Source organism: Arachis ipaensis, chromosome B3 (assembly GCF_059453495.1).
Source record: "Arachis ipaensis isolate K30076 ecotype BB chromosome B3, ASM5945349v1, whole genome shotgun sequence".
NCBI lineage: Eukaryota > Viridiplantae > Streptophyta > Magnoliopsida > Fabales > Fabaceae > Arachis > Arachis ipaensis.
Window position 1 is genome coordinate 27,353,008 of NC_142438.1, and position 72,089 is coordinate 27,425,096.

At 32.5% G+C, this 72,089-nt stretch overlaps 2 protein-coding genes, 1 non-coding gene and 2 pseudogenes across 3 annotated transcripts; all 5 read right to left on the reverse strand.

Moving 5' to 3' along the window:
* Positions 1-1,071: 1,071 nt before the first annotated feature.
* Positions 1,072-1,179, reverse strand: LOC148570130 (small nucleolar RNA R71). Its single transcript, XR_015908092.1, has one exon. It is a non-coding gene; the product is annotated as a small nucleolar RNA R71 (small nucleolar RNA).
* Positions 1,180-10,414: 9,235 nt separating this feature from the next.
* LOC107632849 (putative CCR4-associated factor 1 homolog 11 pseudogene) lies at positions 10,415-11,345 on the reverse strand (annotated as a pseudogene).
* A 6,296-nt stretch (positions 11,346-17,641) lies between these two features.
* Positions 17,642-21,165, reverse strand: LOC148570131 (uncharacterized). The gene is made up of 4 exons (XM_088506860.1): positions 20,337-21,165; positions 18,648-19,235; positions 18,412-18,551; positions 17,642-17,896 (listed from the first exon to the last, which is right to left on the reverse strand). The coding sequence occupies exons 1-4, from the start codon at positions 21,163-21,165 to the stop codon at positions 17,642-17,644; spliced, it is 1,812 nt and encodes a 603-aa protein (XP_088362986.1).
* Positions 21,166-25,148: 3,983 nt separating this feature from the next.
* LOC148570132 (uncharacterized) lies at positions 25,149-31,863 on the reverse strand. The gene is made up of 2 exons (XM_088508461.1): positions 30,828-31,863; positions 25,149-25,168 (listed from the first exon to the last, which is right to left on the reverse strand). The coding sequence occupies exons 1-2, from the start codon at positions 31,861-31,863 to the stop codon at positions 25,149-25,151; spliced, it is 1,056 nt and encodes a 351-aa protein (XP_088364587.1).
* A 12,997-nt stretch (positions 31,864-44,860) lies between these two features.
* On the reverse strand, positions 44,861-45,847 carry LOC107632848 (putative CCR4-associated factor 1 homolog 11 pseudogene; annotated as a pseudogene).
* Positions 45,848-72,089: the final 26,242 nt, after the last annotated feature.

A 72,089-nucleotide genomic window follows, 5' to 3' on the forward strand; every position in this document is an offset into this window, starting at 1 on the left:
TTTTTCAAAATTACTTTAAAAAAAATATCTTCTCATCTTATCTTTTTCAAAATATCTTTTCTAACCTCCTAACTTCTTATCTTTTCAAAATTTGTTTCAACTAACTAACTAACTTTTTGTTTGTTTCTTAACTTTTTCAAAACTACCTAACTAACTCTCTCTCTCTAATTTTCGAAAATATCTCCCCTCTTTTTCAAAAATTTCCTTTTAATTAACTAATTATTCTTATTTTTATTTTTTATTTTAAAAATTTTCGAAATTTTACTAACCTTTTTCAAAAACTATTCTCAAAAATCACTAATTCTTTTTCAAAAATTGTTTTCGAAAATTCACTTCCCCCTCTCATCTTCTTCTATTTGTTTATTGATATACTAACATCTTTCCTTCAACTCACCAAAAATCCGAACCCCCCTCTCTCTCTGAGTTCAGATTTTCTTTTCTTCTTTTCTTCTACTCACATAAGGGAACCTCTGTGCTTGGGCATAAAGGATCCATATTATTATTATTATTATTTTTCTGTGCCTTCTTCTTTGTCATATGAGCAGGAGCAAGGATAAGAACATTCTTGTGGAAGCGGATCCAGAACCTGAAAGGACTCTGAAGAGAAAATTAAGAGAAGCTAAATTACAACAATTCAGAAATAACCTTTCAAAAATTTTCGAACAGGAAGAGGAGATGGCAGCCGAAAATAATAATAATGCAAGGAGGATGCTTGGTGACTTTACTGCACCTAATTCCAATTTACATGGAAGAAGCATCTCCATTCCTGCCATTGGAGCAAACAACTTTGAGCTGAAACCTCAATTAGTTTCTCTGATGCAGCAGAACTGCAAGTTTCATGGACTTCCATCTGAAGATCCTTTTCAGTTCTTAACTGAATTCTTGCAGATATGTGATACTGTTAAGACTAATGGAGTAGATCCTGAAGTCTACAGGCTCATGCTTTTCCCTTTTGCTGTAAGAGACAGAGCTAGATTATGGTTGGATTCTCAACCCAAAGACAGCCTGAACTCTTGGGATAAGCTGGTCACGACTTTCTTAGCCAAGTACTTTCCTCCTCAAAAGCTGAGTAAGCTTAGAGCTGATGTTCAAACCTTCAGACAGAAAGAAGGTGAATCCCTCTATGAAGCTTGGGAAAGATACAAACAGTTGACCAAAAAGTGTCCTTCTGACATGCTTTCAGAATGGACCATCCTGGATATATTCTATGATGGTTTATCTGAGCTATCAAAGATGTCACTGGACACTTCTGCAGGTGGATCCATTCACCTAAAGAAAACGCCTGCAGAAGCTCAAGAACTCATTGATATGGTTGCTAATAACCAGTTCATGTACACTTCTGAAAGGAATCCTGTGAGTAATGGGACGCCTATGAAGAAGGGAGTTCTTGAAGTTGATACTCTGAATGCCATATTGGCTCAGAATAAAATATTGACTCAGCAAGTCAATATGATTTCTCAGAGTCTGCATGGAATGCAAGCTGCATCCAACAGTACTCAAGAGGCATCTTCTGAAGAAGAAGCTTATGATCCTGAGAACCCTGCAATAGCAGAGGTAAATTATTTAGGTGAACCATATGGAAACACCTATAACTCATCATGGAGAAATCATCCAAATTTCTCATGGAAGGATCAAAAGCCTCAACAAGGCTTTAATAATGGTGGAAGAAACAGGTTTAACAATAATAAACCTTTTCCATCATCCACTCAGCAACAGACAGAGAACTCTGAACAAAATACTTCTAATTTAACAAATTTAGTCTCTGATCTATCTAAGGCCACTGTAAGTTTCATGAATGAAACAAGATCTTCCATTAGAAATCTGGAAGCACAAGTGGGCCAGCTGAGTAAAAGGATCACTGAAATCCCTCCCAGTACTCTCCCAAGCAATACAGAAGAGAACCCAAAAGGAGAGTGCAAGGCCATTGACATAAGCACCATGGCCGAACCTGTGAGGAGAGGAGAGGACGTGATTCCCAAGGAGGAAGACCTCCTGGGACGTCCAGTGATCAATAAGGAGCTTCCCTCTGAGGAACCAAAGGACTCTGAGGCTCATCTAGAGACCATAGAGATTCCATTGAACCTCCTTATGCCCTTCATGAGCTCTGATGAGTATTCCTCTTCTGAAGAGAATGAGGATGTTACTGAAGAGCAAACTGCCAAGTTTCTTGGTGCAATCATGAAGCTAAATGCCAAATTATTTGGCATTGATACTTGGGAAGTTGAACCTCCCTTGTTCATCAATGAACTAAGTGATCTGGATCAACTGACATTGCCTCAGAAGAGACAGGATCCTGGAAAGTTCATAATACCCTGTACCATAGGCACCATGATCTTTAAGGCTCTATGTGACCTTGGTTCAGGAATAAACCTCATGCCCCTCTCTGTAATAGAGAAACTGGGAATCTATGGGGTGCAAGCTGCTAAAATCTCACTAGAGATGGCAGACAGTTCAAGAAAACAGGCTTATGGACAAGTAGAGGACGTGTTAGTAAAGGTTGAAGGCCTTTACATCCCTGCAGATTTCATAGTCCTGGATACTGGAAAGGAAGAGGATGAATCCATCATCCTAGGAAGACCTTTCCTGGCCACAGCAAGAGCTGTGATTGATGTTGACAGAGGTGAAATAGTCCTTCAATGGAATGAGAACTCCTTTGTGTTCAAAACTCAAGGATCTCCCTCTGCAACCATGGAGAGGAAGCAGAAAAAGCTTCTCTCAAAGCAGAGTCAACCAGAGCCCCCACAGTCAAACTCTAAGTTTGGTGTTGGAGAGTCTCAACAAAGCTCTGCACATCTGTGAGGCTCCATGAGAGCCCACTGTCAAGCTATTGACATTAAAGAAGCGCTTGTTGGGAGGCAACCCAATTTTTATTTATCTAACTATATTTTTCTTAGTTATATGTCTTTGTAGGTTCATGATCATGTGGAGTCACAAAATAAATATAAAAATTGAAAACGGAGTCAAAAACAGCAGAAGAAAAATCACACCCTGGAGGAGCATCTGCCTGGCGTTCAAACGCCAGAACAGAGCATGGTTCTGGCGCTGAACGCCCAGAACAAGCATGGTTCTGGCGTTCAACGCCAAAAATGGCAACAAATGGGTGATAAACGCCCAAAATGGCCACCAACCTGGCGCTGAACGCCCAGAGTTGTGTGCAAGGGCATTTTACATGCCTAAATTGGTGCAGGGATGTAAATGCCTTGACACCTCAGGATATGTGGACCCCACAGGATCATCTCAGGATCTGTGGACCCTACAGGATCCCCACCTACCTCATCATCTCTCTTTCCATTCATGATCATCCCTTCTGTTTTCCATTTACCACTCACATCCATACACCCACTACCTTCAAAATTCAACATCTCTCTCCCACCCAATCCCACCCATATGGCCGAATACACACATCCATCCATCTCCTCCATATCTTCTTCTTTTTCTATTCTTTCTTCTTTTGCTCGAGGGCGAGCAACATTCTAAGTTTGGTGTGGTAAAAGCATAGCTTTTTTTGTTTTTTCCATAACCATTGATGGCACCTAAGGCCAGAGAAACCTCTAGAAAGAGGAAAGGGAAGACAAAAGCTTCCATCAAGGGTCTATAGCTCAGTGGTAGTATATTTGACTGCAAATCAAGAGATCCCTGAGATACCTCAGGGGATACATTTTCTTCCACACAATTATTGGAAGCAACTAAGGGTGGAACATCAAGATCACTCCATCATCCTTCATGAAATCAGAGAAGATCTAAAAGCAATGAAAGAGGAGCAACAAAGGCAAGGAAGAGACATAGAAGAGCTCAAGGACATCATTTGTTCCTCAAGAAGGAAACGCCACCATCACTAAGGTGGATTCATTCCTTGTTCTTATTTCTTCTATTTTTTCGATTCTATATTATGTGCTTATCTGTGTTTATGTCTTCATTACATGATCATTAGTAGTAGTAACTATGTCTTAAAGTTATGAATGTCCTATGAATCCATCACCTCTCTTAAATAAAAACTGTTTTAATTCAAAAGAACAAGAAGTACATGAGTTTCGAATTTATCCTTGAACTTAGTTTAATTATATTGATGTGGTGACAATGCTTCTTGTTTTCTGAATGAATGCTTGAACAGTGCATATGTCTTTTGAAGTTGTTGTTTAAGAATGTTAAATATGTTGGCTCTTGAAAGAATGATGACTAGGAGACATGTTATTTGATAATCTGAAAAATCATAAAAATAATTCTTGAAGCAAGAAAAAGTAGCAAAGAACAAAGCTTGCAGAAAAAAAAAAGGGGCGAAAAAAAATAGAAAGAAAAAGAAAAAGCAAGCAGAAAAAGCCAAAGCTCTTAAAACCAAGAGGCAAGAGCAAAAAGCCAATAACCCTTAAAACCAAAAGGCAAGGGCAAATAAAAAGGATCCCAAGGCTTTGAGCATCAGTGGATAGGAGGGCCTAAAGGAATAAAATCCTGGTCTAAGCGGCTAAACCAAGCTGTCCCTAACCATGTGCTTGTGGCGTGTAGGTGTCAAGTGAAAACTTGAGACTGAGCGGTTAAAGTCAAGGTCCAAAGCAAAAAAAGAGTGTGCTTAAGAACCCTGGACACCTCTAATTGGGGACTTTAGCAAAGCTGAGTCACAATCTGAAAAGGTTCACCCAATTATGTGTCTGTGGCATTTATGTATCCGGTGGTAATACTGGAAAACAAAGTGCTTAGGGCCACGGCCAAGACTCATAAAGAAGCTGTGTTCAAGAATCATCATACTGAACTAGGAGAATCAATAACACTATTCGAAATCTGAAGTTCCTATAGATACCAATCATTCTGAACCTCAATGGATAAAGTGAGATGCCAAAACTATTCAAGAGGCAAAAAGCTATAAGTCCCGCTCATATGATTGCAGATATGTTTCATTGATAGTTTGGAATTTATAGTATATTCTCTTCTTTTTATCCTATTTGATTTTCAGTTGCTTGGGGACAAGCAACAATTTAAGTTTGGTGTTGTGATGAGCGGATAATTTATACGCTTTTTGGCATTGTTTTTAGTATGTTTTTAGTAGGATCTAGTTACTTTTAGGGATGTTTTCATTATTTTTTATGTTAAATTCACATTTCTGGACTTTACTATGAGTTTGTGTGTTTTTCTGTGATTTCAGGTATTTTCTGGCTGAAATTGAGGGACTTGAGCAAAAATCAGATTCAGAGGTTGAAGAAGGACTGCTGATGCTGTTGGATTCTGACCTCCCTGCACTCAAAATGGATTTTCTGGAGCTACAGAACTCGAAATGGCGCGCTTCCAATTGAGTTGGAAAGTAGACATCCAGGGCTTTCCAGAAATATATAATAGTTTATACTTTGGCCAAGAATAGACGACGTAAACTGGCGTTCAACGCCAGCTTTCTACCCAAATCTGGCGTCCAGCGCCAGAAAAGGATCCAAAACCAGAGTTGAACGCCAGAAATGGATCCAAACCTGGCGTTCAACTCCAAAAATGGCCTCTTCACGTGCAACACTCAAGCTCAGCCCAAACACACACCAAGTGGGCCCAGGAAGTGGATTTATGCATCAATTACTTACTCATGTAAACCCTAGTAGCTAGTTTATTATAAATAGGACCTCTTACTATTGTATTAGACATCTTTGGTCTCAGTTTTAATCCATTATTCATCTTAGGAGACTATTGATCACGCTTTAGGGGGCTGGCCATCTCGGCCATGCCTGGACCTTTCACTTATGTATTTTCAACGGTAGAGTTTCTACACTCCATAGATTAAGGTGTGGAGCTCTGCTGTTCCTCAAAGATTAATGCAAAGTACTACTGTTTTCTATTCAATTCATCTTATTTCGCTTCTAAGATATCCATTCGCACCCAAGAATGTGATGAAGGTGATGATTATGTGTGACGCTCATCACCATCTCCCCTATGAACACGTGTCTGACAAACACTTCCGTTCTACATGAAATAAGCTAGAATGAATATCTCTTAGATCTCCTAACCAGAATCTTCGTGGCGTAAGCTAGAATGATGGCGGCATTCAAGAGAATCCGGAAAGTCTAAACCTTGTCTGTGATATTCCGAGTAGGATTCAATGATTGAATGACTGTGACGAGCTCCTAACTCGCGATTGCAGGGCGTTAGTGACAGACGCAAAAGGATAGTAAATCCTATTCCAGCATGATCGAGAACCGACAGATGAATAGCCGTGCCGTGACAGGGTGCGTGAGCATATTATTCACTGAGAGGATAAGATGAAGCCATTGGCAAGGGTGATGCCTCCAGACGATTAGCCGTGCCGTGACAGGGCATTGGATCATTTTCCCGAGAGATGACCGAAAGTAGCCATTGACAGTGGTGATGTATCACATAAAGCCAGCCATGGAAAGGAGTAAGACTGATTGGATGAAGACAGCAGGAAAGCAGAGGTTCAGAGGAACGAAAAGCATCTCCATTCGCTTATCTGAAAGTCCTACCAATGAATTACATAAGTATCTCTATCCCTATTTTATTATATCATATTCGAAAACTCCATTACTATTTTATATCCGCCTGACTGAGATTTACAAGGTGACCATAGCTTGCTTCATACCAACAATCTCCGTGGGATTCGACTGTTACTCACGTAAGGTATTACTTGGACGACCCAGTGCACTTGCTGGTTAGTTGTATCGAAGTTGTGAACCATACGCGTACCAAGTTGCTCACGTTGCCAGGGATTGTTTGAACCTGGACATCACAATTTTGTGCACCAGCCATAGAGCAAAAAAAGGCAGAGAGTACAAAATTAAAAGAAAAAGCCATAGATGTCCTTAGAGTTCCTTTGTACATCTGTGTTGTGTTTCATGATTCTGTGGAAATCCCCTTGTAAGTTGGGTTAGCACTTTACAGTTGAAAGCTTGGCAGTGACCAAGTCAAGTTCAGTTTGGGTTTAAATTCTGGACTTGTTCCAGATATGAAGGGTAGTTCCTAGGAAAAATTGGTGTTTGTAATCAAGGATGATTATAGTGAAATTCCATCATTGTTGTGATGGAGACTGGATGTAGGCTGCCTTGCACTTAGCAGCTGAACCAGGATATATCTTGGTGTAATTATCTCTTTCTTCTACTCCATTTCTGTTTCTGCTGCCCAGAAGATAAAACTGAAAATATCTCGTGCTGACTGACGAGACAAAAAGAAAAGTCTCGTGGCTGGGGACGAGACAAAAGAAAAAGTCTCGTGGCTAGTTACGAAATAAAAAGATAAAAAGTTTCCAGAAGTGGTTTCAAAGGCCAGCAAATTTTATCAAGCAGAAAAGGGGGCTAAGATTCAACCATCTTCTCTTAGCCACTGATAACCATCACTCACAAATGTGTAATATGGACTGTAACATCCTGGTTGACAATGTAAACCCTGCTTCACACATATTATCAACAAGATCAAGTACAACATCAACCTGCATTGAAAGTTAAAATTGTCACTAAGGGAATTCAATTTAAATGCATGCTCCAGAGAAGTAACGATAACTCTATCAAACATACCAAACATCAAGTCAGAATAACCGTAAAACACATTATGATCTTTGAAGTAAGAAATGTAAATAAAATAGGTAACAGAAAAGTACCATTATTTTAGGATCCTATTTAGTACATGATTTAGTTACCATTAGTAAGAGTAAGAGTTACTTAAGAGTGAGTTAGTTGGTTAGTTAGTTAGATATGATTAGTAGGGGATCAATATGAATAAAGAAAATAAGGAAGACAGAAGTAATTTTAATCACTCAGTGAGCCTTTGGAGAGAATGTGGAGCTCTCATTCTTCTACATATTGTACTAAGGGGTTTTCCTAGGAGTAATGTTCCTTAGCACATAACTAGGTATTTCCTAGTGTAATCCATTACATTTTCCTAATTCTTGTCTTCTCTAGTACCAGTTCTAAGAGGGAAATCGACCAAAAATTGGAAAGAACCCTAGAGAGTTCAGCTTCTGGCAAGAGAGTCCAAACCCATGTCAATCAGCTAGAGAAGAATGAAGCTTTCGGTTATATTGGTCTTGGGTCACTGGACTTGATTCAACACCAATGGAGAATACAATTTGGGTCCATGATAGAAAATGTTTTGAGATATTTCTATTTTGGGGCCAAGCTGAAGAGGAGAGTGGAGCTCTCACCCTTCCAGATATTGAACTAAGGGGTCTGGCCCAAATTCTATGGTTCATTAACACACTATTTGCTAAGGATTTCCAAATGCACTGCATTTGCCTAATTCTTGTCATATCTGGCACAAGTTCTACCATCAAACAAACATCTTTAAAACGGTATATTTTACTAGGGATGGTAGAATTTAGCAGTTGGTACTTTGACTTCAACGCAGAGCACTAATAATTACACTTGCAAATTCTTCAAAATCGGAAGGAACTGGTTCAAATCAAGCAAAAAGAAGAATGAGTTAACTTTTAGTTGCCAGTGGGATGGTGGAACATTATCAGCATAAATCCAATTTTGAAATTGCAATTAAGTCTTACTGACATTCAACAAAAAATTAGGAGTAGAGAAAGACCTAAAAAGACTTTGAATGAAGTGGTCAAGAGAGATTTAAACATAAATGAATTTTATTTTCTTGGTGGTAAAACATCACTAGAGAGATCTCGGTCAATATCACTTTAAATTTTTTCTTTCTAATCTTTCCTTATGAATTTATATCCTTTTGAAAAGACAAGCCCTCAAATGTCAATAGACAGAACAAAGGAAGAACCGGTTGTGGAACTAGTGGAGTTATGACAAGACCGAAGAATAAATTATATGAAAAACTCATTCTTTTTAAATATATGAATATGAATAAACGGATTACTATTTCATCATCATCTTGTCCAAAGTTTGTTATTCATATTATGGTCAGGCAAATGATGATGCCAAGAGAAGTGCTTCAGTGCACTCCAGGGGTTCTAAAGGTCTTGTTATCATTTTCACTCTACCATCCTTTTTCAATCTGATGGACAAGGCTCTTGTAACCAAATGATACTCATAATACTAAAATGAAAGAAGTATCTGTACCTTGCCTAAATCACAGCAATACATAATCAGCTTTTCATATGATGACGATAAATGTAAAATTTCCACTAGATCATGCAAACTCTTGAATTTTGAGATGATATCTTCAACCTATAGATATGCTGACGAGCCTCCTGACATCACACAGCATCAAGGACATTACCAGAAGCATTCATGAGAAGTTCCTCACCGCTAAATTTGAAATGCTAACAGCATAATCAGCAATGAAGCCTGAAATATCATCTTCATCAAAATCTGCATTACATAAAAAATGAATAACTCTAACTACTTATAAAAGACCACCATTAAGAACAACTTTGTAGAGCAAAACACAACTCCCTAGATAAACAAAAGTATAGAGCCAGAACTCAACTCATTCTTTCCGCTTGGAAACAGATTTCTAATGTCTTAATTTATTTTGGCTCAAACCCTATTTGGTGTTTAGAATTTAACTCATAATTGGAATTGAGCTTCTGAATCCAAATACTTGAAATGCCTATTAGAAATGGTGTGCCTTTCTCTAAAAAAATGCTTCCTTTGGTCAATCCATCAATCTAGTTGCCTACATGGATAATATTGCCATTACATGTAATGATTGTAAAGGCCAAAAGAGATAGAAAGTAAACAATAGAACTAGAAGAGCTAAGGTAGGAATGAATTAATGTGAAATAACCCCTTCCCCAGTTATAGAATTATACTGGGAATGCAGGAAATTATAGAGCAGAAAAACACTATGCAGAAAATTATAGAGCAGAAAAACACTATGCAGGAAATTACATGTATAAGCAGAACATCTTTAAGACAGACAACAAAAGCAGAGAAAAGAACAAATTATTAATGAAGTGGAGTTTTCAGATTCCATAAATGTCTGAGAGGGGAAAACCTCTTAAAAATCATGAGTTTTACACCAAATAGAGGCCAAATACACCAATTAGTGGCACAGATAGCACACTACTGCAAAGATTTTGCTTCCTTCCTCCTCCCAAAACCAACTTACCTAGTCAACAAGAGCTGCTCCAGAGATCTAGAACACCCAACACATAAATATATAGAATTAGCCATAAAATAAATATTCAACTGATTCTAAACTAGTACTTATATTTAATATTTCCATTTCACAATGCATAACACACAATCCTAAATCAAATGAAGAAGGATCTCTTGTAAAAAGCATCAGCATAGTCTCTACATTAAAATAAAGCAAATCATGAATGTCTCATATCGTACTGCTAAAAATCAACGCTGTATATTCAAATATATGTTACTGTTATCTGAAAAAAAGGCCACTTTGTAATTGAAGTGTTATAAAACAATTGTGATATCCAAAAAATAACCAATCATGTTTTATAATTCACAGACAAAATGTTATTACATGAAAAATCTAATGTATGATAATTTCTTTCAATTTAAGAGTATTAAACTTTTGCAATTTCCAACCCAAAAAATACATTAACATATTCCCTAAACCCATCATCATTAGCCAAAAAATAAGATTCTCTAATCTTGTGAAAGGTGTGGCAGGTGAGCAAGCTATCAGACCCGGCCTGATGGCACTTCCCAGCAACTCGGTCTACGTGAAGTGAGTCAGCCACCTTTTCCAAACCGCCATAGAGGCCATTGCAGAACCTTATCACATGCTTCACATCGTAAGTATTTCCCCCAAACAGCTCTTTCACAAGCTCCAAGAACTCCTCCAAGCACGTCGGAAGGACACCCCAGTTCAGAATCTTCACCAAATATCCAATATCATAAGCACCATGGAATGTGACCCATGTCAGTGCTTTGTTGAACAGCAGCCCAGATGCTGCTGCCAATTTCGCAAAATGCACCGAAGAAACTCCGGCCACTGCATTGCATGCAAAGTCGATGCCCTGGCTGCGTAGGAGTGCCACAGAGTCCTTTGCGTGAATGTCACGCGTGAGGTTGAAGTCTCGGAAATTGAACTGCCAGATGTAGTGAGTTCTGTTGTTGGTTCCTAGGTCAGGGAGGTTGCCGTGCTCATCGGGGAGAGTGAGTCCAAGCTGGATGATTTTGAGCGCGTCCACATTGGCCTTCATGACTTGGTAAGTTTCCTCTGGAACAAGATTCCGGTAGTTTTTGTTGCGGGGCAGGATGACTACACCCGGGAATTCAGTGTTTGGCAGCCCACACTTGCCTGATCACAACCGAACTATTGGGACTGGGCTCTAAAAGCGGCAGTCGTTCCACAAACCTCGGCTGAGCAGCGCCATAAAAGGGCGGAAAACCAACAACCATGGGCGGTGTCATAAGAAAAACTCTAGGTGGTTGTTGAAGTTGTTCTCGCTCATCATCGATCTTCGTCATTGTTGTATATATAGTCGTCATACTCTATCTAACTGAACCCTGGAAAGCAACTCTGTTAACTTCTTAGAAACTGAGAAAAAAAAATAGAACAAAAGAATGATTGTTGATCACGTAAGAAGAATAGAAGAGGAAACCAAGATTTTATAAACTAACCGTTTGTTCGACAATATAACAAGCACTAAGAAGATAATATACAGATGGCTAAGACTTTTTGTTGGACAATACAGTATGAAAGAATCAAGGAGACCTACGAGGATTACCAAATCTGAAAGACTTTATATCATTGAAGTTTCTTAAAGAAGCAGAAGTTCCAAGAATAAGGAGTCAGGTTCCATTAAAACTTAAAAGAAACAAAAAAAAGTAAGTAGTCTTAATTAAGTAGAAGCTGTCAAGTTATAGTCGTGAATTTTAGAATGCACGTTATAACACTAAGACACTAAATTCCTAGTAAATTTAGGATTTTCACTTACATAGTATTGCAAAATTGATTTTAAATTAAAATATTTTTTGTTTGAAATAAAGAATATATCACATAATATCTTCACAGTATCTTTTGAATATATAATAGCGTGTCAGTATCTTTAGAATACAGAAGAGTATCAAATATCATCTAGAAATAGTTTTGATTATATGATTATTTCCTTATTTAACTAGGAATAGGGTTTTACCGTTATTGTACAATTATATGAAAAAATTACATTATTGAGTGACTCGTTCTTTTTAAATATATGAATAAACAGATTACTATTTCATCATCTTGTCTAAAGTTTGTTCTTCATATTATGGTCAGGCAAAGGATGATGCCAAGAGAAGTGCTTCAGTGCACTCCAGGGGTTCTAAAGGTCTGGTTATCATTTTCACTCTGCCATCCTTTTTCAATCTGATGGAAGAGGCTCTTGTAACCAAATGATACTCATATATCTAAATCACAGCAATACATAATAAGCTTTTCATATGATGACGATGAATGTAAAACTTCCAATAGATCATGCAAACTCTTGAATTTTGAGATGATATCTTCAACCTAAGCAAAAAAGAAAGAAAGAAAATTTTCTTAAAAAGAAATTATTTTAGGAAATGTTATGCCACAGACCGATTTGTTATGATATTATAGATTATGGCACAAAAAATTTATAAAATCAAATTACTTTTATGAAAAAATCGTAATAGACAAAAATTCTCATAGGTTAAGAAGATCTGAATCTTCATAGATAAAAAAAATCAAATAATAAAATTTTTAGTTATTATTTTCATATGAAAGAATTTAATTCTTTACTAATAATTAATTTTAATATTTATTATCTAAAATTTAAAAGAATTTAATGTGTATACTTTTATATTTGATTAGATGTAAAGTCTGTTGTACAAATAGAAATAATTAATTTTTATGCTTGCTATTTAAAGATAATATTTTTCTTTTTATTTATATAAAAATATAATTAGATATTAGCATAAAAAATTCATATTGATAGTTATAAAATTAACTCAATTTTTTTTTAAAATAATTGAATCTTGATTCTAACTTTTAATCACAATATTAGTATTTTCTCTAAATTATATGTAATCAATATTTGAAGAAAGAGAAGAGAAGAGAAAATATAGATTAGAAAGATATATAAACAATAAAAATTTAAAATTAAATAAAAATATGCATATAATAATAATATTTTTAATTTGAATTATATTACCTTGTTTATTTTATTTTTTGTAGAACAGAAAGGTAGAGAATAATAGAGAATGAGAGAAAAGAGAGAGAATGATAAATAAGAAGAATGAGAGGAGGGTTTATTAATTTTGGAAAGAAAAATTTTATTTTAATTGTAATAAAAAAATATATAGTGATGCATTTTAATTTGTCAAATTATTAATATAAATTATATACAGAGTGGAAAGGATAGAGAGAAATAGAAAAAAAAAAGAGGTAGATAAGAGAATGTAGGAAGGGAATTTATTAATTTTAGAGAAAAATATTTCTTCCCAATTTTAATAAGAGAGTGTCATATGATACATTTTGGAGTCGGTGAAGGAATGAGAGAGATAGAAAAAGCGAGAGGGAGGAGGAGAGAATTTTTTAATTTTGGAGGAAAAGATTTGATTTCAATTGTAAGAGTGACATGTGACACATTTTAATTGTAAAATTAGTAATATAACTAGTATATGTTCCTGTGTCTTGCACGGGATAATACATAAAATTATATAAAAAAATTTTGTTAAAATTTAAATAAAAAACATCTATAGTAATTATTATTATAAATATTCTACAACTTAAAAATATTAAAAATAATTAATATTTATTTTAATCAATTTAGATTGAGTGAATGGTCATCTCATTTGTCCGTTTAAGCAAGTATTTAGAGTTCGAATCTCGCCTTGTGTGTATAACAATCCATTAGTTAGCGACAGACCCTTAATAAATAGAGCATCAATATGTGGTGGATTAGTCATCGACTTGTCGAGTTAGGAAATCCGTAGAAAAAAATTGTATTTGTCTTTAAAATAGATTAATTTTCCATTAATAGCAATACTTATGGTCTTTTGTTTTGTTGAAATTTACTTGGGACAATTTTATTTGTTGGTAGCATATTCATTCTTGAAGTCAAAACAATATGATCAGCATTGTTACTTGTTAAAACTTCACATTTTATGAAATGATTTCTAAATTTTTAAATTCATAAACTTATGTCATTACAAAAGTTATTAGATCGATCGATTAATATTTATTGGTAACATAGTGTACTTCACACCATCGTTAAGTATTAGTTAGTGTGAAGAGAAACCAATAACAACTTTTGTTATTCAATATATAATTTATTCTATTGAAAAATAACATAATATTTTCTAAACTTGTAAATATATTTTTTCTAATTTCTTACACTATTTTATTTTACAATATATATGATGTACAAAGTAATTTCTTATCTTAAAATTAATTCTGGTTAGTGAGATAAAATTTAAAATATTTTTTTATTTTCTTACTCAAATTTAAATTTAAATTTAAATTTGATTAACAACTCATTTTTTTAATTTCAATAAAAAAATAAATTAGTTCGATACAAAATATTGAGCATTTAATAATTTCAATCATTTAAATTTTAATTACCAAAAATTGAATTAAAAATTAATTATAAACTTAATAATCGATAATATATATATATATTCTATTCTATTATATTAGTATGTAAATAATAATATTCAATGTATTAATTATTTATTTTTTTGATAGAATTAATGTATAATCTATTGAGGATTGATTTATTATCCAAAATTTTTTTCATAAACTTTGAAATATGTGAAAATAGTGATCTTATTTTCTATTATTATTTAACAAATTCTTCATAATTTTTTAATTATGTAATTAACTTAATCATAACCTTTATTATTACTTTTATACTAAAAAAATATCAATTTATATTATTTACATATTTTTTTACTACTAATAAATAAATAAATATTTTTACTATTATACTTATTATCCTAGATAATGACTTAAATTACTTATTTTGTATGTTAAATAATATTTTATATGTTTAATTTATTAAATATTAAGATGAAAAAATTGTTCAATAAATTATATAAATAGTCATTACAAAAAAAATATATATATATCATATATAATAATCCTTGATATATATAGTGTCATATATATATTAAGATTATTTATTTTAATTATGTGAGTAATTATTGTTATTTTCACTTTTTCATTACATTAGAAAATAATATTTAAAACTAAAAACAGATAATTAATTTTTTTTAATTTGAATTAAAAAATATCTTATAAATATATCAAACTTTTATATATACTAAGTGTTATAATATTAAATAGTATAGTATTTGCTATACCAATAACTTAAAATATTAATCCAAGATATATTTGGGTCTAATAAGACCTCAATGCAAGCAAGATCAACTAAAATCCATTGTTAGGGTCCCAACTCCGACTTAGATTCATTACCTTAAATGCTCAACGCAGATGAAGTCCACGCGTCTCCTCTTAAATCAGCTAAGATTGGATCCCGTTGCTAGTTAGATATGGTAATGAGTACTCAGGGGAGCGTGAGAAACCCCTTCCTATCCCTCGCTCCTATTTAAAAAAAAATGTCCCGTTTCTTCTCTGTCATTGCAAGTTCCTGTTTAATTACCCCTTAGGAAACACAGATCTTCTCGGGTATCTACGAATATTCTTTGAAAACTTTTGAAAAAAATTAACACAAAAAGACATAATATAATAATCATAAAATAATCGATTCAATATAATTCAACACAATTTATAACATATTCGTTATGAAAAATAACATTTCAAAAGGAAAAAACATAAAAATATATTCCAACATAATAACATAACATAATTTTTTGGGATGATACTGAGCGACGTAGTGACGGACTTGAGAGGCAGAGAAAGTGAGTTAGAGAGAGAGAGGATCGAGGCTGAGAATGAGTTTGGAAGAAAAAGGAAGAATTTGAATTGGAGGCAGAAATTAGGGTTACTAAATTTAAGAAATGGATTTATGTATATATAAATTAGGATAAATTAATAATTTTATATTCGCATATATTTAATAGGTTTTATGGGATAGGTACTTATGTCCATGTCTCCATTAGGGTGACAAACAGAAAAGTCCACCCTGTCTTGCCAAAAGTCCGCCATCTGGTGGGCTGGCCTGCCCCGCCTCGCTTAGTAAGGCGGTCCTGAATTTCTCTCCCACCTCGCCTAATGGTACGCTGGTGGATTGGCGGGTTCTCCTTTTTTTATAAACTATTAAATATTAAACAATATATATAATTTCACAATAATTTCAATAAATTTATAATTTCTAAAAATATAAAAAAAATTATAATTTTTAAATTCACACACAATAAAGTCTTTATAATTATAAATATGTAATAAATATAATTATAAACCAAATTTATTGAAATAAAATAACAAAACCAACATTGTCTAAAGCAAAATAAATATTGTCCAAAATTATAATTAAACATCTTCAAGTTTATAATCAATCAAACATAAAACATAATCCAAAATATAACTTAGAACATTTTCAATTATCATCTTCATCCTCTTGTAGATCAATAACATTATAAAAATTTGTAAAAAAATGGCCCTAACAAAATAAAAACTTGGCCCAGCGGAAAAGCCTGCCCTGCCCCGCCGAAGCCCGCCAAATCCCATGAATTAGGCGGTGCAGGGTACGCTGGCTTTTTAAGTTTAGCAGTCTTAAATTTCCAGCCCAACCCGCCTTTTGGGGGTGGGGGGTTATGCGGGCCAACCCGACGGGTTTCGACCCATTTACTGTTGGGTATATGGTATGAGAAGATGACAAAATCTTATATTTGTGTAGTGATTTCAAGGCACGATTAGATCGCTTTCTTTAGAGAGATATTTGTCCCCACACTTAGTTGCTATAGGATTGATGACAATATTCTCCCAGGATACAATGAAACTTAAGAATTTCTTAATTAGCAATAGTAAGAAATTCTCAACTCTCTTGAACAAAGAAAATCTTTTAATAGTTGAGTAAATTATACACTTAGTACTTCACCTTTGAAATAGTGGATAAGGACTTATTTATACATATTGTACATAGAAATTATGATTAGTTACGTATACAAATAGTTGTGTCTTTTCTATTGCCAATAGATACAATATTTTGAACATACACAATTCTTAAAGAGTTGTGTCCCTTTAGCCAATAGACACAATATTTTGAACATACACAATCATTAAAAGGTTGTGTCCCTTCAACCAAATGGTACTAAACAGTTAGTAACCGTTTATTAATATTAATAATAATATTAATAATAATATCAATAATATTAATCAAATTTGTAAATACCCTTCAATCCCCCACTATTTACAAAATTTAAATGTCATACAAGTATATGCATAAACAATGTGTCACTAAGATTAAACATTCTTTTAGTGTAAATTTTAAAGTTCTAAAGAAGTAATAGGTGTCTAATCGATTAAACCTATACTCCATATGCTAGTACCAAAAATCACACACATTATTTATACCCTCCAAATTCAAGAGTTTACAATTTTAAGAACTTGTATGGCTTTGTGCTCATCCTGGTTTCATGAATATTTACGAGAATAAAACCTCTAAAATTCTCGATTAGAGTGGCACCACTCTTATATTCATATAGGTGGAATATTTTGATAGATAATATTATCATTCCATTAAGAGTTTAAACTTACCCTCCTAATTTATTGTAAATAGCACTAAATCCTATACCTTAGTGCTCCAATTGCTAAATAACTTGTTATTACCTATTAAATTTTGAAAATAGTGGTCTACAAGAATAAGGTTGGGTTCCCATCATTTAGCAATAATATGTTTTAATCTCATTTTAGCAGTAATTTCTTTGATTTTATCCCTTGACAAACCTTTAGTCAAAGGGTCTGCTAAATTTTCTTGAGATCTTACATAAGTGATGGTAATTACACCATCATCTATTAGTTGCCTCACAAATTCATGTCTCAAACTTATATGTCTAGACTTTCCATTATAAACCTTATTATATGCTCGAGACATGGTTGATTCACTATCACAGAAGATTGAAATGGCTGTCGTCTGCTATGGCCACAGCTTTATATCATATAACAAATTTCTTAACCATTTCGCTTCTTTACCTGCGACTGATAAAGCTACAAACTCAGCCTCCATAGTAGAATGTGTAATACATGTTTGTTTCTTTGAGGTCCAACTTATTGCTCCACCACATACGGTGAAAATTCATCTTGAAGTGGATTTGTTATCACTAAGATTTGTAATCCAACTTGCGTCGGAATAACCTTCTAAAACTGCGGGATAGTCACTATAATGTAATCCCAAGTTTATGATTTTCTTGAGATAACCAAGAACTCTTGTTATAGCTTTCCAATGTTGATTGCTAGGCTTTCCTGTAAACCTTGATAATTTACACACAGTAAATGCTATATCAGGTCTAGTACAATGCATTGCATACATTAAACTTCCTATAGCACTAGCATATTCTAATTGTGCTATAGGTCTTCCCATGTTTCCTTCTAATGATCATACGGCGTATTGGATTCTTTAATTGTAAGATGATCAAACTTTTCTAATACCTTTTTGATATAATGAGATTGACTTAAAGTAAAGCCAACTTCATTCTTATGCACCTTTATGCCTAATATTGTATCAACTTCATTCAAATCCTTCATCTTGAATTTAGAAGTTAGATACTCCTTCGTTATACGAATTCCTTCTAAATTTGTTCCGATGATTAACATATCATCAACATATAAACAAATGATTACTCCATAATCTTTAGTAAATTTTGAGTAAATACATTTATCCGCACTATTATGTGAGAAGCCATTTGAGAACACCACTGAATCAAACTTCTCATGCCATTGTTTAGGCGCTTGTTTTAGCCCATACAAAGACTTAATTAATTTGCAAACTTTCTTTTCATTTCCGGGTAGTACATAGCCTTCCGGTTGCTCCATATAAATTTCTTCATTAGGATCTCCATTTAGAAAAGCCATTTTAACATCCATTTGATGTATATGAAGCTTATGTATGGATGCTAATACTATAAGAGCCCTAATAGAAGTCATTCTTGCCACAGGTGCGTAGGTATCAAAATAGTCTAGACCTTCTTGTTGTCTAAACCCTTTGGCCACTAACCTTGCTTTAAAGGTTTGTAATGAACCATCAGTATTATACTTTTTTCTAAATACCCACTTACATCCTATAGGCTTTGATCCTGGAGGCAAATCAACCAAGACCCAAGTATTGTTAGATAATATTGAGTCCATTTCATCATTTATTGCTTCTTTCCAAAAGGCAGAATCCCTTGAAGCCATAGCCTCTTTGAATGTTTGAGGATCACCATCTATGTTCATAACAATAGGAATCTTGTTTGTTACAGAATTCCTAGTTCTTTCTACCAAAAAGGTGATAGCATGAGAAGAAATAAATATGGACCCAAGTCCTTTTCTTTTCTTACTCTCAAGCTCTTCCTTGGTTCAATCAACTCTTTGTCGCTTAGACGTTTATTATTTTGATTATTTATTTCTTGTGAAATATTAGTATCATTTTAGGAATACTCTAAATTAGAAGTTGAATCATTGATAAATTTATTTTCAATAAATTCTACTTCTCTTGATTCAACAACTACATTAGACACTAAGTCTAAAATTCTATATGCTTTAGAATTTTGAGCATATCCTATAAAAGTGCCTTTTATGGCTCTTGGCCCCAATTTGGTTTTCTTTTGATCAGGAACTCGATAAAAGGCTAAACACCCCCACACTTTAAGATAATTTAAATTAGGTTTCCTTCCTTTCCAAATTTCATAAGGAGAAACCTTTCTATGTCTTGATGGTATCCTATAATGGATATGACATGATGTCAATAATGCTTCACCCCACAAATTGTAAGGAAATTTTGTATTTAGTAACATTGAATTAACCATATCCACTAAGGTACGGTTTTTTCTTTTCGCCAAACCATTTTGTTGCGGAGTATATGGAGCAAAAGATTCATGCACAATACCATGTAATTCACAAAAGTGATCAAATTCATTAGAAAATATTCTCCACCTCGATCACTACGAAGAACTTTTATTTTCTTATTATGCATATTTTCTACTTCCATTTTATATTTCTTAAACATTTCAAAAGCTTCATCTTTATTTCTAAGCAAATACACATAAGTAAATCTAGAACAATCATCAATAAAAGTTATAAAGTATCTTTTTCCTCCTCTAATAATATTGCCATTTAGTTCACAAATATCACTATGAATCAACTCCAATAAATATGTATTTCTTTCAACTTTAAGAAAAAGTTTCTTAGTAATTTTGGATTATATGCAAATATCACATTTCTTATTAAAATCCTTGTTACTAAAATAATATAGTTATTCTTTTGTATATATTCAATTGATTTGTAATTTAAGTGTGCTAATCTACTATGCCATAAATCACAAGAATCAACAACATACAATGAAACATTCACTTTATTAATACTAAGTTTAAACATGCCTTCAGTACAATATCCTTTTCCTACGAATACATCATTCTTAAACAAGATCACTTTATCGGATTCCATTACAACTTTGAATCCTTTCTTATACAAGAGACTAACAGAAACTAAATTTTTTCTCAAATCTGGAACATGAAGTACATTTATTAAACTTAATTTCTTTCCAGATGTAAAATTTAATTCCACAGTTCCTTGACCACAAACTTTGGCCGAGTTGTCATTGCCCATTAAGACCTCTCTATTGTTCACTTCTTTATATGTTTTGAATTGGTTGCGATCATTACAAACGTGAACAGTAGCCCCTGAATTTAACCACCATTCAAGTGATTTTCCTTGTGTTGCTATGTTAATTTCTGTAACCATGCCAATATGCATGTTTTGTACTTTTTCTACAACCATAGCAATTAGATCCTTCTCTTCCACTAAGTTGGTCTTTGGTGCTTCCTTTTTCAGAAGTCTACATTCTTTGATATAGTGTCCTTTCTTGTGACAATGATAACACTCTCTTTGTCTCTTCTTATCTTGCTTTGAATCTTTAGAGAACTTTTTTTTCTTCTTATTGGTATTGTTTTCACCAATATGATTCACTTTAGAACTTTGAGAAAGATACACAGCATCACGTTTTCGAGTTTCCTCCTCTATACGTATATGCCTTAGTAATTTCTCAATTGTGAAGTTTTCACCAAGATGTAAAAGTTTCTTCCTATAACCATTCCAAGATGAAGGCAATTTTGAAATAATTGCTCCAACTTGTAATGATTCAGAGATCACCACTTGTAGATCACGAAGTCTACTTACAAGGATTTGTAATTCATGAATTTGATCCATGAGGGGACATAGTATCATTCATAATAAATTCAAAATATTTCATCATAATAAACTTATATGTTCCTTGTCGTTCGGTATTGTACTTTTCTTCCAAAAATTTTTAAATCTCTAATAGTGATTGAATTGACATGTAGAGATCATAGAGTCGGTCGGATAAAGTATTGAGAATATGACCTCGACATGCAAAAGTATATTCATCACGTTTCTTTTTCAATTGAACAATCTTTTCTTTCTCTTCCGGTGTGGAATTTTCAGCGGCATCGACAATTGGTGTAGTCTTTGGGTCAATCACATATGCAAGATTGAGAACTGAAAGAAGAAACATCATCTTGTCTTTCCAACGATTGAAGTTCGTTCCATCAAAGCGATCTAATTTGACAAACTCTTGATTCATGACCTTGAACATACTGTTTTGATCTTGTGCCATCTTCAACAATATCTCTCTAAATTGTTGGGTATATGGTATGAGAAGATGACAAAAAATCTTATATTTCTATAGTGGTTTCAAGGCACGATTAGATCGCTTTCTTTAGAGAGATATTTGTCCCCACACTTAGTTACTATAGGGTTGATGACAATACTCTCCCAGGATACAATGAAACCTAAGAATTTCTTAATTAGCAATAGTAAGAAATTTTCAACTCTCTTGAACAAAGAAAATCTCTTAATAGTTGAGTAAATTGTACACTTAGTACTTCACCTTTCAAATAGTGGACAAGGACTTATTTATACATATTGCACATAGCAATTATGATTAGTTACGTATACAAATAGTTGTGTCTTTTCTATTGCCAATAGATACAATGTTTTGAACATACACAATTCTTAAAGAGTTGTGTCTCTTTAGCCAATAGACACAATATTTTGAATATACACAATCATTAAAAGGTTGTGTCCTTTCAACCAAATGGTGCTAAACGGTTAGTAACCGTTTATTAATATTAATAATAATATCAATAATATTAATAATATTAATTAATCAAATTTGTAAATACCCTTCAATTACCACCCCTAGTCCCCATCTATTTTCGCGTGGCAGGTCATGAGGATTTCACAAGTCCTCATCTAGTCCCAAAATACGAGTAATCCTAGTAAATACCCGTTTCGATTGTTTTTGTGATCATTCCTATTGCAAGCATTCATTGGTTTGTGACGTGGAGCTATTCTAGCCACTCAATAAATTCTCGGATAATCAAAGTTAAGGTTATATCATTTTTATAAAGTCACATATATCCCTGTTATAACAATATTAATAGAAGATAAATGGATAAACACTAAGTTATTATTTGGATATAAGATGAAAAATAAGAGGAAAGACAATGGAAAGAAAGAAAATGAGAGGAAAGAAAATGGAAAGAAAAGTATATTTTTGTATGTGTTATTTAGATGAAGAAAAAATTAATGGAAAGAAAATAGAGAAAAAAATTTTCTTTTGCTTAGATGGAAGGAAAAGTAACAAGAGAAATAATTATAATGGAGTAAAATTATATTAATATTTTTATATATTATATATAAATTATAATTCAAATGGTAACTTTAAATTTTTACCCATGTTTGCACTTCTGCATCAGTTTTCTTCGCAACTTTGAAGAGAAAATTTACATGAGCTCCACATACACTTTTATGTTTTTCATTCAATTTCTTTGTTGATCCAAACAATGAAAAATTAATTTTTTCGTCTATTTTCTTCTCCAGCATTTATTTTTCTACAAATTCTTTTAATCCAAACAATGCATAAATAAGTCACATTTTTTATATATATAACAATAACTAATATCACATATTAGGTTAATTTACGTTGATAAATCAAAGCCACCCCAAAATTATTTGAATCTCTCAAACTCAAAAACATTACCTGGTTGTCTCCGTTTATATTTCTATATAAATTGAATTTAATGAATTCGAATTAGGGTAATAAGTAGTAAATCGAATCTATAGGATTCGAATTACTTGACATTGTGATTTGAAAGTAAATTGAATTCAAAAAATTCAAATTATGTCATCTCCTACTAAATCGAATCTATAAATTTCGATATATATGGTCCATGCTAAATTGAAGCAATAAGGTTCAATTTATACTCACTTAGTAGCAATCCAGCTCATTGTAAATCAAATCTCCTTCATTCGATTTAGTAGTCATATGACTGTTACAATCCAAAGATATAACTCGGCACTGTACGTTACTACGAAAACACATAATTCGAACTCCATAAATTTAATTTACATAGATATGTAAATTGAGACATGCACATAGCCTTTTTTATTTTGGGGGATATACGTAAAATTGGTTTGTAAATGGTTTATAAAGGTGATTTACCCCACATATTATAACTTGTGAAATCATAATATTTTGAGAAGTGATGTATATATAGACAACTTAAATGTTGATAAATCTAAAAAATTTTAGAAAAAAAATAAAAATATCAAAAAATTACATGTTGACCCATAGGATTTTTTTTTAAAAAGAATTTGTCCATAGTCTATGATTAATAACTTCAAAATTATATATATGTTATTTATTTTATATATTTTTTATTTAATAGAGATATATAATTTTGTTATTGGCGATGTTAGTGATTATAAAGAGATTTTTACCTTTAAATAAATTATAGAGAAATTAAAAAAAACTGGTTGCTATTTTTCTGACAATTTATTTATTTATTAGTTTAAATTAAAATTAAATTATATATTCAATTTATATTTGTTTGTTTATCCTAATGATTATATATAATAGATAATATATTTAAGCATATTTTGAAAGAAACTATTGAATTTTATATAATTAAAAGTTAACTATGAAATTAAAACTAAGATGAAGTGAAATACAATAAACATATGAGGAGTGAAAGTAAAATAAATAATTAAAAATAAGATAATAAAATAATTAAAAAAAAGTAAAAAAAGACAGAAAAATAATGCATGTAGTTGATAAAAATACACTATAAAAAAAATTAGTATAATCAATGAATATATGAAAGACAAAAATTAAGATATATTTTTGTTAAAAAATTCAAGAAAAACATTGTGAAGAAAAATCTATTAATTAATCAAGTTTTATGAAAATATTTTAAAAAATTTAAAATATTAGTAAATAAAATAGTAACTCCTTTAAGAACTATTAATCAAAATATATAAAAGTACATTCTGATTCATACATATAGAAAATAATAAGAGAATGATTTAAATTAAATTTATTTATTTTATTTTTTATTTATTATTTATTAAATAATTTAATATTTATTTAATTTTAGTCAAATCAGATAATATAATTAATTGGTTATAATTAATGTTGTTCACCCTAATGGTATAATTAAAACATATTGAAACTCTAAAGGTAAAATTAAAATTAAATATTAAGGATAAAATTAAAATAAAGTTGCATTTGCTATCTTGTAATTTTTTTAATAAAAATCTCATTTATACATTTTTAAAATGCATCGCTTTAATATAATAATATTTTTATTAAAAATAAAAATTATGATAAATGTAACACCCTACCACACTAAGCTTTACGCTTAAGTCGTAAAACGAAAGTGGTGTAGTATTACGACTCTAAAATAAAATGAGTACATATAATAGCAGAAGAATTATAATATGCTAGGAGCCTTGAAGAATAGGGGAAATAAAAATCGCGAGATAAAAGCACAACGCTCAAGGAACGAGTTAACTTGCGTGCTAAGAAAACCGTAACTGTCAAACATAAGATAACAGAAGTAGGAATAGAGTGCCAAAGATACAAAATAACAAGCTCCTAACTCAGCCTGCGAAGTCAAGACAAGCCGGAGAATATTTACACATATATACATACATATCCAAAACCCAAAAGTACATATGCACAATCCTGCCTCTCCATAAACCTCTAAGAGGATAAAAAAGGACAAGTTATGCGGAGAGAAAGCTAAGTACATATATATACATCACTGCACAACAAAACTATACAACAACACTATCCAGTAACCCCTCCGCTTTAAGAGTCTAAACGCCTAACGAGATGGCTCCCGACCTGCATTTGAAAAATAACAACATAGTATGGAATGAGAACCGGAGGTTCTCAGTATGGTAAAGGTGCCACACACATAATATATAAGGTCCTGGGAATGCCAGAGGCAATCCTAGAACGTCGACACTCAGATTATAGAGCTTAAAGTATTAAACAGAAGCCATATAAGGTGGTTTTCTAAGAATATTTAAACCTAACTTAACTTAACCTTAAATCTAAGTCCTATACTGCCATTCCTCCATACCTCAAACTCCATCATGCATTTTCACAGACAAATAGACAGATAAAGGCAAACACAAGAAGGTTACAACTACTGCAGGTAACAAATACACATTTAGCATGGCAAATACAGATAGGCACACCCAATTAAAGCAAAAGCAAGTAATTCAAGTAATATGCATATGATGCATGCCTGTCCTATGGCTGATGAGGCTCATCTGTCGGTTATCCAGCCAACCCGACAAGTCTGAGTTGTCCTTAGACTGTCCCCCGACGTGCATCCCCAAGAGTTTATGCATAAATTTTTCTCAAATAATCAATATTGCTCAATGGGGGTAACATTCCCGGGAATTTATATAGTGCCCGGTCACACTTACATCGTAGGGTCAACAGAGTATCGAGTTTTCAACCTGGTACACGTGGTGGCAAGCCACGGCACTTAATCCAGGGAATCTCGTATCTCAGATTATTCAAATTCATAAGCCATATAAATAATCCAATTATAATTCATCAACATCCACATCATTCTCAATCGCATATCATTCATCATTATACGTCAATCATATTCAATCCCTATCCTTCATTATCACACCTCCCATTCCGTCCATCAATAGTTTTGATTCAAAACATAATTCATTCTTTTCCAAATGAATCAAACTTAAAACATGCTCATTTTCTTAATAACTCAAAATCAAACCATATAACCTTTGAATCTAAATCTTTATAAATAATCATATAAACAAAATCTCTAATTTTTATAAAATTTCGGCAGCATCTCCTCTAAAACTCAGACGTTGCCACTCTTTTCGGGTCCAAACCTACTTTCTTTTCAATTCAACATACCCTTCCTCATCATCATAACAGTCACCATAATAAATCTACTTCAGATTAACAATTATACTCATACAATATTCAAATCCAACAACCAAAATTCAACTAAGGATCATAGTTCACTAATCCTAGGCTTCTAACACAAAATATCTCAAATCAATAATTCACCAAATCATTAATTAATCAACAAGCACCAAACCAACCATGTTCATCAACAATAACATTCAACCATAATTCTCTCCAAATTAAGATAACAACATTTACCATCCAAAATTAATAACTAATTATCCAATAAACTTCAACCAAATATATTCATCGACAAATTACTAAACATTAAACATACACCTGCATTCCAACTTATCCTATGGTCGTCTAGCCTAAGTTTTCACAGAACATTATATATTAAATGCAAGAAACATAAACCATACCTTGGCCGATTTCCACGTAACGACCAAAGCTATTTATTCAAAACCAAGGCAGCCCCTCAAAACTCAACTAATCCGCTTCTTCCAAGTTCCAGTATTCACAATTTCAAGCTCCAATTATTTATTCACAACCTAATACACACTCATAACACATATATATCCAATTTAATATCCAAAGCTCAAATTCAATGAAAATAAAATAGAATTATCGTATCCTCACCTTACCCAAGCTTCACATAAGCAAGAGTGAACGTTTTCCTCAAGCTAATTAGATCCTAAAACATCAAAAATCAAAGAAACTCAACCTTCCCATTCAAAAATCCAAAAACTGGGAGAAAAGAGGGCTGAGAATGATTAAATAAGTTACCAGTGAAATTGTTCCGGTAGAAATGTAGAGCTCAACGCGGTGGACGCGTGGCCGCAAACGGTGCGGCGATTGGAGCTCGGACGGAGAAGTTACGGGGATTGGAAATTTACCGTAAGGTTACGGAAGCTTTCTCCCCTCCCTGGAAGCGTTTCATGCTGCTGCATCCAAATGAGGGAGAGAAAGGGGTTCGGCTTCATTTAATGAGTTGGTCCGGTTGAACCAACGGTCCGGTTCGGGTCTGGTTCAACCGGTTCGGCCCATTCGGTCCAATTTTGGACCGTTTTCTCCGAAATTGGTGTCAAAATTCTCGTTTCGATGAGCTCTATTCTAATTTAATATAATATTTACATTTATAATCCTCCTTATTAAAAACTAATTTATTGACTAATTATCTACTAATTTAACTGGGGTTTACATCCTACCCACCTAATAAAGAATTTTGCCCTCAAAATTCAAATCTAGTTACCTGAAAAGAGATGTGGATAGTCCTTTCGCATATCTGATTCGAGCTCCCAGGTATGTTCCTCGATACCAGCTCGACTCCAATCTACTTTTACCAATGATACTTCCCTTCCGCGTAATCGTTTAATACTGATATCATCAATTCTCACCGGAATTACTGGGAGTATTAGATCTTCTCTTACTTGAATTGGTTCTGGTTCCAGAACATGACTTGCATAAGGAGTATACTTCCGAAGCTGTGACACATGGAACACATCGTGCAAATTCGAAAGATACAGCGGTAAGGCAATTCTATAAGCCACTGGCCCAATTCTCTTCAGGATCTCAAACGGTCCAATATAACGGGGATTCAGTTTCTTAGTCTTAATAGCTCTTCCCACTCCAGTGGTTGGTGTAACTTTCAAAAAGACATGTTCTCCTTCTTCGAATTCCAAAGGCTTTCGCCTCTGGTCAGCATAGCTCTTTTGGCGGCTTTGGGCTATAAGCATTTGACTACGAATCTTCTTTATCTGCTCAGTCGTTTCAGCTATCATCTCAGGCCCTCATAAACTCATTTCTCCAGTTTCATACCAGCACAACAGAGATTGACATTTTCTGCCATACAGAGCATCATATGGAGCCATTCCAATGCTCGCATGATAGCTATTATTATAAGCAAACTCTACTAATGGCATATACCGATCCCAGCTCGCCGGCTGGTCTAAAACACAAGCTCTTAGCATATCCTCCAAGGTCTGAATTGTTCTCTCTGACTGACCATCTGTCTGAGGGTGATACGCAGCACTCAAGCTTAACTGAGTCCCAAATGCACGTTGAAAAGCTCCCCAGAATCTTGATGTGAAGCGAGAATCCCTATCAAATATAATGGTAGAAGGCACGCCATGCAACCTGACAATCTCTTTAATATACATTTGAGCTAATTCTTCCATTGTACAACTTATTCGGATAGGAAGAAAGTGAGCTGATTTTGTCAGTCAATCCACAACCACCCAAATAGCGTCACAACCAGACCGGGTCCTAGGCAAACCTATCACAAAGTCCATTGCAATACTCTCCCATTTCCATTGTGGAATCTCTAAAGGCTGAAGGGTCCCTGATGGTCTCTGATGCTCAATCTTAACCTTCTGACACGTTAAACATTTAGATACATGCAATGCCACATCATTCTTCATACCTGGCCACCAGAACATCGCTTTCAGATCTTGATACATTTTAGTACTCCCTGGATGAATTGAAAACCCGTTCTTATGAGCTTCCTTTAAGATACTCTGTCGCAGGTCCCCAATATCTGGCACAATAATCCGGTTCTTGAACCTCCACAAACCATTATGTTCTTCTGACACTCTCCACTATTTTCCTTGTTCAACTGCTGGTAATACCTTATGTAATGCTTCACTGTCTCGATGAGCCTTCAGAAGTTCTGATTTAAAATCACTTGAAATCTGCAACTGACTCAAACACAAAATTCCAGATTCTCCTCTAATTCCCAAATTTAAACCTTGAAATTCTCTTAGTAATTCTTCTTCCCGTAGCATCATCCAAGCTGCATATAAAGATTTCTGACTCAAGGCGTCCGCCACAACATTCACTTTTCCTGAATGATAATTCAATTCAAAATTATAATCTTTCAGGAGCTCCATCCACCTCCTCTGATGCATATTCAACTCTTTCTGCTAAAAAAGATACTTCAAACTCTTATGGTCTGAGAAAACATGAAACCTAACGCCATAGAGGTAGTGCCTCCAAATCTTTAAAGCAAACACAATGGCAGCAAGCTCCAAATCATGTGTCGGGTAGTTCATCTCATGCGGCCTTAACCGCCGTGAGGCGTATGCTACAACATTCTGGTACTGCATCAGAACACACCCCAACCCTTTCAGAGATGCATCACAATACACTTCAAACGGTTCACTTGGTTCAGGTAATACCAATACAGGTGCAGTAATCAACCTGTGCTTCAATGCTTGGAAACTCTCTTCACATTCCGGAGTCCAGATAAAAGGCGTATCCTTCCTAGTCAACTTAGTTAAAGGTAAGGCGAGCTGTGAAAATCCTTTAATGAATCTGCGATAATACCCTACCAAATCTAGGAAACTCCTGATCTCTGTCACTGAAGTTGGTCGCTCCCAATTTATCACTGCTTCCACCTTAGCAGGATCCACAGCTATCCCCTGCTTACTCACCACGTGGCCGAGAAACTTCACTTCACTCTTCCAGAACTCACATTTAGATAACTTAGCATATAACTTCTTGTCTCTCAGAATTTGCAGCACAATTCGCAAGTGATCAGCATGTTCTTCTTCAGACTTAGAATAAACAAGAATATCATCAATGAAGACAATAACAAACTTGTCCAGATACGGTCGGAAAATCATGTTCATATAATCCATAAATACTGTCGGGGCATTAGTTAACCCAAAAGACATCACTGTATACTCATAATGACCATAACGCGTCCTGAAAGCAGTTTTCGGAATATCCTCGTCTCTAACCCTTATCTGATGATACCTGGATCGCAGGTCAATCTTAGAAAACACACCGGCACCCTGTAACTGATCCATTAGATCATCGATTCTAGGCAACGGATATTTATTCTTCACAGTGATCTTATTCAATTGCCGATAATCGACACACAACCGCATACTCCCATCCTTCTTTTTTACCAGTAACACTGGCGCTCCCCACGGAGAAACACTTGGTCGGATAAAATGCTTACTCAACAAATCTTCCAGCTGAGCTTTCAGTTCAGCCATTTCTAAAGGTGACATCCTATAAGGAGTAATTGAAATCGGACCGGCTCCAAGCACCAACTCAATTGCGAATTCCACTTCCCGGTTAGGTGGAAATTCATTAATATCATTCGGAAACACATCTGGAAATTCACATACAACGGCAATATGCTCTAAACTCTGATCATCACTTGATACTCCCACAGTTAATAACATAATACCCTGACATTCAGTTCCAGAATAGTTTACTATCATAGAATTCCAATAGTAACTATTCACCACAACCGGTGCTTCCGACCCTTTCGGCATAAACTGTACTGACTTCTCAGAACAATCAAGAAAAATATGATTCTTGGATAACTAATCCAATCCCAAAATGAGATCAAGACCAGTCATAGGCAAACAAATCAAATCATGCATAAATTCACGCTGTTGTACTCGAAAGGGAACTTGTGGACATCCTATCCTAGTCACCATAGCTTTATGAGTAGCATTATATACTTTCAAATCATAACCTAAAACCACCATTCTCAATCCTAATTCATGGGCCTTTTCAAATACAATAAATTAATGACTTGCTCCTGAATCAAATAAAGCATTTAAGATTTTACCAACCATTTCACAATTACCTCTAATCAGTGTCTCAGATCCCTCAGCACCTATGGTAGAAGTGGTGTATGCTCTCCCTGGCTGCTGCACTCTACCAGTCTCATACTTCTTCTTCTCCAGATAATTGGTGGCCATATGCCCGGGCTGTCCACAAGGATAGCATACTCCAAGTCCCAATCTGCACGGAACTCTAGGGTGAAACCTTCCGCACTTCTGACAATTCAGATCTTGCTGTGGCTGCTTCCCAAACCTTTTTCCTTGACTAGCATTAGTATTCGGCCTTCTGTAATTACCTTGACCCTGAGTCTGCTGCGGAACAAAACCTCCACGCTTGAAATTCCTACCTCTCGGAGCAAAGTTCCTCCCTGAAGGCCTCTGAAAAGGCACCCTCAAACTTCCTTTCTCTGCTGCCGCCTTCCTCACACAATCCTCAGCCACCCTACTCTTATTCACCAATTCAAAAAATATCCTGATCTCCATTGGGGTAACGAAACTCAGAATATCACTCCGAAGACCTCCCTCATATTTAATACACTTCCATTCAGCAAAATCTTCAGGCGCACCTTGACAGATACGAGAAAAGCGACATAACTCCTCAAATTTGCTAGTATACTCAACAACAGTCATCTGTCCCTGCTTTAACTGCATCAATTCAAGTTCCTTGGCATTTCTAGCTAAAATAAGAAAGTATTTCTTATAGAATTCTGTTCGGAAAACCTCCCAAGGAATCACAGCACCATCAGGCTGCAGGATACGTCGTGTTCCCTGCCACCAATTCTGAGCTTCACCTTGCAACTGATATGTTCCAAACTCAACCCATTGCTCCTCAGGAACCTCTTGGGCCTGCAACGCCCTTTCCATAGCCTGAATCCAATTATCTGCATCAGTGGGATTTGAGGTTCCCCTAAAAGTTGGAGGGCAAACTTTCAGAAATGTAGCAAGTGTCATAGGACCGTCTTCATCATTATTGTTCCCATGATTACCCTGATTTATCTGGTTACCCAGTGCCTCAGCTGTTGCCTGCATAGCTAAAGCCATATTTCCCAGGGCAGCCATAAAATCTACTGGATCAGTCCCTATGGGGCAGGAGTAACGGTGCCTGTCCTACCTCTACCTCACCCGCGACCGCGTCCGCGAGTCGACATCTGGTCCCTATACACACCAAACAAGTGATATTAAGTTGATCAGTCTCAATATCGCAGGTCTAATGCTTTAAGTTCCAAATGCATGCTCACAAACGTTTATGCCATATATATCAGTCAGATATCCTAATAGCATGTAAACACATATACAAAGAATGCACAGAAGCACAATCATTCCGTCTTTCAGGCTCTATAGGAACAAACTACTCTGATACCATAATGTAATACCCTACCACACTAAGCTTTACGCTTAAGTCGTAAAATGAAGGTGGTGTGGTATTACGACCTCTAAAATGAAATGATTACATATAATAGCAGAAGAATTATAATATGCTAGGAGCCTTGAAGAATAGGGGAAATAAAAATCGCGAGATAAAAGCGCAACGCTCAAGGAACGAGTTAACTTGCGTGCTAAGAAAACCGTAGCTGTCAAACATAAGATAACAGAAGTAGGAATAGAGTGCCAAAGATACAAAATAACAAGCTCCTAACTCAGCCTACAAAGTCAAGACTGGCCGGAGAATATTTACAAATATATACATACATATCCAAAACCCAAAAGTACATATACACAATCCTGCCTCTCCATAAACCTCTAAGAAGATCAAAAAGGACAAGTTATGCGGAGAGAAAGCTAAGTACATATATATATATCACTGTACAACAAAACTATACAACAACACTATCCAGTAACCCCTCCACTTTAAGAGTCTAGACGCCTAACGAGATGGCTCGCGACCTGCATCTGAAAAATAACAACATAGTATGGAATGAGAACCGGAGGTTCTCAGTATGGTAAAGGTTCCACACACATAATATATAAGGTCCTGGGAATGCCAGAGGCAATCCTAAAACGTCGACACTCAGATTATAGAGCTTAAAGTATTAAACAGAAGCCATATAAGGTGGTTTTCTAAGAATATTTAAACCTAACTTAACTTAACCTTAAATCTAAGTCCTATACTGCCATTCCTCCATACCTCCAACTCCATCATGCATTTTCACAGACAAATAGACAGATAAAGGCAAACACAAGAAGGTTACAACTACTGTAGGTAACAAATACACATTTAGCATGGCAAATACAGATGGGCACACCCAATTAAAGCACAAGCAAGTAATTCAAGTAATATGCATATGATGCATCCCTGTCCTATGGCTGATGAGGCTCATCTGTCGGTTATCCAGCCAACCCGACAAGTCTGAATTGTCCTTAGACTGTCCCCCGACGTGCATCCCCAAGAGTCTATGCATAAATTTTTCTCAAATAATCAATATTGCTCAATGGGGATAACATTCCCGGGAATTTATATAGTGCCCGGTCACAATTACGTCGTAGGGTCAATAGAGTATCGAGTTTTCAACATGGTACACGTGGTGGCAAGCCACGGCACTTAATCCAGGGAATCTCGTATCTCAGATTATTCAAATTCATAAGCCATATAAATAATTCAATTATAATTCATCAACATCCACATCATTCTCAATCGCATATCATTCATCATTATACGTCAATCATATTCAATCCTTATCCTTCATTATCACACCTCCCATTCCGTCCATCAATAGTTTCGATTCAAAACATAATTCATTCTTTTCCAAATGAATCAAACTTAAAACATGCTCATTTTCTTAATAACTCAAAATCAAACCATATAACCTTTGAATCTAAATCTTTATAAATAATCATATAAACAAAATCTCTAATTTTTATAAAATTTCAGCAGCATCTCCTCTAAAACTCGGACTTTGCCACCCTTTTCGGGTCCAAACCTGCTTTCTTTTCAATTCAACATACCCTTCCTCATCATCATAACAGTCACCACAATAAATCTACTTCAGATTAACAATTATACTCATACAATATTCAAATCCAACAACCAAAATTCAACTAAGGATCATAGTTCACTAATCCTAGGCTTCTAACACAAAATATCTCAAATCAATAATTCACCAAATCATTAATTAATCAACAAGCACCAAACCAACCATGTTCATTAACAATAACATTCAACCATAATTCTCTCCAAATTAACATAACAACATTCACCATCCAAAATTAATAACTAATTATCCAATAAACTTCAACCAAATATATTCATCGACAAATTACTAAACATTAAACATACACCTGCATTCCAACTTATCCTATGGTCGTCTAGCCTAAGTTTTCACAGAACATTATATATTAAATGCAAGAAACCTAAACCATACCTTGGCCGATTTCCACGTAACGACCAAAGCTATTTATTCAAAACCAAGGCAGCCCCTCAAAACTCAACTAATCCGCTTCTTCAAGTTCCAGTATTCACAATTTCAAGCTCCAATTATTTATTCACAACCTAATACACATTCATAACACATATATATCCAATTTAATATCCAAAGCTCAAATTCAATGAAAATAAAATAGAATTATCGTATCCTCACCTTACCCAAGCTTCACATAAGCAAGAGTGAACGTTTTTCTCAAACTAATTAGATCCTAAAACATCAAAAATCAAAGAAACTCAACCTTCCCATTCAAAAATCCGAAATTTGGGGGAAAAGAGGGCTGAGAATGATTAAATAAGTTACCAGTAAAATTGTTCTGGTAGAAATATAGAGCTCGACGCGGTGGACGCGTGGCCGCAAACGGTGCGGCGATTGGAGCTCGGACGGAGAAGTTACGGGGATCGGAAATTTACCGTAAGGTTACGGAAGCTTTCTCCCCTCCCTGGAAGCGTTTCACGCTGCTGCATCCAAATGAGGGAGAGAAAGGGGTTCAGCTTCATTTAATGAGTTGGTCCGATTGAACTGACGGCCCGGTTCGGGTCCGGTTCAGCCCGGTTCGGTCCAATTTTAGACCGTTTTCTTTAAAATTGGTGTCAAAATTTTCGTTTCGATGAGCTCTATCCTAATTTAATATAATATTTATATTTATAATCCTCCTTATTAAAAACTAATTTATTGACTAATTATCTACTAATTTAACCGGGGTTTACAATAAATATCTCATATATTTGTTAGTAAATTATATATAAATATTTTTTAAAGCATATCACTTTTATTATATGAAAATAACTTAAATATCTTTAAATATGTTTATGATAATTTATTAAGTATTATATTTTTTTACTAATTTATATTTAATAATTTACCTCTAACTTTTAATCTTTTTTAATAATTAGATTTGTCATAACGTAATTGATAAATAATGACAGTAAATACGGATTGGATATGTTTTGAGTATGCTATATATTTTATAATTTTGTACGAAATAATATTAGTTTTAATTTATATATTTATTATTGGGTATTAAAAATAAAAAGTATTTGTATTGTTAGCATTTTTTAAATTTTCATCAACTCGGACCGTGATTAGGCCTAAAAGATCATCTACTTCGTTGTAAATAAATGTAATCCAATCAATTTTTATCTGATAGTGCTATACATTCGCGTAATCATAGGAGAATTAACTTTAGTGAGATAACAATATGGTATTTAGTTACTACATGAGTATTTTTATATATAGAATTATCAATCAATTATGTATGACTTCTGATAAAAATAATACAATAGGTATATTGTTTGTTAGGTAAAAGATAACATATTGACAAAGAAAATTAATTACAATGGGTATATTCATTTTAAAAAATATTTTTCTATGTAATACTATAAAAAATATCATGGTCACCCTGAATTATTAGAGGTTCAACTTCCATCGACAGTGATAGAATGCCTAAATTGAGACATTTTTAGACTATAATATTTATCAAACAAACAATTAATGAAACACTCATCCATACCTTCTCATTTTGAGTACATTTATACATAAAAAAAAAAGGTTGAAACAGCAAAAGCAATACAAATGATGATTTTTATAATTTTATGTGGCTATCTATATATAGAACACCAGAAGACCATGATTATCTAACAAAATTAATTTTATTTATTGCATTCAATTTGAATAACTAAAAAATCATCTTATTTTAGTTTAGTCCTTAATTCACATGATTTAAATTTAGCTCAATAAATATGATTTGATTGATTTAATTATTAGTGAAAAATATCTCGAGAACCTATTTTATTCATAGATTTATTATTTTAATAATTAATTAATTAATATAGATAATTAGTATAATTAATTTGATTTAATAAATTAAAAAATACTAATAAAACATTAAAAGAAATAAATTAAAAAATACTACCAAATCAAATTGATATAAATTATAATAAATTATGTGATATTTAAATATCTAATCAAATTAATTAGTTGATATAGATAATTTATTATAATAAATTATATTTAACGAGACCCTCGTAAAGCATGTCACATCAATTCCATCGTTAAGTGCAAAAATCTGATTTTTATATAATAGAATAGATAATAAATAGAATATATGAGAATATGATATGTGACATATTTTAATTATGAAATTGGTATTATATAATAGATTTTTTCTGAATTCTTATTGTTTGTTCGTTGCTAATTTTTAGGTAATTACTTAATAATTTCCGCTTAAAAACTATCAACTACCTAATATTATGATTTAATTAATAAAAATGATGACATTAATATTTTTTCATATAAGTCTTGTTATTATTTATAAGGTAAAGTATATCTTTTGTCCCTAAAGTTTGATAAAAGTTTTAAAAATACCCCTAAGTTTTATTTTGTTTCAATTTTGTCTCAAAAGTTTTTGATTTGCATCAAATATACCCTGACGATTAACTTTTAAAAAATTTAAGACCAATTCGACAACAATTTCATAAGAACAACTCTCAATACAAGCAAATCAATCATAATTTCCATGTATTATTGTTAAATTAGTCTTAAATTTTTGGAAAATTTAGCCGTCGAGGGTATATTTGATGCAAATCGAAAACTTTTGGGACAAAATTGAAACAAAATAAAACTTAAGAGTATTTTTGAAACTTTTGCCAAACTTCAGGGACAAAAAATTATACTTTACCCTTATTTATAATTAGAAAATAGCCATAAATAAATTTATTTCCTTAATGAATGTTAATTTTGTTGTCAAATTCTATATTACCTTTAAAATTTTAGCGTAATTGAGTCTAATTTCTACATTTTGAAATGAATTTACCCGAAAAAATTAATATATAAATCACATTATTATTATAAAATTACTTTTTTAATATAATTAGTGGTGCTTATTTGAACCGTTAAATTTAGCTTCTAATGATATTAAAGTCAACCTATTTTATTATCTTGCGCCTTCAAAGAATTTACACGACTGACATAAAAATATAACATTTAAAAAAAATTCATTTCAATGGGTATATTCATCTTAATAAATATTCTTCTATCTAATACTATAAAAAAATACATTGGCCACTTTGAATTGCTATAGGCAACTTTTATCCACGGTAGTAGAATGCTTAAATTGAGATATATTCATCAAATAAACAATCAATAAAATACTCATCCGTACTTTCTCATTTTGGATACATTTATATCTAAAATAAATTATAGATAAAGAAAAAAAAAAGAAGAAGAAAAGAAGAGTTGAAATAGCAAGAGCGATAAAAATTATGGTTCTTATAATTTTGTGTGGCCATTTATATATAGTAGACCTGACAACTATGATTATCTAAAAAAATTAATTTATATTTATTGCACTCAACTTGAATAAGTAAGAAATTATCTTATTTTAATTTAGTCTTTAATTCACATGATTTGAATTTAACTCAATATATATGATTTGATTTGATTTGATTTAATTATTAGTTAAAAATATCTCAGTTGCCTATTTTATTCATAAATTTATTATTTTAATGACTAATAAATTAATCAAATTAATTAATTAGTACACACAATAAATTTGGTTTAATAAATTAAAAAAATAAATTAAAAAATACTAACAGAATATTAAAATAAATTAGGAAATACTACCAAATCAAATTGATATAAATTATAATAAATTATATGATATTTAAATATTTAATCAAATCAATTAGTTGATATAGTTAGTTTATCATAATAACTTGTATTTAATGAGTTAAAAAAATTGAAAAACACTTTCAGAAGTATGCCACGTCAACTCCATCATTAAGTGCAAAAATTCGATTTTTATATAATAGAATAGATTAGTGGTGCTTATTTGAACCGTTAAATTTAGCTTCTAATGATATTAAATTCAACCTATTTTATTATCTTGTGCCTTCAAAGAATTTACACGACTGACATAAAAATATAACAATTAAAAAAATTATTACGATGGGTATATTCATTTTAATAAATATTCTTTTATCTAATACTATAAAAAAATACATTGGTCACTTTGAATTGCTACAGTTAACTTCTATCCACAGTAGTAGAATACTTAAATTGAGATATATTCATCAAATAAACAATCAATAAAACACTCATATGTACTTTCTCATTTTGGATACATTTATATATAAAATAAATTATACATAAAGAAAAAAAAAGAAGAAAAGAAGAGTTGAAATAACAAGAGCGATAAAAATTACGATTCTTATAATTTTGTGTGGCCATCTATATATAGTAGACCAGTCAACTATGATTATCTAACAAAATTAATTTGTATTTATTGCACTCAACTTGAATAAGTAAGAAATTATCTTATTTTAATTTAGTCTTTAATTCACATGATTTGAATTTAGCTCAATATATATGATTTGATTTGATTTGATTTGATTATTAGTTGAAAATATCTCAGTTGCCTATTTTATTCATAAATTTATTATTTTAATGACTAATAAATTAATCAAATTAATTAATTAGTACACACAATAAATTTGGTTTAATAAATTAAAAGAAATAAATTAAAAAATACTAACAGAATATTAAAATAAATAAATTAGGAAATACTACCAAATAAAATTGATATAAATTATAATAATTATATGATATTTAAATATCTAATCAAATTAATTAATTGATATAGTTAGTTTATCGTAATAACTTGTAGAGTAAAGTATTATTTTTGTCCCCAACGTTAGGGGTAAATCCTATTTGTGTCCCTACCATTTAAATCATCCTATTTGTATCCCTAACATTTGTAAACGTGATTCAATGTTATCCTGCCGTCAATTACATATCATGAACACTTTAGTTTGAGTTTTAAAAATCTCTTCTTGAAGTTAGAATACAAATGTCTGGGATAGAATCGATGATCTACTCCGAAAAATAGCTCATCAAATGTTGAAACTAACTCCGACAATATTTACATAATTCACTTTTCTAGGGACATAATTGAATTTAAACACAAATAGTGAGTATAATATTAAAATCGAACACATCAAAGTGAGACCTAATTGAGAATGAATACATTCAAGTGAGAATAATTGAAAAATATAATCTGATTTGTTAGTATAATTGATAGTAGGATAACATTGAATCACTTTTATAAACATTAAGGATACAAATAGGACGATTTAAACGTTAGGGACACAAATAGGACTTACCCCAAATGTTGGGGACAAAAACGATACTTTACTCTAACTTGTATTTAATGCGTTAAAAGAAATAAATCGGGAAACACTTTTAGAAGCATGCCACGTCAGCTCCATCATTAAGTGCAGAAATTCAATTTTTATATAATAGAATAGATAGAATAGATAGATAATAGAGGGAGTTTGTTAGTTTTGGAAAGAAAAAATTTATTCTAATTATAATAAAAAAGATCTAGTGATGCATTTTGGTTTGTCAAATTATTAATATAAATTATAAATTAATAATTATATATAGAGTGAAAATGATAGAGAGAAATAGAAAAAAAAAAGAGAGGTAAACAAGAGAATGTAGGAAGAAAATTTATTAATTTTAGAGAAAAATATTTCTACTCAAATTTAATAAGAGAGTGTCATATGATGCATTTTGGTTATTAAATTAGTTAGTAATATATATAATATAATATAATATAGTTATATTTCAATTTTAATTTTAATATTTTAATTTTAATTTAATTTAAATATAATTAGAGAATGTTATGTTACACATTTTGATAGTTAAATTTATAATTAGTCATTGATAATGATATATAAAAAAGATAAAGTGAGTAAAAAATGAGAGCAGAAATGGATTTATATTGGCCAGTGTGGGGCAGGTGCCCCCACTGAGTTTTAAAAATTTTAGGTTTAATTACTTTGTTGGTCCTATATTTTTACGAAATTTTTAATTAGGTTCTTATAGTTTTTTTTCTTTTAATTGAGTTCTTGCACCAAATTTTTTGTAATTAAGTCCCTACACTTTTTTTCTTTTTATTTGAGTCCCTGCACCAATTTTTTTTTTATTTGGGTCCCTATACAATTAAGTCAATTACTACTAAGAGAAATCTAATTGAAAAAAAAAATTTGGTACAGGGACTCAATTAAAAGGAAAAAAAGTATAGAAACCTAATTAAAAATTTTACAAAACTATAGAGACTAACAGAATAATTAAACCAAAATTTTATATATAATATATAGTAAAAATATTTCTTTGCCCCCACAAAGTAAATAAATTTGATCCCATTCACTTTATTTATTTTCTTGGTTCACAACATCTATATACAAATAAAAAGAAAAGAGATTAAATGACTTTATTATATTATAAAATATTATATTAATTATTTAATAAAAATAATTAAATAAATAATATAAAAAAACTAATAATAATAACCTAATTAATTTGAATAATTTCAATTTCTCAAAGCGTTATTTCCATTCAACTTTTTTTTTCTCTGCTCTCTATCTTTTTTTCTCCTAATTTAAAAATTGTTCAAATATCTAATATTGTCGTCCGTTTCTTCTCCTGGACGTTGTTTTGCTCTACTAACTATGTGAATGTGTGATTGTTACTTCCATTTCTAAGAGTAATATCTTCCGTTCAAATATATTAAGGTGAAAATTCAGGTGCAGTTAATAACTTTACGTAAAGTTGATAATTGAGGGTCGTTAGATGAAAATTTGGTCAAATCAGTTAAATTATTTAATCGCTCTCAACTATCAATTTCACATGAAGTTGACTACACTTAAGTTTTTCACCATATATTAACTTCACTCTATCAACTCTGATTTATCTTTTTATATGGTTTTATTTAAAATTTTCTTAATGAAATGAGAGTTAGTTCATATATATGAAAAAAAATTAAACTCTTATGTCATATATTGTATGTTTCTTTTTTCTTTATTCATGTGATTAATTTTGGACAGTGCTGTGCTGAAATTTCTTTTTTTCTATAGGTGCTGAAATGAGTTAATTGTGTCTAGAGAGGGACGTATGTTGCTGCTATTGTCAAATGCAGAAACAAGACCTCAATCAAATCAACAGTGATAAGAATCTGTCTGAACTAATACAGTTGCAGTATGTTTACGTTATGGAGTGGCATAATTAGCATAGATTAATTTGTTCTTAATTATACTAATAATTTGGTTGAATTTTTTTTATGTTGGACTCTTTTTTTTTTTAAAGTAATTTGAACTGAAAATATGTATACTTGATCCAAACAATTTAGCATAAGACTTTATACTAATAATTTGGTTGAATTTTTTTTATGTTGGACTCTTATTTTTTTTTTAAGTGATTTGAACTGAAAATATGTATACTTGATCCAAACAATTTCAGCATAAGACTTTTTAAGGATAATAATAATAATAATAATAATAATAATAATAATAATAATAATAATAATAATAATAATAATAATAATAATTGAAGACGTGGCAAGTGCTAGAACTTTGTCTGAAACAAAACTCATATCATCCAAGAGTGTCCCACCTTTTTTTTATGAAGTGGACCAAAAAAAACATGAAATGAAATTTATTATCACTTCTCCCCTAAAAAAATTTGTCATCCTGCCTATTTTTAGTTTTTTATCCATTATTTTACACATCATTTTTAACATATAGATATTTAATGTCTATACAAAAATTTGATTCCAAATATATATTTTTAAATTTGTAATATAAATAATAATTTTTATGTTTTACTATTTTTATTTTTTATATTCATACAACTAAATATTAAGTTGTTAACAATGTATATTCATATAAATATGTAAATTATTATTATAAATTCTAAATATAAATTTTTATGTTAATAATAAATTAAATTATATTCAAAAATTAAAATATTATTATCTGATATGTTTTATTTTATTTGTATAAAATATGCTATTGTAATTAGAGTTAAATTATATTTAAGAATGAAAAAGAAATAATAATAATAATAATAATATTATTATTATTATTATTATTATTATTATTATTATTATTATTATTATTATTATTATCTTTAAAAAATCTTATGCCAAAATTGTTTGGATCAAGTGTACATATTTTCAGTCTAGACCACTTGAAAAAAATAAGAGTCCAATTCCAACAAAAAAATTCAATCCAATTGTTAGCATAATTAAGAATAAATTAATCCATGCTAATTATGCCACTCCATAACATAAACACACTTCATCAGTTCAGATAGGTTTCAATTGATTCTGGTAGCAATAGCAACACACGTCCCTCTCTTAGCATAACTAACTCATTTCAGCACTTACTGAAAAAAGAAGCTCAGCACAGTAGTATTGTCCTTTTTTATTTTGCTTCATGAATTGATTTTAAAATTATATTTGATTAGTGAATTTGCTTTTAATATTAATTTTATTTTTGTGATGTTAAATTATTAACTGATTATTGTTTAAATGATGATTTTATTGTTCTAATTTATTTATAAGATAACTCAAGTATCATAGTTTTTTTATCTTCACTTAGAAATTGAATCTGAGTTTTACTCCTAACTTTAGAAAAAAATAATTATATTTTATAATAATAAATATAATTATAAAAATAATTATCATGTTATGTATATTTTGCCACCACTAATAAAATTTTTTATATTCGCCTGCCACTGAATGAGAAAGATAGAGAAAGGAAGAGAGAGCAGGAGAGAATTTTTTAATTTTGAAATAAAAAATTTAATTTTAGTTGTAATAAGAGAGTGATAAGTGACACATTTTAATTGTAAAATTAGTAATATATATTAGATTTATTAACATTTTGTGATGAGGGGGCAAGGCCCATGGGAGAAGCCCATTTCCAGCAGCACCCTAGTGTTCCCCTCATGCCCTCAGAAGTATCTTCCAACTTTCAGCAAACAATTCTGCATAATATATAAATTAAATAATGCATATACTATATAACTGGATTTAATAAGATATGATCACTTCAAGGGATTTATATCTGCTGAGACACTTATTAAGGTACATATCCGTTCACTGTTCAACTAGAATGTGTACCACTTCTTTCTGCCAAAATCAGTAAAAGTGGGCAAAAACGGTTTTACATCATTTTGGATGCACATCGGTCATTTTATAGATATGGAAAATGAAAAAGTTTGTTTGTCCCAGGTAAAATATACTTAAACTCACGGACCAACTAGATTTATATAGCATCCACAGTAACTCGAGTCTCAATTATCTTGAAAACGTAAAAGTGAAAACATAGGTCAAGGATTTTCGTTTCAGACATGTTGAAAGATTGGAAAACTATGCTTTATAGATAATTCTTTCTTTTGCTTTGCTTTTGGAAAGGGATCTCTTATCACCCAATCTTGTCTTTCCCTTTCCTCCTCTTAATGAAATTTAAAAAAAAAAAAGAAGAAGAGGGAAAAGAGAAGGCAGCAAAATATAGATATGCTGACGAGCCTCCTGACATCACACAGCATCAAGGACATTACCAGAAGCATTCATGAGAAGTTCCTCACTGCTAAATTTGGAATGCTAACAGCATAATCAGCAATGAAGCCTGAAATATCATCTTCATCAAAATCTGCATTACATAAAAAATGAATAACTCTAATTACTTATAAAAGACCACCATTAAGAACAACTTTGTAGAACAAAACACAACTCCCTAGATAAACAAAAGTATAGAGCCAGAACTCAACAGATTCAACATCAACTCATTCTTTCCGCTTGGAAACAGATTTCTAATGTCTTAATTTATTTTGGCTCAAACCCTATTTGGTGTTTAGAATTTAACTCATAATTGGAATTGAGCTTCTGAATCCAAATACTTGAAATGACTATTAGAAATGGTGTGCCTTTCTCTAAAAACATGCTTCCTTTGGTCAATCCATCAATCTAGTTGCCTACATGGATACTATTGCCATTGCATGTAATGATTGTAAAGGCCAAAAGAGATAGAAAGTAAACAATAGAACTAGAAGAGCTAAGGTAGGAATGAATTAGTGTGAAATCACCCCTTCCCCCAGTTATAGAATTATACTGGAAATGCAGGAAATTATAGAGCAGAAAAACACTATGCAGGAAATTACATGTATAAGCAGAACATCTTTAAGACAGACAACAAAAGCAGAGAAAAGAACAAGTTATTAATGAAGTGGAGTTTTCAGATTCCATAAATGTCTGAGAGGGGAAAACCTCTTAAAAATCACGAGTTTTACACCAAATAGAGGCCAAATACACCAATTAGTGGCACAGATAGCACACTACTGCAAAGATTTTGCTTCCTTCCTCCTCCCAAAACCAACTTACCTAGTCAACAAGAACTGCTCGAGAGATCTAGAACACCCAACACATAAATATATAGAATTAGCCAAAAAACAAATATTCAACTGATTCTAAACGAGTACTTATATTTAATATTTCCATTTCACAATGCATGGCACGCAATCCCAAATCAAATGAAGAAGAATTTCTTGTAAAAAGCATCAGCATAGTCTTTATATTAAAATAAAGCAAATCATGAATGTCCCACATCAGTACTGTTAAAAACCAACGCTGTATATTCAAATATATGTTACTATCCACTTTGTAATTGAAGTGTTATAAAACAATTGTCATATCCAAAAAAATAACCAGTTGATACTACTTTGTAATTTACAGACAAAATGTTATTACATGAAAAATCTAATGTATGATAATTTCTTTCAACTTAAGAGTACTAAGCTTTTGCAATTTCCAACCCAAAAAATACATTAACGTATTCCCTAAACCCATCATCATTAGACAAAAAATAAGTTTCTCTAATCTTGTGAAAGGTGTGGCAGGTGAGCAAGCTGTCAGACCCGGCTTGATGGCACTTCCCAGCAACTCGGTCTACGTGAAGTGTGTTAGCCACCTTCTCCAAACCGCCATAGAGGCCATTGCAGAACCTCATCACATGCTTCACATCGTAAGTATTTCCCCCAAACAGCTCTTTCACAAGCTCTAAGAACTCATCCAAGCGCGTCGGAAGAACACCCCACGTCAGAATCTTCACCAAATATCCAATATCATAAGCACCATGGAATGTGACCCATGTTAGTGCTTTGTTGAACAGAAGCCCAGATGCTGCTGCCAACTTTGCAAAATGCACCGAAGAAACTCCAGCCACTGCATTGCGTGCAAAGTCGATGCCCTGGCTGCGTAGGAGTGCCACAGAGTCCTTTGCGTGGATGTCACGCATGAGGTTGAAGTCTCGGAAATTGAACTGCCAGATGTAGTGAGTTCTGTTGTTGGTTCCTAGGTCAGGGAGGTTGCCGTGCTCATCTGACAGAGTGAGTCCAAGCTGAATGATTTTGAGCGCGTCTACATTTGCCTTCATGACTTGGTAAGTTTCCTCTGGGACAAGATTCCGGTAGTTCTTGTTGCGGGGCAGGATGACTACACCGGGAAATTCAGTGTCAACGGAGACAAATCGATATTTGTCAATCAGGCTGCTTATGATTTGAAACTCGGAATCAGCGTTGGCAGCCCACACTTGCCTGATCACAACCGAACTGTTGGGACTAGGCTCTAGAAGTGGCAGGCGTTTGACAAACCTTGGTTGAACTGCGCCATAAAAGGGCGGAAAACCAACCATGATGGGCGGCGGCATAAGAAAACCTCTAGGTGGTTGATGAAGTTGTTCATCATCGATCCTCGTCATTGTTGTATATATGGTCGTCATACTCTATATAACTAAACCCTGGAAAGCAACTCTGTTATATTCTTAGAAACTGAGAAAAAAGATAGAACAAAAGTATGATTGTTGATCACGTAAGAAGAATAGAAGAGGAAACCCAGATTTTATAAACTAACCGTTTGTTCGACAATATAACAAGCACTAAGAAGATAATATACAGATGGCTAAGACCTTTTGTTGGACAATACAGTATGAAAGAATCAAGGAGACCTACGAGGATTACCAAATCTGAAAGACTTTATATCATTGAAGTTTCTTAAAGAAGCAGAAGTTCCAAGAATAAGGAGTCCGGTTCCGTTAAAACTTAAAAGAAACAAAAAAGGTAAGTAGTCTTAATTAAGTAGAAGCTGTCAATTTATAGTCGTGAATTTTAGAATGCACGTTATAACACTAAGACACTAAATTCCTAGTAAATTTAGGATTTTCACTTACATATTATTGCAAAATTGATTTTAAAAATAAAATATTTTTTGTTTGAAATAAAGAATATATCACATAATATCTTCACAATATCTTTTCAATATATAATAGAGTGTCAGTATCTTTAGAATACAGAAGAGTATCAAATATCATCTAGAAATAGTTTTGATTATATGATTATTTCCTTATTTAACTAGGAATAGGGTTTTACCGTTATTGTACAATTATATGAAAAAATTACATTATTGAGTGACTCGTTCTTTTTAAATATATGAATAAACAGATTACTATTTCATCATCTTGTCCAAAGTTTGTTCTTCATATTATGGTCAGGCAAAGGATGATGCCAAGAGAAGTGCTTCAGTGCACTCCAGGGGTTCTAAAGGTCTGGTTATCATTTTCACTCTGCCATCCTTTTTCAATCTGATGGAAGAGGCTCTTGTAACCAAATGATACTCATATATCTAAATCACAGCAATACATAATCAGCTTTTCATATGATGACGATGAATGTAAAACTTCCAATAGATCATGCAAACTCTTGAATTTTGAGGTGATGTCTTCAACCTAAGCAAAAAAGAAAGAAAGAAAATTTTCTTAAAAAGAAATTATTTTAGGAAATGTTATGTCACGGACCAATTTTGTTATGATATTATAGATTATGTCACAAAAAATTTATAAAATCAAATTACTTTTACAAAAAAATTGTAAGGGACAAAAATTCTCATAGGTTAAGAAGACCTGAATCTTTATAGATAAAAAAATCAAATAATAAAATTTTTAGTTATTATTTTTATATGAAAGAATTTAATTCTTTACTAATAATTAATTTTAACATTTATTATCTAAAATTTAAAAGAATTTAATGTGTATACTTTTATATTTGATTAAGTGTAAAGTCTGTTGTACAAATAGAAAGAATTAATTTTTATGCTTGCTATTTAAAGATAATATTTTTTCTTTCTATTTATATAAAAATATAATTAGATATTAGCATAAAAAATTTATATTGATAGTTATAAAATTAACTCAATTTTTTTAAAATAATTGAATCTTGATTCTAACTTTTAATCACAACATTAGTATTTTATCTAAATTATATGTAATCAATATTTGAAGAAAGAGAAGAGAAGAAAAAATATAGATTAGAAATATATATAAACAATAAAAATTTAAAATTAAATAAAAAATATGCATATAATAATAATATTTTTAATTTGAATTATATTACCTTGTTAATTTTATTTTTTGTAGAACAGAAAGGTAGAGAATAATAGAGAATAAGAAAAAAGAAAGAGAAAGATAAATAAGGATCTAGAACACCCAACACATAAATATATAGAATTAGCCATAAAACAAATATTCAACTGATTCTAAACTAGTACTTATATTTAATATTTCCATTTCACAATGCATGGCACACAATTCCAAATCAAATGAATAAGGATCTCTTGTAAAAAGCATCAGCATAGTCTCTACGTTAAAATAAAGCAAATCATCAATGTCCCACATGGTACTGCTAAAAACCTGTGCTGTATATTCAAATATATTCGAATTCAAGGCCCAAATAGGAGCGTCATTACCATCATCATTCAATTTGAGGTAAAGTATTCTAGCACTAATATCAGCAAGAATTTCATAGCTTAGGAAACACAAGAAGTATATCTTATGTGTCTCTAGGATCAACAAGAATTTCATAGCTGAAGGTATCAATTGTGGCACCTATACATGCAGGGAAGTATTTCAACCTTGACACATCTTGTAATAATCCATTGTTTGGTATTCTTTGACCTTACACCTTACACCTTGATAATGCAAACCAAATCTTTATCATTATATCATGCACTAAAATTAAATAATCTTGGTCCATCATGCAACTTAATATGCTCACTTATTGGAAAGGAAATATGATACATAGCTATACAATAAAGTAAAGTAATCTAATTGAAAAAAAGAACGAAAAAAGAAAAAATTTATTAACACTTCATTTGAAAATGGACTCTCTGTATCTGCCAAAACAAAAGAAAGTGCTAGTTATTCATGAATAAGTAGTACATACAGTTGAGGACACTACTACTAGTTGAAAATGTCATTTTTGTGACTAATAAAAATTCAAAACAGAGAATGTCAATCATAATTAATAGTTAGTGGTTAGTCCATTGTTATATTTTCATCTTTTGGGAGTAACATGTTGAAAGGACTTTTACCTTCATGTCTTGTTCCGAATTATCATAATATAGTCACCAAACGACATACTCAACAGTGAGAAATAAGGCTCAGAGAATGATGGTTCTTTAAGGTTAATAATGAAATACAGATGACAAAAAGAGATCCTTTACCTATTTTAAGATGTTGAGTTGTCATAGAATCTATCTCCTGCCATCAACTTGAATGTTGGGGATGTGGGTTGATGAATAAGCTATTAATTTAAAATTGGAAATAAAAGTAAGATTTATATAGAAGAGAACGAATATGATGTTGGAGAAGATGAAGTAGTTTTATTGGGATAGAGAAAGCAAAATAATTATCTGTTTTAAGATGTTGGGTCTTTGCAAATCCGTTTCCCATCAACAAAAATGTCTTAAATATGGGAAATGGTTGGCCAAATGTGGGGGTCCGTCTTCTGTATGCGTTCACCCAAGAACAAACATTCACTGATATCGAGTTCCCCTAAAGAGGCAGGCAACCTTATGTTCTCCAACATAGGACATTCCTTCAATTGACAATTCTAGAAGGGACTGCGACTGTGAAACCTCCTCAAGATATGTCAAATTTTCAAGTCTTGCGATGGCCAAACACTTGAGATTTGGGAACACTGGCAATGCGAAAGATGTAAGTGAATCACAGCTATTGTCTATGCGTAAGTGCCACTAGCGAGTGATGTTGTTGGTATTGCATTGGGAATTCTACATTCTTGCAATCATAGATGTACAACCCTTTCAATGAAGGGGGCAAAGAATCCCGTGGAAATGATAAGGCTGATGAGCAGTTTGAGATTCCTAAGTCTATGAGAGAGGTTGGTTGGGTGTGGATCATGGCATCAAATACATACTCCACCTGCTGGTTTCCATTAATTACTAGTGTCTCCAGCATGGAAAGTGGTAGCTCCTGCATTCTTACTTCCTGTTTGCCAAATATTCTTAATGAGCGTATGATGGGAGCTCTTGGCGGATAACAACGAAGCCGCTCGCATTCTTCAATGTGAAGTTTCTTCAATGCAGGAAGGAAAGTAGGCAAATCTCCTCTTAACACAGGACAGTTCTATAACCAAGTTGAGGAAATGGTGCATCATCATCACACTCAAATAACTCCCATTCCTCCCAGCAACTGATATTGTAAAATGACAGAGATTTAAGGGATCGAAAGGGTGTCTCCTGATGATGATGAGTTTCATTACCCTTATAGAATTCACCACCAATCATCTTAAGCATATCAAATAGATAAAGCTTCAATTTCATGAGAGAGAGTAACTGTCCAAGTGAAGGAAGCACCCAACAATTCCTGCATCCCCTCAGCTCCAGCTTAGTCAACATGTAGTACGAAGAGTGTCCTACCCAATCTGTAAACTTTGTACCTCTTTAACTACTAATGCGTAGCTCTTTCAAGTCTTTGTGAGGATGTAATTTGTCAAGTACATCTTTTTTTGTTTGGGAATCAGAAACGTCATTATCTTTATCCGATGACCACCTCATATATAAATGTTTGATGTGAATCTTCTCATCCATACTTGCATTTGATGCTTCACCGCTGCTAATAACTTTCTCTAATTTCTCGATGCAAAATGACCCATGAAGATGTGCTAGCTCTCCCAATTCTCCAATCCCATTCTCTTTATGTTTACCCACGATATAGGAATTTAAAAATTGCAATTTTTTTAATTTTCTCATCTCTTTTGGCATCTCCTCCAGATCAGTGCCGCCAATATCAAGATGACACAAATTTTACGAGATTTTGTATTTTGGAGGGAAGCATTTTAAGTTTTTTCCAGTTTCTCAACTTCAAATTGGTAAATTGTACAAAAAACTCAATGATTTAGGCAATATCACAACAGATGTGTTAGAAAGATCCAAATAACGCAAATGGATCAATCTGTCAATTGATTCGTGAAGATTTGTGGCAATTCCAAGAACACCTAGAGCGCTATCATGAACAGAACACGACGAAGACGTTTGTGCATTAAGTGGGAGGGAAAATGTCACGGTAAATTTTAGAATGTTAGATTTAACAGTGTTTGCATAGTTTTTTGGAGTGTTGAGAATGCTCTAGATGGTTCCGGAATATTCTAGAATGTCCTAGAAGGTCTCAGAATACCTTAAAAAGTTCTAAAAGATTCTAGAAGGTCATAGAGTATTTTAGAAGAGTCTTAATGTATATAAAAGTACGAAGAGTAGTATGAAATAATCTAGAAGTATTTAGAAAGTTGTGGTAGGATAGATATTTATAATGAAGTTTCTAGATGATTAATCTGGACCGTTGATTAGATTTAATCCTAGCCATCTATTAAGGAGGTAGATGGCTAAAATAGGAGGTGAGAGTTAGAGTTTGAGTGTTTGAGTCATTTGTAACAAACACTTGAATAATAAAGTGTTCTTTCTACCAAAGCTTCCTTTCTCTTGTGTTCTTAACTTTCTTGCTAAATATTGAGGGTTAAGCTGACTTGGTCTTATCTCAAGAGGTTGAGTAAGTCCGAGTAATGACACGGTAGCATTGGAGTGTGTCCAAAGCCGTGACAAGAAGCTATGGCTATTAAGGCTTGTTTGGATGAGCTTTTAAGAAAAGATAGATATTTTAGAAAAGTAAAAGTAATTTTATATTTGGATATTTCATGCAAAAAAATCTTTTTATTTATCAATTATGTTTGAGTACAATAATATAAAAGTACTTTGTTGTTTATTTATTGTATAAAAAATATTTTTTTTTTAAAAATCTTTTTAAAAAATATAAATTATAACTTCTCAAAAAATATATATTTTTATTTTTTTAGTGCTTTTATTTTTATTATTAAAAAAATTATTAAATACAATAAAAAAATCTTTTTTCATTTAAAAAATATTCTTTTTATCAACTTAATAACACCTAATCAAGTACTTAGACATACTCTTATTATAATTGACAATTTGAAATTAGAAAAAATATTGATTGAAAAACTAATCTTCAATTGGGGAAGCTGATTCAATATTACAGGATATTAGAAAGCTAAAAAAAAGCAATATCACGGAAATACAACAATTTTAACACCATTCAAAAAGACATTGAAAACCCCTTTTTTTCTTTGTTGTGAGTCAATTCGCTAAAATGTGCAAGAAGAACAAGTTCTTTTGCTTGGTACAGTCTTTTGAGCAAATATAACTGATGGTTTCAGTAGCTAAGAGAAGGGGGGTTGAATCTTAGCCCCCTTTTTCGATGCTAACACTTGCTGACCTTCAGAGAAGACTTTTCTGTTTTTGCTCGTCACTGGACACGAGCAACTTTGTTTTGTCTCGTCCCTTGCCACGAGACTTTTCTTTTTGTCTCGTCACTTGGCACGAGATAATATTAGTTTTTGCTCCTGTGCAGTAGAAATAGAAATGTAGGAGAGAAGAGTTGAAGATTACACCCAGATATATCCTGATTCGGCTGCTAAGTGCAGTGCAGCCTACTAGGGGTGTTCGCGATGCGGTTTGGATCGGTTTTTAGTCAAAAATTCATCCGATCCAAACACTAATTTACTTGCAGTGCGGTTTGGATTGGATGATGTTTTAAAAAAAATCCAATCCGATCCGATCCAATTTCAAGCGGTTTGGATTGGATTGGATTTGCGGTTTTTGTAAGTTAAAAAAATGAATACATATAACAAGTTTCAACGTCAAATTTTAAATAATTAACAATAACGTAACAAGTCTCAAGTCTCAACAATATCTTAAAAAGCCAACGATAATATAACAATAGAAATAAAATTATAAGTTAGTTAAAATAAATAAATAAATAATATTTTGAACATAAAATATTTATTAAATAACAATAATAATACATGAATAATATAAAAATGTATAACAAATTGAACATTTTATAAGTATAATTGTAAATATAATAATAAAATGATAATATTATAGTACATTGTGCGGTTTGGATTGGATTGGATCGGTTATAAAAAGTAGATCCGAAATCCGATCCGATCCAGCGGTTTGCAAAAAATAGAATCCAATCAAATCCGAATTAGTGCGGTTTTAATCGGTTTCGGTTTGGATTGGATTGGATGAGCGGTTTAATTTGGATCGGTTTGGATTTGAACACCCCTACAGCCTACATCCAGTCTCCATCACAAACATGATGGAATTTCACTATAATCAATCTGATTACAACTTGTAAAGTGCTAACCCAACTTACAAGGGGATTCCCACAGAATCATGAAACACAACATAGATGAACAAAGGAACTCTAAGACATCTATGGCTTTTTCCTTTAATTTTGCACTCTCTGCCTTTTTCCGCTCTATGGCTTTTTCATACAAACCTCACTGTTTGCCTTTTACCATGAGACTCAAGACATGACAAAATTAAACAGAAAAATACAAAACTGAATACATTGAAGGAGAAGAAAAAACTGTTAGCTCAGGTAGCTCTGAGAACTCTATGCCTTGCACTCTCAAATTTTCTCCTTGCTTCAAACAGTGGCTGTCCACCCTTAATATAGAAGAGGGGAGCCTCCACTTATTGAAGCCAAAACCGAACCAACTTCTTCCTCCTTCAACAAAACCGGTTCGGCCACAAAGAGAGAGAAGAGATAACCATGCATTAACCAACATGCAATTACCTCTAGTCCTTTCTTGATCATCACCCTTCATCAATCCGAGCTCTCCATCCTTGGCTTGCTCTCCAAGATGGAATTCTGGCCCTTGATGCTTCATGATGATGATGACTTCATCTGCTTCAATCTCTGCCTTCAACCATCACTTCGCCACTCTAGCTACTCCCTGTGGTGGTTGAGCAGAATCAAAGACAAGCCATGCTTCAAGAATCTCCTTTGCTGGCCGAGATCTTCTTCTTCCTTTTTGAGCATGCAAAGCTCAAGATAACCTCACCAAATCTGACCACATTTGGTAAGTATCTTAGCCACAGCTCATTTTTATTTTAGTATGTTTTCTTGCCATCATTAGCTTGATGGTCTTGATGCATGCAACTTCATTTCGGTAGCTCCATGTAGCTTCCATGGCTTCCTTTATTTTCTGGATATTGACCGAAAAGAAGAGAGAGATGAGAGAAAATAAACAGCTTGAAGCAAAAGCAATTCAAATGTAATAAACCAATTAGTTGGTGAAAGTTGCTTTTACTTCCCTAGCTTAGAGTGGCGTGTAGTCATTACACCCATCAATCAATTCAGATGAACTTTTCTCTCTCATGTTCCCCATGCATTAATTAACAATGTAATAGATTTTGAAATCCATCACATAGTTAAGGCTTGGTTCCGTTGGAAGCACTTTGCTTTCACTTTTCTTTGGTTTCGGACCAAGGTAGGAACCATTCATCACTTAATAGAATTTGGGCTTGTAACATTGAAATTAAAACTGGCCCATTTGGTTAACATTTGCTTTCCTGATGAGTTGTGTAGCGGATCAAGCATAGGAAGCATTCATCAAAATTAAGTATGGGCTTGGTTATAATATCATTGAGTTTGGCCCATTAAAACTACAATTCAGCCATTTGATAGGAAACTTGTAGCAAGGCTGATTTTTTTATTTGGGCTAACAACATCTTTATTTTCCGGCCCAAGATGAAATCTACACAACAAAATTATTAATTAAGCAAATATGAATTAAGATTAAATTAATAATTTTGTAATTAAATTTTTTAATAATGTTTGTTCATCATCAAATTTAAACAAGAGTTTTCCAAACTCATCAATCTCCCCCTTGATGACAAACACTATTAAAATTGAAATGGAAAGAAATTTGGAGATAGAGTAAAGAATACTCCCTTTGAGTTTGAATTTCTCCCCCTTTCTAAATGTCACATTGCTCCCCCTTGATGTATGCTTATTTTACCATGGGAAGCACTAACCTGTAACATTTTAAATCAAGCTACAAGCAACAATGTTATTTAGCATGTTTTATGATGCTAAATGCTTGATTTATGAGCAGTTTTAATTGATAATCAAAACTCATTTTATATCATAAACTGATTTACTGCTCAAACTATTTCATACAAAAATTATCAAAATATTTTTCAAATCCTTTCCTGTTAAAGATATCAGAGCAAAACAACATGATGGAAAAGTATTTGAGCAAACAAACAGGGCAGTTTTATTACATAGTTTAAAGGAACTGCCAAAAATAAGTTTTTAATCCAAAAAGTTTATCAATGATAAATCAGTAATCAGGCATTAAAATAATTCAACCATCATTATAAACCAAATGCCAAATGATCATTAATTAATCCTGATAAACTAAGCAGCAACCATAGTGAATGCATCATGATAAACTAAGCAGCAACCATAGTGAATGCAATAACAACATGCATTCTTTGAACAAGGGTGATCATGAATTTTCAATTTTGAAAATTTCATCCCATGTTCCCCTGTTTTCCTCCAGCCCCTGTTTCGTTCCAATTTCAATTTTGGAAAAATTTCATCCCCTGTTCCCCTGTTTTCCTCCAGCCCCTGTTTCGTTCCAATTTCAATTTTGGAACCTTAAATTCCTCCCCCTTTTGTCATCATGGGGGCACCTGCACAAAACATTGTTATAGAAAACAGAATATGTCATATAACAGTCCAAAACATAACCAAATGGTGTCATCAAAGTATCACCTAGGTAGCTATTGTCAATTGCAACCCTAACAAAAAACAAAAGAGCTAATTGAGCCAAATTGTGCCAATATCAAATAGTAACCAGAGAGTTAATGATCGAAAAGATTAAAGTAAGGTTCCTCCTCGGCGCCATCACTGCCAGCTTCTTTTTCAAGGCTTTCTAACATTAGACCGACCCTCTCTTGACATTTCTTCCATGCCAATTCATTCTCATAAGCAAGTTTGCGGGCAGACTTGTGAAATTGAACCATGAGATCGGACATATTGGTGAATTCTGTGAGAATTTCTCTGAGGGAACCAGTCGTCTTTGAGGATTCTGGGTGGCCTTCAAAGTCATCATCAGATTTCTTTCCTCTTTTTGCAGCTCCGCCTGCTCTGATCATGAAAACACGGTTCTCTACATCCTCATTGGTTAAATCTACCTTAAAGTACTCAAAAATGCATGTAAGAAATATTCCATAAGGTAGATTGGCCTTTTTTGTACTTTTCACAGACTCCCACATGTGACGAATCATAATATAGCTAAATGAAATAGGAGTTGAAGTAACTAAAGCGAATATTATGAGACAATCAGATACAGTTACCCTGTTGTGAGAACCACTTTGAGGAGTGAGAATGTGAGTTATGATGCGGTGCAGCAGAGAGTTAGTTGGACCCAAAGCCTTATGAGTCGGAACAGTTCCATCTAGGCCAGACAGATTTTCACAGATTTGATGAATCACTTGCTTGTATATAACTCCTACATGTGAGTCCCATTTATCACTCATATAAGCCTTTGGCCCTTCATCAATGTATCCAAGGGCAGAAGAGATTGTTTCAGAATCCAATATGATTTGAACCCGTTTCACATAAGAGTGAAGGCTGCCATCAATAAACCTTAGATTTGCATAGAACTGCCTAACCAGCCCTGGGTACACCATTTTATGAATATGAAGCAGAGGTGACCATTTAAGACCTTCAAACATGGGCTGTAAATTGAGTCCTTTGGATGCCAGAGATTTTAGATTCACTAGATAAGAGAGACACAAATGCCGTTTCTCTAGGACGTCATTGTGGAATTCAAAAGCAGCACACGTAGAGAACCTGGAAGGATCGAAATGTGAGTGTTGTTTGTGAAACTTGTTCTTGAACTCCATTGACCCAAGGTTTGCGGGTTCTCTGGTCTCATGGAACTCGAAACCCTTCGTCTTCTTGGAACTCTTTCCGGATGCATGTGGAGAGGTTCTTTTCGGCGATGATGGAGAAGGTGAGGTATGAGATTCCTCTACTTCCTCTTCAATGCTGGGCTCCTTCGCCTTCTCGCTCTTCCTTCTTCCAGAAGATTTTTGAGCAATAACTTTGCACCTCATAGTCTCGGTTCTCTTGGAGGGGGTGAAAGAGAAGAGGAGGAGGTGGAATGGATGTGAATGTGGGTGTGTGATTGGGGTGTAGAAGGTTTTTGAGATTGGCGAGTTCTCTCACTCTTCCTTGGGGCTATTTTCTTTTTCATAATGAAAGAGATCAATGGAGATGGAAGTTGGAGATGAAAGGGTGGCCGAATAGTGAGGTGAGTGATGGGAGGTTAGAGAAGCATTAAATGCTTAATTGGAGAGAGAATGAGAGAAGTTATTACCCATTAAGAGAGCGGTTATTATCCATGGGGGTTTCAAAAACTGAAAAGAGGTTTTCCTAAATCAAGGGATTAGTTGGAGGGAAAGATTTGATTTGACAACATGCTTCTTCCAACAAGATTTGATGAGACAACCAAGGGATTTTGTTGATTTAATTTTTCAAAAGAAATGAAACTAACAAAACTGTCATGGTGGGGTCAAAGAATTTTTGGTGGGGCCCATAAAATTTGAATTCTGCGTTGCCTCCCCCTTGACCACAGCTCTTCCATTCTGCCATTTATTGTTTCTCGTCCAAACCTACGAGCAAAAACTTATCAGAATCAAATATTCACAAATTTTCAATGAAACTTAAATCAAACATTCCCAAACTTTTTCTCAAGGTACAGAATCTATCTTCACAGAGGGGTTTTGTAAAAATATCAGCAATTTAGTCTTCTGATTTTACAAATTGAATATCAATAGTACCCTTTTGTACATGTTCCCTAATAAAATGATACTTTATCTCAATGTGCTTGGTTCTTGAGTGCAAAACAGAATTTTTTGAAATATTTATTGCACTCATATTATCACAAAATAGGGGTATACTATTGATTTTTAATTTGTAATCTTCCAATTGTGTTTTTAACCAAATTAATTGAGTGCAACATGCAGATGCGGAAATATATTCTGCTTCAGCGGTGGATAAAGCCACTGTGGCTTGTTTCTTGCTTGACCACATGTTGAGTGAGCTTCCAAGGAAGCAACACATGCCGGGCGTGCTTCTTCTATCCACTCTATCTCCCGCATAATCTGCATCACAAAACCCTACTGCACAAAATTCATCAGATTTAGGATACCACAAGCCATAATCACAAGTTCCCTTAATGTATCTAATGATGCGTTTAACAGCCGTAAGATGGGATTCTTTTGGGTGAGATTGAAATCTTGAACATACACCCACACTTTGAACAATATCCGGTCTAGAGGAGGTAAGGTACATGAGTGAACCTATCATTCCTCTATACCTTGTTTCATCCACATCTTGGCCATCGTCATCTTTTTCGAGTTTTGTATTAGGATGCATTGGAGTGCCCATTGCTTTGGAATTTTCTAGGCCAAACTTTTTAATAAGTTCTTTTGCATATTTTCCTTGGTAAATAAAAGTACCACTAGGAGTTTGTTTAATTTGGAGGCCAAGAAAGAAAGTAAGCTCTCCCATTAAACTCATTTCAAACTCACTAGTCATGAGTTTTCCAAACTCTTCACACAAGGAAATGTTGGCCGAACCAAATACAATGTCATCAACATAAACTTGAACAAGAAGTATATCATCATTAGATGCTTTAATGAATAAAGTAGTGTCGGTGGTACCCCTTTGAAATTCATTTTCCAACAAGAAGGCACTAAGCCTTTCATACCAAGCTCTTGGAGCTTGTCTAAGCCCATAAAGAGCCTTAGATAATTTAAAAACATGATTTGGAAACTCTTTATGTTCAAAACCGGGGGGGTTGTGCCACATACACTTCTCTATCAATAAAGCCATTAAGGAAAGCACACTTAACATCCATTTGAAACATTTTGAAACCTTTATGGGCGGCATAGGCAAGAAGTAACCGAATTGCTTCTATTCTAGCTACCGGAGCAAAAGACTCATCAAAATATATACCCTCTTCTTGATCGTAACCTTGGGCCACTAATCTAGCCTTGTTACGAACAACTTGTCCATCCTCACCAAGTTTATTTTTAAAGACCCACTTAGTACCCGTTACCTTCATACCATCCGAATAAGGTACTAATGTCCAAACCTCATTCTTGTCAAATTGAGCTAGCTCCTCTTGTATGGCCTTGACCCATGATGGATCTTCAAGAGCTTGTTTGACATTGTTGGGCTCCATTTGTGACAAGAGAGCAAAGTTGCTAGGTTCGGTTTGCCTTTTGGTGGAGGATCTTGTTGTTACACCATGAGAGGGATCACCAATGATGAAGTCATGAGGATAACCCCTCATAGACTTCCATTCTCTAGGTTTTCGGCCAGGTGTTGAACTTTGATGAACTTCTGGTGGTCTCACTGTTTCAGTTTCTCGTGTCTGCTCAGGAGATAAAATGGAAGTTTCTCCTACAATCTGACGAGATAAAACAGGGCTGACAGATTCTTCATTTTGCACAGATTTGAGATTTTCTTTACTTGTTGCAGCCTCTTCACAATCTGAATCAATATCCTTCACAATACTGGGAATTAAGTTAGAATCACAAAAAGTAACATGTATGGATTCCTCTATTGTCCTATGCTCCTTGAGATAAACTCTATAGGTCTTGCTTGTGGTGGAATATCCAACAAACATTCCTTCATATGATTTTGGATTAAATTTTCCAAGGTTTTCCTTATTATTAAGCACAAAACATTTGCATCCAAAAATATGAAAGTACTTAAGATTTGGAGGGGTTCCTTTCCATAGCTCATAAGGTGTTTTCTTTAACCCTTTTCTAATAATTGTTCTATTCAAAATATAACATGCTGTGTTCACAGCCTCAGCCCATAAGAATTTAGGAATTTCACTCTCACATAACATAGCCCTAGTCATTTCTTGAAGGCTTCTATTCCTTCTTTCAACCACCCCATTTTGTTGGGGGGTTCTAGGACATGAAAAATTATGAGAAATCCCTAAGTCATCACAGAATTTTTCAAAATCTTGATTTTCAAATTCTCTTCCATGATCACTTCTTAAATGGGCAATTTTCAAATCCTTTTCATTTTGAATTTTCTTACAAAGGGTGGAAAAAGCATGAAAAGCATCATTCTTATGAGCAAGGAAAAGTACCCAACCAAATCTAGAGTAATCATCTACCACCACAAGACCATAATGTTTACCTCCTAAACTTTGAGTTCTAGTAGGACCAAAAAGATCAATATGTAACATTTCCAATGGCCTTTTGGTTGAGATTCCATCTTTTGATTTAAAAGAGGATTTTACTTGTTTGCCTAATTGACAAGCGTCACAAGTAAGATCCTTATCAAACTTGATGTTTGGGATCCCTCTAACCAAATTTCTTTTGACTAGCTTAGAAATTTGATACATGCTAGCATGTCCCAACTTTCTATGCCAAAGCCATTTTTCAGATTCAAAAGATGTGAAGCATGTCACATTTTGTTCCTTTAAATCCTCAAGAGTTAATCCATACACATTGTTGCATCTTTTAGCTTCAAGAAGAACATTCCCAGTTTTTTCACACATAACTAAACAAACAGATTTCTTAAAGATAACTTCAAAACCCAAATCACAAAGTTGACTAACACTAAGCAAATTATGTTTCAAGCCATGTACAAGGAGAACATCATTTATACAAGAAGAAAAGTTTTTACCAACTTTTCCAACAGCCACAATTTTTCCTTTTGCATCATCACCGAAAGTGACAAGTCCTCCATCATAGTCATCAAGCTTTATGAAGAAGGTTGCCTTTCCGGTCATATGCCTAGAGCATCCGCTGTCCATATACCACACATTTTCCTTCCTTTTGGATGCTAGGCACACCTACAAAACAATGCTTAAGTAACCTTAGGTATCCAAATCTTTTTGGATCCTTTTACGTTAAACCATCTTCTATGTCCTAAGCCATTGTAATAAAAAACAATTTTATAAACTTTGTCACCAACCATTCTTTCACCGAAAAAGCATTGAATGGGAAAGTGTCCATTCCGATTGCATAGTCTACAAAACCTTGGAGTTGCCTTTTTGTTAAAGTAGGTGGGATCTTGAAATCTTGTGTCATTAGAAGATGAAGCAATATTTTCAAAATGTGAATTTTCAGATTTATGAAATCCCAATCCAGCCTTATCATAAAGAGGTTTTTGACTAGCCAAGATGTGATTTAAACTTTCAAAACTTTGTGTAAATTTGGCCAAGTCTTCCTCAAGTCTTTTAACATTTTTAAGCAACTCTTCATTTTGTTTAAAACAGTCCACATATGCAAGAACACAATGGTTACTTTCACAGCTCCTAACTTGGGCTCTTAACTGCTTATTTTCTTCAACAAGATCACAAGTAGTTTCGGCCTCTCTCACTTTTTCTTTTAGAAAACTGTTTTCGGCCTTAAGAATGGTAATTTGCTGTTCAAGTTCTTGATTTTCCAGCAGAAAACATCTTATTTTTTCAGAAAGGTGGTCTATCATAAGATGGAGATCTTCAGTATTAGGGTTATGAAAGACTACCTGATCTATGTGGTCTGCCATGAGACATGTTTGTGACTTGGTCTCGGTTTCTTCATCATCATCATCAGAGTCATTCTCCAAGTCTTCCCATGTGGCCATCAGTCCTTTCTTCTTTCCTTTTTTCGGATTTTCCTCCTTTTTCAGCTTGGGACAATCAGATTTGAAATGCCCCATTTCCTTGCAATTATAGCAAGTTACCTTGCTAAGGTCTTTCTTTATTCTCCTTGTGCTGCTGCCTTTGCCTCTGAGCTTAGCCATTTTCCTGAATTTTTTTGCAAATAAAACAAACTCATTTTCAGAAGAGTTATCACTGGATTCATCATCCAGAGGGTTAGTCACAGAAGAAAATGTAATTCCTTTCTTTTTTGTATCCTTTTTCAAATAGGTATTTTCAAAAGCAAGAAGATTTCCTCTCAAATCATCAAGTGTCATGGAGTCTAGGCTACTGCTCTCAGAAATAATTAAAGCTTTAGTCTCCCACTCTTTTGTGAGACATCTCAACACTCTTCTTATTAGCACAGAATCAGAATGTGTAATTCCCAGAGCATCTAAGCCAACAATGATAGCATTGAACCGTTCGAACAGTTCATCAATGGACTCTCCTTCCTTCATTGCAAACATTTCATATTCTCTATTTAGCATATCTGTCCGAGTCTTCTTGACAATGGTGGTTCCTTCATGGGTGATTTGCAATTTGTCCCAGATTTTCTTTGCCGTTGTGCATCTTGATACCCGTCGGTACTCCTCGAAGCTGATAGCACAATTGAGCAGATTTATTGCCTTAGCATTTAACTCCACCTTCTTCCTATCTTCCTCGGTCCATCTTGCTTCTGGTTTGAGAGAAACAACTCCTTCTGCACTTGTGGTAGTTGGAAATTGAGGCCCTTCGAGAATAATCTTCCAAAGTCTGTAATCCACTGCTTGTACGAATATCTTCATCCTCTCCTTCCAATAGGTATAATTTTTCCCATTGAAAAGAGGGGGTCTGTTGCTTGATTGTCCTTCAGTTAGATTATAAGACACCACATTTGCGCCACTGTTTTCTGCCATGAGGATCTTTACTCCAAGCTGCAAAGCTTGATCTCTTTGAGACCAAGCTCTGATACCAATTGATGGTTTCAGTGGCTAAGAGAAGGGGGGTTGAATCTTAGCCCCCTTTTTCGATGCTAACACTTGCTGACCTTCAGAGAAGACTTTTCTGTTTTTGCTCGTCACTGGACACGAGCAACTTTGTTTTGTCTCGTCCCTTGCCACGAGACTTTTCTTTTTGTCTCGTCACTTGGCACAAGATAATATTAGTTTTTGCTCCTGTGCAGTAGAAATAGAAATGTAGGAGAGAAGAGTTGAAGATTACACCCAGATATATCCTGGTTCGGCTGCTAAGTGCAGTGCAGCCTACATCCAGTCTCCATCACAAACATGATGGAATTTCACTATAATCAATCTGATTACAACTTGTAAAGTGCTAACCCAACTTACAAGGGGATTCCCACAGAATCATGAAACACAACATAGATAAACAAAGGAACTCTAAGACATCTATGGCTTTTTCCTTTAATTTTGCACTCTCTGCCTTTTTCCGCTCTATGGCTTTTTCATACAAACCTCACTGTTTGCCTTTTACCATGAGACTCAAGACATGACAAAATTAAACAGAAAAATACAAAACTGAATACATTGAAGGAGAAGAGAAAACTGTTAGCTCAGGTAGCTCTGAGAACTCTGTGCCTTGCACTCTCAAATTTTCTCCTTGCTTCAAACAGTGGCTGTCCACCCTTAATATAGAAGAGGGGAGCCTCCACTTATTGAAGCCAAAACCGAACCAACTTCTTCCTCCTTCAACAAAACCGGTTCGGCCACAAAGAGAGAGAAGAGATAACCATGCATTAACCAACATGCAATTACCTCTAGTCCTTTCTTGATCATCACCCTTCATCAATCCGAGCTCTCCATCCTTGGCTTGCTCTCCAAGATGGAATTCTGGCCCTTGATGCTTTATGATGATGATGACTTCATCTGCTTCAATCTCTGCCTTCAACCATCACTTCGCCACTCTAGCTACTCCCTGTGGTGGTTGAGCAGAATCAAAGACAAGTCATGCTTCAAGAATCTCCCTTGCTGGCCGAGATCTTCTTCTTCCTTTTTGAGCATGCAAAGCTCAAGATAACCTCACCAAATCTGACCACATTTGGTAAGTATCTTAGCCACAGCTCATTTTTATTTTAGTATGTTTTCTTGCCATCATTAGCTTGATGGTCTTGATGCATGCAACTTCATTTCGGTAGCTCCATGTAGCTTCCATGGCTTCCTTTATTTTCTGGATATTGACCGAAAAGAAGAGAGAGATGAGAGAAAATAAACAGCTTGAAGCAAAAGCAATTCAAATGTAATAAACCAATTAGTTGGTGAAAGTTGCTTTTACTTCCCTAGCTTAGAGTGGCGTGTAGTCATTACACCCATCAATCAATTCAGATGAACTTTTCTCTCTCATGTTCCCCATGCATTAATTAACAATGTAATAGATTTTGAAATCCATCACATGGTTAAGGCTTGGTTCCGTTGGAAGCACTTTGCTTTCACTTTTCTTTGGTTTCGGACCAAGGTAGGAACCATTCATCACTTAATAGAATTTGGGCTTGTAACATTGAAATTAAAACTGGCCCATTTGGTTAACATTTGCTTTCCTGATGAGTTGTGTAGCGGATCAAGCATAGGAAGCATTCATCAAAATTAAGTATGGGCTTGGTTATAATATCATTGAGTTTGGCCCATTAAAACTACAATTCAGCCATTTGATAGGAAACTTGTAACAAGGCTGATTTTTTGATTTGGGCTAACAACATCTTTATTTTCCGGCCCAAGTTGAAATCTACACAACAAAATTATTAATTAAGCAAATATGAATTAAGATTAAATTAATAATTTTGTAATTAAATATTTTAATAATGTTTGTTCATCATCAAATTTAAACAAGAGTTTTCCAAACTCATCAATAACAATATGTTTTTGTTAAGCATAGTCATATTTTGGAGTCAGCAAAATGTATCTATTGAATTTGAGTGCATTTATCATATCTTAAAGTGTCATATACCTTACTTAAGTCTAAAACGCAAACTTACATTGCTTCTTAGTCGAGAATTTAACTTAGACTTACATTTATTATATCTTAAAGTGTCAAATACCTTTCGAGGTTTATACAATTTTAGTTTGTAATAAATTACTTAAAGAAATATTTTTTAGTACTTCAGAAATTGATTAACAAATTGTTAATAGTGAATTAATAAAAATCTAATATTAGATTTATCATTTGTCAATCATCAAAACTCAAAAGGATACGAAACTAACAATTTAATTTAAATAAGATTACAATCTTGAAAAGAAAGTTGTCATATTAATTAATTATTTGAAGTGTTCCAATTCCCCTTTCATAATGAAGAAATGATCATTTCGATTTGCTTAAAATAATAACTACTTATACTATTGTATCTTGTGTAATTTATTGTTTTTTTTTTTTAATAACTAGGAAATTCTTTTCCTTAGCTTCACCATACCACCATTAAGCATGGCAATCCATAGATATTAAAATTCCAATATTATTTCTTTAATTTCACTTGTACTTAGTAATTCATGCCACCAGTAAAATCATGTAACTTCTTACACAAATAGTATTATTAATCAACAAGGGTCTAGCTAATTAATAATAAATCAATAAATATTTTTAAATTGTATTTCATATTAATTAATTGTTATTAATTAGTGATTATTTAAATTTTATTTTTAAATACAAATTAATAATTATTAAATGTAGTTGTTTAAAGTTAATTGGTTAGAAATTATTTATTAGCAATACATATATATATATATATATATATATATATATATATTATATTATTATTTGTAGAATTCAAGAGGCACTAAAATACTAAATTATTTCTAAAACAACACTTTACTACAATGAGAATCCTTTTATATAATAGTAAGTTAATGTTTTACTATAAGGAGGGGACGTGTTGAGGAATATCCTTGTCCTATAATCATATTGCATATAAAACTTGTTCTATGGAAAAATTTTGATTGCCAAATAGGAAATAAAAAACTCATGGCTATGAACAACGTGCCACATTCCTTAACAATGTTGACTATTGGATTGGTTATTTGTTTTACCATTGCTCATGATTCTATTCCTAAACATCTTCAAATATCATCTTATTATACAGCTTCAGAGGATCTAACTGTGTGTTTAGATGAGTGCGAAAAACGCTTTTTAAAGGATTATCCGAAATCATTGGACGCATGCAAGAAGAGATGTCGCGAAAAGCACGCTAGACAAAACACCAATAGTATGTGTCTAAGCTATTGTCAATACTTTTTAATTTTTGTAAGTAATTTTGAATTTAGATTTTTATATCATCTTATTATATGAATATTTTATATGATCAATTATATATTACTATGCTAGTACTCTTCGTGACTATATAGAGCTTAATGAATCACGAGAATATCTATGGAATACACCTATAATACTTGGAAGTTATCATGATAAAATTTGTAACAAATTATTCAAACATTTATTTGAGTTTTGAATCAGTTTTATTACTTTATTTTTTGTTACCCACGGAACCTTCCAGTCCTCTGTTTCAGTCTTTTAGATTTAATCTTTATTTAAGAATTTGTCATTAATCAATAAATGACTGTATGTATAAGGCAGAATTCAAATTCTTAATATTTATTTAATTGAACTAGTTAGCTAATTACTAGACTAACTAAAGTTGGTTATCTGTCTTATTACGTTAGATTTTATGTTTAGTTTCTATGTTTTATATATATGGTTTAGGTTTGGGTTTGTAATAATAAGGGCTACAAACTGTTGATGATTTGGGTGGTTATTTATTTTTTGTTGTTGAATCCATGATGCTATTTTTGAAAAGTCTCATACTCCATCTTATTATACTACAGCTGAGAATAGGAAGAAGTGTATTCAACATTGCAGAGTATTGTATTCAGATCCAGAGGAATTTCAAGTTTGTAGACAGGACTGCCTTAGTCGGTTCCCGAAAACATATGGTAACCAAAATATTATAACTTATTGTGAATATTTATTTGGATGTTGTGAATCTTTTTTAGCTTAAAATATCTTATGCATATGTGATGTGATAAATTCTTCATTGCTTTGTGATTGTTAGAAGATTAAATTATTGAGATAATATCTAAGGAATTCATCTATGATAAAAGTACAATATTCAAAGAGAAATTTGAGCAAATCATGATACTTAGAAGTCATTCAAATAATGTATGTATAAAGCAATATTTCAAAATTTCATTTTTGACTTTTTTCCCCCCCTTTTTCTTCCACTAGATCTAGATGTCATGTGTGGTTTCTGAAAAGCTATACTAGCCCTACCATTAGTATTAGAACTAAGGTGGATCTTAATACACTATACACCTATAGTAATGATGGTTATACTCATGGGCGGAGCTAGATAAAATATTAGAGGGGTCAAAAATATTTATACAATAAAATAAGACTAAAATAAAATTTTAAAGAGGATTAAATTAAAATTTACATATAATTTACATGTAAAAAATTAAAATTAGAGGAATCATTGTCCCTTTCCTACCACCTGACTCTGTCCCTGGTTATAATAACTATAAAAATGTTATTAAATTAAAATTATAGTTTTGTTTATATTTTGGTAATATTTTTTAATAATATTTTTTTAAAATATAATTAAATAATAAAAAATATAATAATAATAATAATAATAATAATAATAATAATAATAATAATAATAAACTCAAAAATACTCCTCAAATATTTAAACTTTAACAAAAATTTTTCTAAAAGATAAAAACTACACAAATATTGTCAAAAGATTTAAAATATGATAAAATAACCAGATGTGAAGGAAATTCATCTCTGTTAATGAAACAAATAAGATGCAAATAGTATCTGCAAACTTCACCCTACTTCACGTCTTGTCACTTTTATCATATTTTTAATCCTTTAATTTCGAGATTGTTTGTCATTTTTACATTTTGAAATTATTTTTATTGCTGTTTAAATCTTTGGGAAACAATTTTTGTTAGTTTTAATAATAAAGAATTAATTAGATATCAAAGAACGTGAGAGATTGGAGTTTAAGCCCTTGATATAAAATTATCTCCGTTGCAACCAAATACATTTTTTATTTGAAAGGTTGGATTTTGATTCTCTAAATTTTGAAATTTATTTTAGAGGATAAAGTATGATTTATCATTATTTATTTTATAGGTAGAATTAAGAGAAAACATGAGAGAGAAATATTCAATAGTGAGATATCTCACTTTATTCTCTAAAGTAAGAATCTAAAATTTAGAGGATCTAAATTCTGAAATGTTTGCATACATGGAATTAACGTTCCACAAAAATTATAGAGTCAACATAATTTATTATTTTTAATTAGTATTTTTAGTTATTAATTTATTTTTTTAGTCTAATAATCTAATAACATATTTTTAGTCCATATTTTTAAAAATTATTGACTAGCTATTGGTCAAAAATAATAAATTGTTGATCCTTTAACATTTTTCATTAACATTCGCTATAGTATCTTATTTACATTAGATTCAACAAGTATCTTATTTACATTAGATTCAACAAAATGAAGAATTATAACTTTTTGATACATAAAGCTAATGAATTGTGATAATGAAATTGATTAATCGGTAGTTAAGAGAATGGGGGTTGAATCTTAACCCATTTTTGCTGAATATTAATTTCTGACTTTAAGAAAAATTTCAAAAGATATTTCTGCTTTTTGTCTTGTGTTGTGTTGAGAGACACTTTTGTTTTGTCTCGTGCCGAGTTGAGAGATATTTTTATTTTTGTCTCCTGATGAACAGAACCAGAAAAAGGGCAGAGAAGAGAGAATCACATCAAGAAGTATCCTGGTTCAACTGCTAAGTGCAATGCAGCCTACATCCAATCTCCATCACAACAATAATGAAATTTCACTATCTTTTACAAGATTACAAACACCAATTCTTTCCCTAGGATCTACCCAATCTTATCAGGGATAAACCTAGATTCTACACCCAATCTGAATTTAATTAGGACTCAAAACATAGCTTTCAACCGCAAAGTGCTAACTTAACTTGTAAGGAAATTCCCACAGGATCATGACACACAACAGAAAGATGTACAAAGAAACTCTGAGACATCTATGACTTTTTCTCTAATATTGATCATTGCCTTTTTTCACTCACTGGCTTTTTCTTACAAATCTCACCATGTTTGCCTTTTACTATGAGACTCAGACAGATAATACAAAGAAAAAGAAAACAAAATGAACAACATTGAAGGAGAAGAACTCAGGAAGCTTGGGTAGCTATGAGAATTCTGTGCTTTTCACTTTCTCTCCTTGATCTCAACCCTTAGCCGTTCACCCTTATTATAGAAGGGGAATCTTCCAAGGTTGAAACCGGTTCAACCAATCAATTTCTTCTCCAACCCAAAAACAGCTTCGGTTCGGACCGAGAGAAGAGAGAGGAAAAAATCGAAACAAAACCAACATGCATGTACTTCTCTCAACCTTTCTCATCAAGTTCCTTCACTTTGAGCCATTGATCTTGACTTTGGCTCCAAGAAAGAATTCTGACCCTTGATGAACCTCTGATCCTTGACAACTCCTTCCTTTCAATTTTTGCTTCTTCCTATGCGTAGCTTCAGAAACTATCTTCTTTTCTTGATGAATAAAAATGGAAGTGAACTTTTGTATCTGATATCTTCTTCTCTAATAGAGGCAGATTACTTCTATTTTTGGTTTTGAAAATCTTGAAGCTCTTCTTCAAAATCTTGTCTTCAATGGCAAAGATCTTGCCATGCCTTACTTTAGATCTTCCTTCTGAGATGAACTTCACTAGCCTTTCTTCATTCTAGACTTTTTTTGTGACTTCACTTTTCTGATAGCTTACTCTTGCTTCTATCTTCTTCTCTGACAAATGATATGACCGAAAACAAAGAGAGAGAGAGGAGAGAGAGGAGAGAGAAGAGATAAAGCTTTCAACACAATATTAAATCCAATTTAATTTTGAGTTTCAGTTACCTATGTATGCATTCAATTGAATTAAAATTTGAATTCCATTAACCAATGGAGTGGGTAACCGAACCATTCCTCTTCCATTCTTTTCTTCTTTAATTCGGATCAATGATGATGTTGGACCAAGAAAAGATCTTGTTTGGGCTTATCAAAATCTTGGGCCAACTTTGAACTTCTACATAAATCAACATTCAACCACTTATGTTAAACCAAGAGATATGTGGCTTAATTTTGTTTGAAAACCAGAACAGACTTCTAATGACCGGTCCAATCAGAAATTATTTTTCTTTTTCTGCACACTAACAACAACATCAAACAACCAATTTGCAAATAATTTAAACACTTAATTAATTAATATTTTAATAATATTTGATAATCAAATAAATATAATTTAAATTTTTTAAACTTAACAGAAATTTTTTAAGAAATAAATTAACATATAAATAATTGAAGAATTATTTAACGTGAAAAATAATGAGATTGATAGTAGGTGAAGTATATAGATGTTATTTTCTCTATTATCATAAAGGAAAAATTACCGTAAAAGAAAATTAAAAAAAATTAATTATTAAAAAACATGTTCAATACTAAAATTATTTAAAAAATCAAATTTTTTATAATTTTTATAATATTTAAAAAGAAGACGAAAATTTTTTATAAAAAAATAAATATATTTTTAATTATTTTTATTTATTTTTTATAATTTTATATTAATAATTTTTATTTTTTCTAAAATTTTAGTAATTTTTATTATTTTTTATTTTTTTATTTTTGTGATCTTTCATTTTTTTTTCTTATTAACAATAAAAACTTAATATACAAATCCAACAGTTATGAACATCTCAACGGAATAAGAACCATTGTGAAGATTTACATCATTAAAAAAAAATCGTTCCCTAAAAGTAAAATTTACGTAGAAATGATGTTTTTTTAGAATTCTAAGATAGTTATCCTTCACCGCACCAAATAATGGATCATTCTTATAAAACTTTATGGTTTTCATTGTATACTAGAGTGAAACTGAAAATTTCATGCATCTTGAGTTATGTGACTTTTTTCCTTCGATTTATGTTCAATGGTTGCACCATTGCCACATCTAAACATGATTTGTATATTAGGTTTATGTTGTTATACCCAACGAGAGGAGAAAAGGATGAAAGATTACAAAAATAAATAAATAATTAATAAAAATTACTAAATTTTTAGGAAAAATAAAAATTATTAATATAAAGGTTATAAAAAATAAATAAATAAATAACTAAATAATTAAGAATATATTTATTTTTTTATAAAAAAATTTGGTCTTTTCTTTAATATTATAAATATTATAAAATAATTTAGTTCTTTTTAATAATTTTAGTATTATAAATTTTTTTAAGAATTAAATCTTTCTAATAGTTTTTTAGAGTAATTGTTTTTATTATAAAAATATCCAGATATTATTCTCAATCTTTTTACAAGATAGGTTTAGCATTGACATGCGAAACTTATGCGTCAGTAGTTCATTATAAACTACTCTTGAATTAACATTCTCTACAATATCTTCTTTACGTTAGATTCAATGACTAAAGGAAGACTTATATATAACTTTTTGATACATAAAGGCATAAAGCTAGCTATTGAATTGTGGTAATTAATGATTTTTTTTAAGGAAGAATTTAATATATAGCTGGAGAATTTAATGTGAAAAATGATAAGATGCTAGGTTAATTATATAGATGTTATTATATATGTTATCACAAGGTATGTTAAGATTATGGAGAACTTGAGAACCTAGGAGTTACTAGTTCATTATAAACTACTTTAGTCCCTCTTTTAATATATCAAAATAAATTGATAACTACATCTCTTAGACATTGTTTGTTTTCTAGGATTGAAACTTAGATTAAGAAATTAGAGTTGAATATTGTGTTTAGTGATAAAAAAACTAAAACTAAATTTTTAATTTTGGAATGCGAAATTTCAATTCATTCGGTACTTTTAAAAAGTAAAAACATAAGAACTGAAATTTTTAGGAACGCTAATATTTTTCTTTTCAAAAATATTTTATTTAATTTTTTAAATTTTAAATATATTCTTTTAATTTATATTTATCTTAAACTAAATATGATATTAAAATATAATTTAATTTAGTATATTTTATACTAAACATAATACAAAGACTTAATTTAATATTTGTCTTTCAATTTTTTTTAAACTAGTCTTAGTATAAAAAATTAACCATAACTAATATTAAATATAATAATATTAAGAAAAGATTTGTGCCTACATAAAATAAAGTTATAATATAGTAATAATGTTGTTTGTTGAAGTTATTTATTCTACTGTTGATGAATTCCATAACATTAATCCTAAACATTTTTGGGCTCTATCTCTTATTGTATTGCAGCTGAATCTAGAAGAGAGTGTATCGACAAATGTTTGTCACGCTATTGGAACACTCAAACTAAGTTTTTAGAGTGCAGAAAGAAATGCTATGATAAGTACCCGATAACATTAGAATTTTAAGTGTGAAAAAGTTATCTTGAATCTTTTGAAAATTTTATATGACATTTTGAGTTTGTATTAAGAGGATCTAGGTATTAATTGTTCATTATTAGGTACTTCAAACATAATGATTATGTCATAACATATTTTAAATATAATATTGTTAAACTCAACTTTCATTTTATAATTAGTCAATTAATGTGTCCACAAGTTAAACTAAGTTTACTGTTGTAATTGTATTTTATCAAGCAAATTAAAATTAAGAGGGGTATTTTGTCCCTTGGCTATGTGTTCCTCAACTAATTCAAATCATTGAGAATGGGGACAAGAAAAAAAAAAAAGGGGAGAAAAGAATGAAACATTCTCTAATTTAATCATTACATCCCAAACTGAGAGTACTTAGGATGAGCACCTAGCAATCATATTGAACCATGGCATGCATTAGTGAAATGACTCAAAGATTGAGGAGAATGGGATTAAATTGTGCTTCAAAAATTTTTTGAAATAAAACCGAATTTGAAAAAGCTTATCAAGCTCTTGGCTATTAAACAACAAAAACTAAGTTAGATCTAACTGTAAAGAATATGTATGTATAGTTCTTTTTCAAATACTTTGATTTGTGTTATATATAAACACAAAATAGTACTTATGTTACCTTCTTCTAT

Bases quoted from the DNA above. Each gene is read 5' to 3' on its own strand.
- LOC148570131 (XM_088506860.1), bottom strand. From the start codon at position 21,165: ATGGATCAAATTCATGAATTACAAATCCTTGTAAGTAGACTTCGTGAT. The intron at 18,552-18,647 runs GTGCGGATAAAT...GAACAAATTTAG, and splicing joins AAATGGCTTCTCACATAATA to AAGGAATTCGTATAACGAAG. The intron at 17,897-18,411 runs GTATTAGAAAAG...TGGCCATAGCAG, and splicing joins AATCTCATTATATCAAAAAG to ACGACAGCCATTTCAATCTT.
- LOC148570132 (XM_088508461.1), bottom strand. From the start codon at position 31,863: ATGGCTGCCCTGGGAAATATGGCTTTAGCTATGCAGGCAACAGCTGAG. The intron at 25,169-30,827 runs GTAATTGTGAAA...TTTCAAATGCAG, and splicing joins ATCTGAGACACTGATTAGAG to GTCGGGAGCCATCTCGTTAG.